The 72,089-nt window shown below is 34.6% G+C and overlaps 5 protein-coding genes and 1 long non-coding RNA gene across 6 annotated transcripts; 4 read left to right on the forward strand and 2 right to left on the reverse strand.

Moving 5' to 3' along the window:
• Positions 1-10,021: 10,021 nt before the first annotated feature.
• Positions 10,022-14,197, forward strand: LOC110716156 (protein transport protein Sec61 subunit alpha-like). Its single transcript, XM_021894786.1, has 7 exons — positions 10,022-10,167; positions 10,997-11,375; positions 11,832-12,059; positions 12,149-12,503; positions 12,589-12,713; positions 12,807-12,942; positions 13,695-14,197. Exons 2-7 carry the CDS (start codon positions 11,032-11,034, stop codon positions 13,932-13,934), a joined length of 1,428 nt encoding a protein of 475 aa, XP_021750478.1. The 5' UTR covers positions 10,022-10,167; positions 10,997-11,031; the 3' UTR covers positions 13,935-14,197.
• An 11,091-nt stretch (positions 14,198-25,288) lies between these two features.
• On the reverse strand, positions 25,289-25,807 carry LOC110716116 (uncharacterized mitochondrial protein AtMg00810-like). The gene has a single exon (XM_021894749.1). The coding sequence runs from the start codon at positions 25,805-25,807 to the stop codon at positions 25,289-25,291; it is 519 nt and encodes a 172-aa protein (XP_021750441.1).
• A 580-nt stretch (positions 25,808-26,387) lies between these two features.
• LOC110716117 (uncharacterized protein At4g04775-like) lies at positions 26,388-28,375 on the forward strand. The gene is made up of 2 exons (XM_021894750.1): positions 26,388-26,398; positions 27,904-28,375. The coding sequence occupies exons 1-2, from the start codon at positions 26,388-26,390 to the stop codon at positions 28,373-28,375; spliced, it is 483 nt and encodes a 160-aa protein (XP_021750442.1).
• An 856-nt stretch (positions 28,376-29,231) lies between these two features.
• LOC110716118 lies at positions 29,232-30,589 on the reverse strand. The gene is made up of 3 exons (XM_021894751.1): positions 30,320-30,589; positions 30,093-30,236; positions 29,232-29,969 (listed from the first exon to the last, which is right to left on the reverse strand). Exons 1-3 carry the CDS (start codon positions 30,587-30,589, stop codon positions 29,232-29,234), a joined length of 1,152 nt encoding a protein of 383 aa, XP_021750443.1.
• Positions 30,590-34,639: 4,050 nt separating this feature from the next.
• On the forward strand, positions 34,640-35,756 carry LOC110716145. The gene is made up of 2 exons (XR_002510397.1): positions 34,640-34,819; positions 35,215-35,756. It is a non-coding gene; the product is annotated as an uncharacterized LOC110716145 (long non-coding RNA).
• A 2,400-nt stretch (positions 35,757-38,156) lies between these two features.
• On the forward strand, positions 38,157-39,545 carry LOC110716119 (protein GRAVITROPIC IN THE LIGHT 1-like). Its single transcript, XM_021894752.1, has one exon. The coding sequence runs from the start codon at positions 38,157-38,159 to the stop codon at positions 39,543-39,545; it is 1,389 nt and encodes a 462-aa protein (XP_021750444.1).
• Positions 39,546-72,089: the final 32,544 nt, after the last annotated feature.

Here is a 72,089-nt window from a genome sequence, read left to right on the forward strand (position 1 = left end):
AAGTAGGAAACCACTTTCCTACTTGGTTAATTTTATATGACGGAACCGCCTGCCTAAAGGGGATCCAGTCTTTAAAATGGTTCGAATACTGATTGGATAAATGGCCGACTGATCGTCTAGCCTGGAAACAGACAACCAGTCGTCCAGGGGCATAGGCGGCGTGACTAACTATCCGTACCTGTCTGCAACTATCGGCCATGTAAAACAGTCGGTATAGTGTACAATTGGATATCAGAATATTCAATACTTAAACAAATTTGAAGCAATATAAAAAATTCATTAAAAAGAAGCCGGTCTTTAAAGACCGGCAAAATATTCAGAGCCCCGGCCCCCTGGCCGGGTAAATACAAACAAACGGCACGCAGGCCGTGGAAAGAAGACATAAAGCTTAAGAAGGGGGCAGATCTTCAATATTAGCAGCTGCCGCCTGGTCAGCACTCTTCTTGCTGGACTCGGCTTCAGATGCATCCTTCTTTGATGCATTACCCCCAAGCGGCACAAGCGCCACTACCGGCTCCTCCTCCTCCTCCAACGCCTCTTCCTCAGTAGCCGCCAGGATCTCTTGATTATATCTATCAGAACACTGGCGGTAAGTTTTTTCCCATGAGGCAAAGTCGGCATTGGGGAAAAGGCGGCCCCAAGTCATGCACTGGATTTGAGCAGAGTCTTCCATCATCTCCCGGACCAGCTCTTTCTTTTCTTGCTCGGCCTTTTCCGAGAGCTCTTGAGTAAGACTCTTCTCCTGGGTCACCAGGCGTACCTTTACGCTCGCCAAGGATTTCTCCAAGGTTTCGTATGAGGACATCTTTTGGCGAAGAGGTCTCAGCTCGGCCTTGAGGTTGTTGATGGTCGCCTCCAGCTCGCTATTCCTCTTCTGGGCCGCCTCTAACTGAGCCCGGATAGCGGCGGTAGCCTGCGCCTGATAATAAAGAATATCAATGGTCAGAACTTCATTTTGGGCAATTTGAAACATTGCCTTATCACAGTCAGAGGCGGCCATAGCTTTTGCAGCCTTTACCTCTTTGTTCTTCCGGTCAAGCGGCTTGCGAAGGCCGTTAACTCGGAGCAGGGCCTAAGTAAAAAGGGGAACAGGCGTCAGTTTCCAAACAAAAAGAAAACAGGCGTCCTGGAATTCAAATACTCAAAAATATGCTAAGTATACCTCAGCAAGGACCCCTGCAATCCCGTCTAGGTCAAGGGTGCCGACACCCCTGACCGCCTCCCTTTCAGCTGGAGGAACGGCCTTGATCATAGACTTGGCCACCTCGACCAAGTCAGGCTCCTGAGGGCCGGCTGCATCAAGCATAAACAAACGGATTAGACCTAGTAAAGAAGGGAATAAGTCTAAAATTTACAAGGACAATTTCATACTTCTAGGTGGCCCAGCTGGAGTTTTTGAAGAAGTGGCCGGCTGTTTCTCAGCCGCCGCATGTTTCCTGGCAGAACCAGGAGAGCTCGCAACAGTTGTCCTCCGGGCCTTGGGGTCCGGCTGTTGGGAAGAAGAAGCTCTTGGAGCGCCCGTCTAAAAAAGAAGAAAAGAGTCAGTATATGCATAAACACAACTCCAAAAAGAGGGTGAAAGGTTCGAAGCCCACCAAGGGTGCCCCCTTGTTGGGGGAGTCGGTTGAAGACTGTTGCATGATGGAGGCCCGCAACATGGCCGCCGCAGTCTTGGAGGCGGTAATTTTGCTCATGGTGTCCGCTGCAAAAACAAATAGCAAAGTTAATAAAAGTCATAACAAGAAATGCATGGAACAGAGTATTCGACAGGCCGGCTACCTCTTGAGCACCGACTGCTGAGGCCACAGGCGGCTAAAAAGTACTCGTCGTAGAGCCATTTGAAGCTCGGGACGCAGTGCAGGGGTACTTGCTCTCGTACCCCTGAAGTAGAGTTCACCTTCGACTCTACTTTGAAGAGTCCTTTATCTAGGATCTCTTTCTTAGCCTTGGGGGGAACAGGCGGCATGCTGCGGCCGCCTGCAAGAAGGGGCGGATTCCTGTTCCACCTGTTGAAGCGCTTGTTCAGCTCTGTGTCTGAACTCTCAATGATGAGGAAGGTGCTCCGCCAGTCCTTCCATTTGTTTGCTTTACCTCTCGTCATGAGGTAGCCCCTGTGGCTCGTCAATTGATACCAGCCGGTACCGCCTGCCTTAGGGGTCCGGCTGAGGTAGTTCATGTGGGCGAAAGCCTCGAAGCTCGGCTCCACCCCGTGCAGTTCGCACCCGGCCACATAGCCGAGTACGTTGACCTAGGAGTTCGGGGCTAACTGACATAACCCCAACTCATACCCATCCAAGATCCGCTGAACAGCCGGATGTAGTGGGAAGCGCAGCCCAGCCTTGATGGCCGCCTCGTAGCAGCCAAAGCAGGCGCCATCATAACTGGTACCAGCCGGCCAGACGACTGTGTCTTCTGGATCCGGCACGAACACTAAAAAACCGGGGCCCATTGTGTGGTTTGCGATGAAGCTCTCCACTTTCTCTTGCATGGCCGTGATCCGGCCCCGAGGTACCGTGCAGTAGTAGGGGGTATTTTGCTCTCGGTGAGAGGCGGATGGCTCCGCCCAATCGTCCCCCTTCTCAACTGCGTGAGAAAGCCTCGCCTCTTGTAGGCGACTGTTTTTCTCTTCTGTGTCCAGGGAAGCATGGCCAGAAGAGCTAGACTCGGAATCGTCCTCTGACGAGTCCGAAGAGGACGACTCCTCCCCTCTCCCGGAGGGGCCCGCCTCCTCTCCTTTAAAAGGAGCAGGAGAGAATGTAGAATTGTCAACTGTAAAATGGGAAGGGGTCACTTTGACTCCTCCCTCAGAACTGCCGGCTTTCAAGCCGCTTTGTTTCACTTCCACATCTGGCGCCTGGTCAGATGTTTCACTAATCGGCACCCTGTGGGAGGAGCCGTCTGAGTTTGAGATCCTGGGAGTCTTTTTTGTTCTGGCCATCATGCTCTGCATAGACACAGATACAGTCGGACTTTGTATAAAGGGCAAAGATGGGTCCAGAAAAGGGCAGGCGGCACTCCTAGTCCTAGATTCAGCCGTCCCCGGTGACCGGCTGATCACTAACCTAGGTCGTGTCGTGTGCTTCCGTGGTGCCATTTCAAAAAAGAATAAAGTAAAGAGAAAATTAAGAGTAAGAGAACCGACGGTTACCTGAACGAGTGACGATTGATGAAGTTCTAAAAATCCTTTGCAGTCGGCTTGTCAGAGCAGGCGGTAGGCAGAAAGGGTCCAAAATGTCAGAGCAAGTTCAGGGGTTTGAATGTTCTCTCACAAAGTTTTCAAGTGTGAAAATGACCGAAGTCAACACTCCTTTATATAGGCGAAGTGAGAAGGCGAAGGGTCACTTCCAGAATTCAAAATTTTGGCGGGAGAATCTCTCGACCTCTCGCCGAGTGACACCTGTAGCAGGTCGTCGCCTGTTACAGGGCGAGACCTGTCACAGGTAACACGTGACCAGTCACGTGCCACCTGTGAGGGGCAAATGATTAGGGGATTTTTCCCCACCAATCACTATCTGACAAGTGGACCAATCAGGTTCCGCCATGTGTCCGTCACATGGGCCAATAGGAGCCTGCCACGTGTCAAGCAATGATCCGTCCACTATGGACCAATTACGACACGACACGTGTCCTTCCCATGACACCTGGGATAACCGGTCACCTAGGCCCAACTTCCGAGGGAAGCCCAATCAGCCCAAGGTTAACCTAAACCTATATTGACACGTTTCCCGAGGTTATAAATACCTCCCTTAATCCTCATTAAGGGAGATAAAACGCTAAAAAGCAGATTACACACATTAAACACTCTCACCTAGAGAGACCCAATCACTTTAATTTCCGCATTAATTACTCCTTAATCAAGTACTTACTTGACCGTCGGAGGCGGATCTCCAATCATCCGGAGCATCCGTTTGTTTTGCAGGTACAGGCGTCCGGTTCCAGTCTCGGAATTGTAACTCTCCCGCAGGACATCAGAAAACCCCGAAACAAGGACCATGATTCGTCTGAGCGTAATATTAATTAGTGTAAGAGAAATATTTCTAACGGATATTATACTGCTGCGGTTAGTGATGTGTCTATTTTATATAGTATTTTATCCCGTCCCTTGGTCATAATTAGTAGTGTTTTTGGCTCTTTAGAGCCACTTTTATTACTAATCGGTGTTTTCTAGTGTTTTCGTAGATTTGGTTGACTTTTGCAGGGATTTGCACTTATGGAGCATTTTCCCGATTTATTATGGAGCAATTACGAGCATTGGAGATGCACAACCAGTTTTTATAGCCCAGGGCCGGTTAGAGCCATCGAACCGGTGATTAAGAGCTCGGTATATGTGATACCGGGGCATTTGGACCGAGTATTCAAGACTCGAAGAGGAAACCCAGATTGGCCCGAAGAATTGGATCCCAATCATAGTCCAAATAGTGGCCCAAGAGAGCCGCCCGGCGAAAGAGGCTGGCGCACGAAGGCGCGCCCGGCCGGGCGAGGGAAGCAAAGGTCGGCGCCCGAAGACGTGCCCGGCCGGGCGCGAGAAACGTACCTGAGGGAAAAAGGCGCGCCCGATCGGGCGGTGCTCGCCCGATCGGGCGCGTGTATTATTAGGAGTTAATTTTGACGTTTAAGTTTGTTTTAGTTTAGGATTCTTACGGAGTATAAATACCTTTTCCGTAAAACGAGTTTAGCACCTTTTCTTAACCTTTCTTTACCTTCTTTTACTCTTTCTTAATTATTTCTTAGATTTTCTTTCTCTACTTAGCTTTTAGATTAGTTTTCTCTTTCTCATACTTTGTTCTTAATCTATTCTTAATTCCAGATTTATTTGGTTACAATTTCTCTTCTCTTGATCTTAGTTGTTTATTTTGTTCCTTTGATCATGTCTTGTTTTCTTGCTTTGATTAGTTTAGTTCTTATTATGTGTGAGTAGTTCTATTTCTAGGGTTTATGGGGATCCATAAATAATATGAAGGGGTAATTTATTGTTGTTGATTGTCAATGCTAGATTAATTTCCTATTGATTGATTTAATGCTCCGTGACTAGATTTGCACAGATCTTTTATGCACGAGTTTAACAATATTGATTCGAGATTCGACATATGAGAATTAATGTTTAGGTCTAGTTTCAGTAGGCAGGTTAATTTATAAATGGTTAAGTCGAGATTCGAAAGATGAGATTTAATATCGGTAAATTAATTGTGTGATTGTAATACGTAGCGAAAGCCCTTTATGATCTGATTAATGTATGCATTAATGATTGATTATTATGTTCTACCCTGGAATATTATTTATTGGTGAACCTATGCCCTAGATCCTTTTATTCATTGTTTTCTCCTTATTCTTAATCTTCGTAATTTAGTCCCTTTTGATTATAATATATTGGTTACTTAATAATCTAGATTATATTAGTTAATTAGGAATAGAAAGACTCGTTTCTCTGTGGATTCGACCCTACTTCCCTATCTACATTAGTTAGAGGATCTAGGAATTACTTTTGATTAGGGGATACGACTTTACCCTGTCAGTTAGGGTTCTTTCGTCTTCTGGTCTTGCCCCTTACAATGATGCTAATCTTGCAGATTTACAAGCTAAGCACCCTTCCTTTCCGGCTCCTATATTACCGGATATTCCCGTTGATCAGCACCTTATTGTTACTCCTGCTGTTGTTTTAATCAGATTAGGGGTTTTCCGCGAGGTAAGTCATGCGGTAGAGACGGCTTGTGTGCTCAACACCTTATGGATTGTTTGAGTGGCGCTTCAGTTGCTATTTCGGATGATCGAGTTGGTGGACTCTATTACGCAGGTGGTTAATATTTTTTTCGCTGGGAAAGCTGAGTTGGAAGAATACATTGGTAGTGCTCCTCTTACACCACTTGTTGAGCCTGGTGGTGGTATTCAGCCTATTGTTGTGGATACCGTTTGGAGGCGTCTAGTTTCAAAGGCTGGGGCTACTTTGATCGGTCCGCGTCTGCGAAGCAATCTAGAAGGTATTCAGTTTGGTGTTGGGGTGCCGGCGGGTGGTAAGGCTATCCTTCATGCTGTTAATCGTTTGGTTGAGGCGCGTGGTGGTGATGTTGGCCTCTCCATGTTGCTTGTGGATTTCCAGAATGCCTTTAATTTAGTAGACCGTTCGGCTTTGTTGCGTCAGGTTTGTCTCCGTTGTCCTTCTCTCTCGCGATGGGTTGATTTCTGTTACTCTGCTCCAGCTAGGTTGTTTTACGGGGAGCATATCTTATGGTCATGTTAGGGAGTGCAACAGGGTGATCCTCTAGGCCTTTTACTTTTTGCTTTGGTTCTTCACCCGTTAGTGTGACAAATTAGGGAATCTTTTGGCTTATGTTTGCAAGCTTGGTATTTAGATGACGGTACTATTATTGGTGATACCTTAGTGGTAGGAAAGGATTTGAAGTTGATTTTGGCGGAGGGACCACGACTTGGACACCATGTTAACGTTGAGAAAACGGAAATATTTTGGCCCTCGGAAGACCCTCGTAGCCGTCTCGTCAGTGTCTATCCTCCAGATATTAGTCATCCTATGTGAAGTGTTAAGGTGATGGGTGGTCTGTCAGTGCTGACTCCTCTTTCTGTGGTGAGCTTGTTTCGCAGAGAGTGTCGAAGACCATTGTGCTAATGGATGTTGTTGCTAAGATCGATGATCCCCAATGCGAGTTGTTGCTTCTTCGTGCGTGTACTGGGGTTTAGAAACTCTATTTTGCTATGCGCACTTGTCCTCCTCGTCTTTTTGAAACAACAGAGGTTTCTTTTGATGTGGCCCTTCGGGTTTCTTTGGAGCGCATTGTAACTGCTTCGGGGCCTGGTTTTGGTGATTGGCAATGACAACTTGCCACCTTACCTTTTGCTTATGGTGGTTTGGGTGTCTATTCGGCGGGTGATGTTCGACATTATGCTTTTCTTGCGTCGCGTCTCCAGTCTTCTGGTCTTCAAGCTACGCTTCTTTGCAATTTCTGGTATTGTTGGTCCGAGACCGTCCTTCAATGGTGCTCTTAGTCTTTTTAACAGTACTGTGGAGACTGACCTTATGAGTAACCTTAGTGAGATCGCTGCCCCTAGACTCATGAAAATATTGGCAGATACATATTTCACGAATTTCATTACATCTTCGGATTCCACTTTCTCCTTATCTCCGCGTCAGGTTGCCTTATGGAAGTTCCAACAAGGGGATCACTCTTCGGCCTGGTTGCGGACTGTCCCGATATCGATTTTGGGTCAGATTATGAATGGTAAGACTTACCGTAGTGTTCTTTGCTATCGGTTGGGTGTTCCTTTGTTCTCCGTTTCAACACCGTATTCTGCTTGCTCAAGGGTTTTTGATGGGGATCTTTATGGGGATAATGCAGTGTCTTGTGCTGGGATGGTGGGTATTAAACGTCAACACAACGTTGATTGTGACACCCTTATTGATTTTTGTTTTCGGTCTGGATTTTTGCTCGAAAAGAGGTTAACGTTGGGTTGACTGGAGGGAACGACGGGGTTCTACGACCAGCAGATGTGTTGCTTTAATCCTGGGATAGAGCCCTTGATGTTTGTGTTGACTTGACGGGGTCTTCACATTTGACACAATCGAGGTTGTCTGACTTCGTTCTTGGTCGTGTTGTGTCGGCAACGACTCAGCGGAAGCGGGACAAGTATAGGGCGCGTTGCAGGGCTATTAGCTATGTTTTTCTACTTTTCTCCTTTTCTTCGTTGGGGGAATTAGAGAAGGATGATATTGCGTTGCTGAAGTAGGTTTAGGCGTTCGCTAAGACTCAGGATATTGGTGCTCGTGCAGCTACTCACATTTTCAGCAGGATCGGGTTCGCTATAGCTAGAGGGGTGGGGGTCCAGATTGTATCTCGCCCCAATTTCTTGTAAATTAATGACTTTGTAGGTTTTTTTTATAATAATAATAATAATAATAATAATAATAATAATAATAATAATAATAATAATAATAAAGAAATATGCTCTACTCTGCTCTGGTCGGCTCGGCTCTACTATGCTCTGCTTCAATCTGCTCTGCTTGCTGAAATCTGCTCTGCTCAAAAGCTCAAAAGAACAGGGCCTTAGTTGTTAGTAACTGAAATTATCAATAGGTAACAATCCTTTTTTTTATTCAATCAAATTGAAAACTAGATTACGTATGTTAATACTTAAATTTTCTATCTTATCTTTAATCTTGATAAAATTATTATTTATTATTTTCTTATGAAAAAATGACAAAAAAAAAAAGTTTTTGTTGGAAACTTTTTAATATGGTGCGTGTAATCTAAGAATTATTTTGGGATCACTTTAGTATATTAAGAATAGATAGATTTTTTTTTTGGAAAATTGTAATATAATAATTCCACCTTTAGTCGGTATTCCACAAACAATCCAACCTTTTGAAATTCCAAAAACAATCCCACTTTTTGCCTCTATCTTCCATTAACAATCCCTGAGACCCTGACCGGTTGGATTGTTTTGGTAATCGATTTTCTTAAGTTATAAGACATGTGTCAGATTTTATTGGTATTTATGTTAAAAATTTTTTAAAAAATTGGATTATTATTAAAACCAATAACAATGTACCATTTGTCTTGTTTAACAACCGATCACGTTTTATTTTGAGCAGATGTAGTCGTATTATCGTTTAAAAGGTCGTTTTACTTTTAAAAGATCGACCAAATATCATACTCCCTCCGTGTTTTAATAAGTATTACAGTTTGACTTTTTTCAATATTCACATAATGGTTTTGATAGTTTGAAACGTTATGGTTATATTTTTTTCTCATGAATAAAGACATGAAATAGTTGTTGCGATGCTAGTTAAATGATGACGTGGTACAATGCTAGTGCAAATTTAAGGAATACCCACATATGTGGTGTTCCAAACTTGATAAATGAGGGGAAAAAATCGTGTATAATTAAGCAATTTCAGGGACATACTCACATATGTTGTCACAAATTCACAACAATCCATTTCTTATTTCAAAAAAAAAAAAAAAAAAAAAAAAAAACAAACAAACAAAGAACCCTCTTCTTAAAGCATTTGTCTACAAACTACAAATGCACAAATTCTTATGTGTCAAAATGTAATTGGATGAATCACGTGGCATAGCATCACTTTCACCACTAACCTTTCCACAACTCTCTCCAGACTCTCCCAAATATCATAGACCCCACACCACTCAAATACTTTAATTTTTTTTTTCTTTAATTTATAATACGGATACAATAAATAATTTTATCATAATTTTTTTTCTTTTTTTTTTGTTTGAAAATTAGCATCCAATTTTGACTTCTTCCACCCTCTTACTTTTTATACGTGTGTGACTAAAACTGAAAAAAGACAACTTGATTATTTTTTTTTAAAAAAAAAAACCAAATTCTATTAGATGGGTGAAAAATATATACTACGTATTATATGTATTAATTGAACTGAAATGTACAAAACTGAACTGATTGGAGCTAAATGAAATGAAATTAAGCTGAAGAAAACAAACCCTTAATATAATCTGTATATTTAATATAAAGTTATCCTATCTTTATACAAAAAAAAAAAAAAATACTTGCAAAAACCACTTAAAACAAATTAAGATAATTATATTACAGAGTACTTTTTATAAAATAACATTCCTTATAAATCACCATTTACTATATACATTGTAATAAAATTCTAACGTATTATTATAATATTTATAACTTATTCCAAATTAGATGTAAAACAATAACTCAATAAATAACTAAAATAAGATAAAAATCAGCCTAAAATAAATAAATATACACCAAATGTAGAATATACAAGTACAAGTTTATTAATAAAAATTTTAAAAACATAGAATATACGAGATTACAAGTAACAAAAGTTTTTTAGTTTTTTTTTTTTTTTGTTGGTAAAAGTAACTAAAGTTTTTGTTGAACACAACCCATAAATAAAAAAGAAATACGGAGGCAAAAAAAAAAAAAGTGCTGTATATTTTAGGAAATACTAATAAATAAGATGAAACAAAAATAAATTTGTATTACTCCGTATTTTTTTTCCCTTTATTTTATTAATACTTTTTTAAATTAATACGGAGTAATAGTTTGAAGTAAAGTAGAAATCCAAAATTTCTGTATATTTACTCCTACTCCCCCCTCCTCCTTCTCCCATAGTCTCCGCGTCACTTTCTCTCTCCTCCATCGAGCTTCTGTAGATCTGTGAGTTTCTCTCTCTAACTTCGACCCAATTTTCATCCTACTTTTAATCTGATAATGGTGAAATTAATTTGAAGCTCTTTTAATGGCGATTTGTTTAAGCTTCCTGATTTTCAGATCTGCTGCGAATTCATTATTTGTTTGTTTTGCATGTATCAGATTTGTTGTTTGTAGTACTTTGCATGTGTAATTTATGCGTTGTTTTGGTCTAAAGATCGCAATTTTTTCTAAGATGTTGAGTTTTGTTGCGTAATTAGGGTTGTTTAGAGCTCGATTATTCCGATGTATATATGATTTGTAATTAGGTTGAGATTTTCCCGATTTGGAGCTATTGATTTGAGCGATTTAGGTGTTTTTGGGCTGTAGATCGATTTACGATTGCGATTCTTGAGATTTGTTATGTGATTTGGTTTTTATTTTCTGAATTTTATGATATAAATAGCAATAATAGTGGTTGCGTTTAACTTTTGATTAGATTGAAATTGAAATTGAAATGGGTTTTAACAGGTTGATTGTGATTTGTTGGATCAATTTTTTACTTATATGTGATGACATATGAAAGTATGAAACTTTACTTTTTTTTTGTTTTTTTGAATAATGATAGAATATGAAACTTTAATTAGTAAGAATGATTGCATTTTACGTTTGATTAGTTAAAATGGTGATTTTAGCTTGATTAATAAAATTTTGTGGCAGATTCTAAAGAAATGTGATTTATTGGATCACTTTGTTATTTTCCTAGAATCAATATCGCATTAATTGTTGCTTAATCAACTTAGGTTAGATACAAAAGGTGAATTTGGTGGCTAATTTATTGATTTGGCATTGACAGGTTGTAAGAATTGGTTTAATTAAGTAGTTTTGAGAATGGGAGGAGGATTCAGAGTATTGCATTTGGTGCGGCCATTTCTGTCGTTTCTTCCTGAGGTGCAAACGGCAGACAGGAAGGTGCCCTTTAGAGAAAAGGTCATCTACACTGTTATCTCGTTGTTTATATTTCTTGTGTGCAGTCAGCTTCCGCTCTATGGAATTCACTCCACAACCGGAGCTGATCCGTTTTATTGGATGCGTGTCATCCTTGCTTCCAACCGTGGAACCGTCATGGAGCTTGGTATCACTCCCATTGTCACATCTGGGTTGGTGATGCAACTCTTGGCTGGGTCTAAGATTATTGAAGTTGACAACAATGTCCGAGAGGACCGTGCACTTTTGTAAGTATCATTATTTGCTTTTGTTACTTTGTTAAATGCTCTGGTTATTTTGGAAATCTCTAGTTTCATAATTAAGGAATCTACTTGTAGGTATTAATCACTGATTTGTTTATAAAATGGGAACCTGTGTACTGTGTTATACTGAACTTGGAGGGTGGGAATTTTTGTGTGTGTGATCAAGACTACTCAGCAAGAATATGTTGTTTATTTTGCAAATGTAATTGCATGAGCTTCCTTTATCTTGATCGCAGAAATTATTAGTTATGTGGCCTCTTTTGGTATAGTGTACTTACAGCAGGAATGTAGTGTTTTTGTTATAATACTATAAACTTTTGCTGCATGAGCTTTTAGATTGGATGAATTGTGTATTTTAGTTGTAGGTTATGCTTCATTTTTTCAATGGAGTTGTACTGATATTTATTTCTAATTTTTATAATGTTTTCTATGTAATCTTAGGAATGGTGCACAAAAGTTGTTGGGTATTCTGATTGCTGTTGGTGAGGCTGTAGCATATGTTCTTTCTGGGATGTATGGAAGTGTTGGACAGCTTGGTGTTGGCAACGCAATCCTTATCATTCTTCAACTGTGCTTTGCTGGAATTATTGTGATCTGTCTTGATGAACTTCTTCAGAAGGGATATGGTCTAGGCTCTGGAATTTCACTTTTCATTGCTACCAACATCTGGTGAGCTTCAATCTTTATTGGTTGGTGGTATGCTATCCCATGATGGTGTAGTGTATTTTGGCTAAAACATTTTGTTTCTTGGTTTGTAGTGAGAACATCATCTGGAAAGCATTCAGCCCAACCACCATCAATGCTGGCCGTGGAGCTGAGTTTGAGGGTGCTGTCATTGCTTTGTTCCACCTCTTAATTACCAGAACTGACAAAGTTAGGGCCCTTCGAGAGGCATTTTATAGGCAGAACCTGCCCAATGTGACCAACTTGCTTGCAACTGTCCTGGTCTTCCTTATTGTCATATACTTCCAAGGATTCCGAGTTGTTTTGCCTGTGCGGTCAAAGAACGCACGTGGCCAACAGGGCTCATATCCCATCAAGTTGTTTTACACCTCCAACATGCCCATCATTCTTCAATCTGCTCTCGTGTCCAACCTTTACTTCATCTCACAGGTACTGGAGTTGGCAATTGATTATGTTCTCACTGGTTACGTTATGATTTATTTCTAGGATTTTAAATGTTTGGGGATTTGTGCAGTTGTTGTACAGGAAGTACAGCGGAAACTTCTTTGTGAATTTGTTGGGCAAGTGGAAGGAGTCTGAATATGGTAGTCAGTCAATCCCAGTTGGTGGACTTGCTTACTATGTTACTGCCCCAGCCAGGTCTGTATCGCTCCCAGTTTAGTTTCATTATTTTCTTGTCCACCAGTAGTTTGATTAAAAGTTTCTCATTATTCACATGTGTTGAAATTGCAGCTTGGCAGACATGGCAGCACATCCTTTCCATGCTCTGTTCTATATTATTTTCATGCTTTCTGCCTGTGCTCTATTCTCAAAGACATGGATTGAGGTTTCTGGATCGTCTGCTAGAGATGTGGCTAAGCAGCTCAAGGTAACATATAGAATAACTTGTGTAATTTGTTTCTTGATTCGCTATTCATTTTTTGTGTCCATTATCCACAGCAGTATTCCTGTTTTATGAGGGGGGGGGGGGGTTGGTGGTGGTAATTTTGATGCAAGAGTGTTATCATTTAAAAAGAAAATTCACCTTTCCAACTTTTGAAAATTACTCATTCTAGTGTGGACATGGACATACTGTAGAGATAAGTATCATACCGGAGCAGGGACAAAGCTACACGGCTTTGTACCAAACATGTGCTTCCTCCCTGTTTAGATAGTTTTGCCTACGACATAGGTGGATTGGTCCAGATTGACAGAAGTTATCAGGCAGCTAATTATCTATGTTAAACTTGCCTGATATTGTTGAAGTTGTAAGGTAGAGACGTAGAGTAGATATAGAGTGTGTTTCTATATGTTTTGCCAAATCTTGTTTTTCAGTGGATTTGGGAAATATGTTGTGGCTTTGTCAAGAGATTTATGGCATTGTATATTCTATTGTTGTGGCTTTGTTAGAGTTGTGTGCCTGCCATTCTGGAGGAAATGAGGGATTATAGAGTGATTAGAGTCTCAAGTAGTTTAGGATACTTCAATTTTATTATTAGCTTTCTGTCAAGCTCATATGGAGAGTTGATTCTTTATAGCAGTTTGGTTGGTTGCTAGATGATATGATATTTTGTGATGATAAGATTTATTCTAGTATTTTACAACAATGTCATTCTTAATATGAGTTTTGTGACTTTGCAGGAACAAGGTATGGTTATGCCTGGACACCGTGATTCAAACTTGCAGAAGGAACTCAACCGTTACATTCCCACTGCTGCTGCCTTTGGTGGAATCTGCATTGGTGCATTGACAGTTTTGGCAGATTTCATGGGTGCCATTGGATCAGGAACTGGAATTTTGTTGGCAGTGACCATCATTTACCAGTACTTCGAGACTTTCGAGAAGGAAAGAGCAAGCGAACTTGGATTCCTTGGGCTCTAAGCACCTAGTCACAATTTTGGCGAATTTGAGGGAATGGAATTAGGTGATCAATGTTAGAAAAATCCCAACAGTAGTCTTTCTCTTCCCCAGGATTCTCTACGTGTAGTACATTTGTTTTTTCTCTTGTCAACATAACTTACATTTAATAGAATACAGTTTAATGCTAATTCAAATGTTTTCGATCAGGGATGAAATTTTACTTGCTAGGACATTTGTTATTACAACTAGTCAAGTTATAGAATCAGTAGTTGATTTTGCAGTTACTTCCTACTGATGGGCATTCATTGTAACATAGTTAATAAGTCTCTTGGCTCTGTTACACATTAGTGGTTCGAACTAAAAGAATTTTCAATCTTTATAATGTCTAGACTTGGTTAGTAGGTGGGTTAGGTCAGGTCAATGTGTATTGGTAACGGGTAGGGTTATAAGAGGATCTAGTCTCGTTCAACCAAACGGGTTGGGGCTATGTGGATTGTTGGTTGAAGAGTGAATTGTTGGTTGAACAATGGGTGGGCGGATAGAGATGGGTACGTGTGAATTCTAACTTGTACATAGGCCTTCATTTTATAATGTTAGTTCCATTTACGTATATCGATGCAAATCTAATACTGGATCTCATATGACTATGTTTGTGCTTATATCATATAACTAATAATAAAGCTAAACTTTTAGCCAGTTCACGAGGCTGCGACACTTGGCGTTCGATCTTTTCGCCAAGTGTCACGCCACGTTGGATAGATTTAAATAGACTTCATAAGATAAAAAAAAAGTTAGTTTTGGAATTCTATTTGAATAGAATTTTAGGATAAAATTGTTAGTTTAGAGTTTTATTTTCGATAAAATACATGTATAATTTTATTAAAAAAATTTGTTAGATTATAATTCAACGAACAATCCGATAAAGCTAAACTTTTAGCCAAGCGACAAAGCAGCGACACTCGGCGTTTCAACTTTTCGCCAAGTGTCGCGCCACGTTGGATGGATTTAAATAGACAATTTAAAAGTTAATTTAAAATTCTATTTGGATATGATTTTAGGATAAAATTGTTAGTTTAGAGTTTTATTTTCAATAAAATACCAATTTTTTAGAGGTACAAATTGAATTATAATTTTGTTAAATTTTTTTGATAAATAGCAAATCGTCATAAAAGCACATCAATTTTGTATCAATGACATATTTAAAAATTTGACATATAGATTAAAAATTTATCTTCGATAAACAACCCGGGTATTGCACGGGGCACAAAACTAGTATGTAGTATAAAGACAAATTTAGAAAAAAGAAGTACAGTATAATGACCTCAAAAAAAAAAAAAATATAATTTTTGTGTGTTTGTTGTTTTCTCTTTTTTTTTTTTATTCCGCAGTACCTTTTTAATTTGCATAATGGATCCACTTTTTGTTAGAGTTTTCGGGGAAAATGGTGTAAAAAAGTAGAGGAGTAAGGGACTATTAAGGCCCTTTCTTTTAAGCTTTTGGGCAGAGCATAGCAGATTTCGGCAGAGTAGATTGAAGCAAGCCGAACAGATCAGATTTCATTGTTATTGTAACTAGATAAAACCCCGTGCAATGCACGTTTTCAAATAATTATAATTACAATAAATTTTATAAAAAAAAAGTATAACTCGGTATTAATTAAAAAGTATGAAATCTATATTTCTTAAGAAAAAAAGTTGAAATATATTGTTTCAAAAAAAAAAAATGATATATATGTGAAAGAAAATAATTAGATATGTACTGTAATAACAATAATGGGCAATGTGATATTTAAGAAGTTTATTTTAGATTTTGTACAAATCAAAAGTAAAATTTAGATACAAACATAAAAATAAGGTTTTTTAGTAAATTATTTTGGAGGGAAAACTCTTTATATTATATTGCCAAGTGTCCCGCTAAATTCGCTATTAGTATAATGTAATTGATTGTTTCAAAAAAAAAATGATATATATGTGAAAGAAAATAATTAGATATGTACTGTAATAACAATAATGGGCAATGTGATATTTAAGAAGTTTATTTTAGATTTTGTACAAATCAAAAGTAAAATTTAGATACAAACATAAAAATAAGGTTTTTTAGTAAATTATTTTGGAGGGAAAGCTCTTTATATTATATTGCCAAGTGTCCCGCTAAATTCGCTATTAGTATAATGTAATTGATTGTTGCACATAACCTGTAACGAAGGTAGTAGTTCATGCTTGATTGGGTTCACATTTGGTTCAACATCTTTCAATTTGGGTTTTATCAAGGCCATGCCTAATTAAATTTGGGTCAATTATTAACGATTAAATATTTTGGGAATTGCCAAACCTTTTTAAGGTCCATCACCTTAGCTAGTATGGAGAATTCTGGTGTAAGAGACTTATCTGAACTTAGTTGATCTAATCTAAACTTATCTGAATTTATTAGCCCCTATTAGAGCTTATTTTAGTTATAAATTAAAATTTTATAGTCCTGGTTAACCCTTATCACAACTTATCTGAACTTATCTTATTTAAACTTATTAACCCTTATCTGAAGTTATTTATCCTGAAATAAGTGGAAATAAAGTGAACAGAACTAGGCCTAAGAGCCTTCGCTTCGCCTAAATCACCCTTCATTTCTAATCACAAAATCAAATAATATACAGTAAGCAATTCTTGATTTTTGAACTGTCCAAATTATATTAGCAGATATTCTTAGAGGAAGAAGAACAAGCAAAGTGGTGATTTTGTAGTTAATTGCTAAAAATTCTTATGAACAGAGGTTTTAACAAAATCTTGAATTAAATTTGCCCTAGGGGTGTAGCATGAGTTGCATGACCCATCAAGATAAATGCAAGACATGGGCCATGGATAAGCTAGGCTTGGGTCATGTTTTTTTTCCCTTTATTGGAGAAATATAACACGGCCCAACAAAACAAAATAAGCTTATTTTAAAATACGAAGTGGTTGATTTAATTTCCCTCAAAAAAAAAAAAAAAGTTAATTTAATTGATGAAATTCTCAATTTTGTATGAACCTTAGCTATGTAACTACTCAATCAAAATTAATTCTTGTGTCTAATATATTTTCCTATCACCTATAAATTAATAAATGGGAATTTATTTGGCCTGTTAAATATTTTCTTTCTTCACAATTAGGTCATGATTTGAGGATACTATGTTTTTGTTCTTTTTTATCAATTTATATCCACCCAAAACGGCAAAACCCCACACCCATACTTTTACGCTTAAATTAGTGTGCTCAATCAGAACAATGATTTGAATTGAATATAAATTTTTGGTAAGTTTCCACTTTGATGCCCTAAGGTTTCAATTATTACACTTTGTTATCGTTATTACATATTTTCATAAACTGTATCACTTCGATATCATATGGCGGTTTAGTAATTTCATTTCAAAGCATTAAACTTTACATTTTACTTAAATACCAGCAATATACCATGAGACATCTAATACGAATTTTCATGATCATAACATATAGTAATTTTCATAAAAAATATCATCATCAGGGTTGTTCGTCACATACAAATAAAATGAACGTTATTGGTTAGGCATTGATCTTAAATTTTTTCTAGAAGTTACTAAAGAAATTTGTGCCCTAAATAAAAAGTAAGTATGCATATCAATTCTTGATTGTAGGTCAGATTGGCCATAACGTTCAAAACACTATCTAGTGATTCAACTCATCATAAAAAGTTAATTCTTCATTCATGATCAATCACTACTTTGCATGCAACAACAAAAAGGATAATAATCTTAATTTAAGCTAATTTTATACGTAATAAACCCTTTGATTGGGAGTGTAATCATTGTTACGCGTACTAATTATACGAACAAGTGAACAACTTATTGAAGAAGAAATGATGCGTGCATGCAATGCTATGTATTACAGGTCAATGCCCTATTGGCGTGCAATTTAAGTGTATAATAATTAATAACAAAAATAATAAAAATAATCTATAAATATATAAATTATATGACCCTGAAAACTATAGCTTTTTGTAGCATTAGCATGCATTTTATTGCGTCTAATTTGAGAAACAAAATCATTGGTTTTAAAGCAGATAAGAATAATACGAGATTATATACACTGTTTTTATTATATGCATTATTTTTGAATTTCTTCTTGACCTACCTAATTAGAAATTCCTTTTGTCTGATGATGAAATTGACTTGACCTTGGTTGGCTTTGGTTGTTGATCCTTCCCAACAAATATAGTAATTATTCAATCTCTAATGGACTAATGGTTGATGAACTTTTATTTATTCAATTATATTATAAGTAGGTAGCCCTCCTCAATATTTTGTTATTTTGTACATTAATTTTTGAGGGTTGGTTTGAAATTTTAAAAATTAACTTCAATCTTTCATAGATGTTTATAATTTAAGAGAAATTATTTTCCTTTTGAAAATCATGAGAAATGATAATTATCGTAATTCATCATCTCGGGTCAATTATTGTCAGCTCTACGTACAGAGACTCTTTATGGACGATTAGGTATATATGAAGGCTACCCCAATGCTTCCGCACCACTAAGAAACAAAATAGTGTTGCACGTAATAAACACATTGTAATCATAGCAAGGAGAGGGATTTTTGGAAAGAAGAGCCAAAGGAGGTTCATCGTTCTAATGAAGTCTGTGGCATACAATTATTGAGAAAGATAGCTATAAGTAGAGTGCATGGTGATCTTAGTATCTCATGATGACCAGACAAGTTGGCCAATTGAGACCAAACAATTATACATGGTAATTAAGTATATTTGGTTGAGTGTTAGACAAGAGTTGAGTAATTAATTACACTTCTACAATAATAGAATTGCACTAATTATTAATGGGTAAGTTTTGATAGCAGGGTAAGTTTATTAGCTAACAACATTTTTTACATTCTGGCTATGCGTTGACAATTATATATATATATATATATATATATATATATATATATATATATATATATATATATATATATAAGTTTTTATATTTGTGTTTTAAAGGTTGACCATAATGCTAATTATTTTCTTTTTACAATAAATTATACGTTGAAATAATAAGTTTCAACTTCTACAAGTTTTTATAATTTTTGGACAATCTCTACAAATTTTTAGAAGTATAATTTTTAGGGTATGTTCTATTTATTGAAATGAGTTGAACTGATTTGAACTAAATTGAACTGAACTGAACTGAATATTTTATGAGAGAAGTAAATTAGGAGATAAACTGAACTGATTGAAGCTGAACTGAACTGAAAATAAGCTGAAAAGAACGTACCCTTACACAAGTTCAAAATTTGTGATCAGTAAATAAAATACTTCTTTTAATACGTTTAAAGAATTTTGAATAATAGATTAATCTAATTAATTCAAATAACCATATATACTTTTATAGACTTTATATTCTAACAAAAATGTTTTCTCTATTATTTGTGAATAATAATCACATAGGCTTAACTTTTGTCATTATTATTCTTTGTTAATTGTTATTGATTTCTCTCCACACTCTTTCTAATCTCCGCTACATCATTATATTGATGAGGGGTTAATCGGGTTATACATTGAAATCAAAAAATTAATCTGCTTTGCTCTTGGGGCAATGACGCAACTAATACTTTATTCTATATGATCTCTACATATTAGAAAATTTGACAACTTTTTCTTGTGTTTTTCAAAATAGCTTACGTGACCGTGGGGAATATAGAGTTTGAAGTTAAATGAATGTGTATAAGGTTTGATGCATATCACTAATTGGGAGCAAAAGCAATTATACAACTAGTTGTATAATTGAGTGTTAGACAAGAATATTCATTGCATATCAGCAAAAGATAGCACTCGATGGATAAGTATTGTTAGAAGATTTTTTTTTTTATTTTTTTTTTTATTTTTTTATTTTTTTTTTTTTGAAACAATCAGTTAAATGCAAATTTTTTCTATGTGGCTGGCCACATGGTGCGGCAAGGGTTACTTGTAGGATGTTACTGGTTTTGTCAGGGGTTACTTGTAGGTGTTATTTGTATTATGGGGTTACTTGTATGGGTGTTACTGGTTTTGGTCAGGGTTACTTGTAGGGTGTTACTAATTTTGTTAAGTGTTACTTGTAGGTGTTACTTGTATTCTGGGTTTACTGGTTTTAGTCGAGGTTACTTGTAGGGTGTTGTTGGTTTTGTAAGGGGTTACTTGTATTCTGGGGTTACTTGTATGGATGTTACTGGTTTTGGTCGGGGTTGTTACTTGTAGGGTGTTACTGGTTTTGTCAGGGGTTGCTTGTAGGTGTTACTTGTATTATAGGGTTACTTGTATGGGTGTTACTGGTTGGTATGGGATTTTGGTCTGGAGTTACTTGTAGGAGTTACTCAGAAAACAAGTAACACATACAATTAACCCCACGATACAAGTAACCCTCTCATAATACAAGTAACACCCTACAAGTAACCCATACGAATAACCCCAGAATACAAGTAACCCTAAAATACAAGTAACCCGTGCCGCACTGAAAAACCTCTGTCAATTAAATTAGTTAGTAATAAACAAATCCTAGTAAGATTAAATTTAATTAATTAAATATATATTGGAGAAGCTATATATATATATATATATATATATATATATATACATATATATACATATATATATACATATATATATATATATATATATATATATATATATATATATATATATATATATATATATATATATATATATATATATATATTAAGTCCTAAAGGGATTTAGTGAAATAAATAGTGAAGGTCGGTTACACTTTAGTATTACTTGCTCCTCAAATCCTCTTTAATTAGTTTTACTAAAGCATTTTATCTTGCATTAGTAGCCTTCATGTTTTTTTTGTTCATGACAAACATATGTATTACTTTTTTATACTGTTCTTTTGTCTAGACAAGTTGATTATATCGTTTGATTAAGAAATCTTTATAGCTAGCCCTTTGATTAAGGATAAATGTATAGTCCTTACTCCTTAGAGCTAATATAAGTTGCCTAATTATATAGTCACTGTCACCATAGCTAGCAATATTTGGGAAGCTCTTTCGGTTTGGCCTTACATCACAACTTTAGTTGTTAATAACATTAATGAGGGTATATAAACAAATATTTTTAGGGTATATAAATGTCCGTACACTATTCTTAAGAGCTTTGAAAAAAAGAACTAATTTAGATTAATGGGGCAATTATTCTTAGTAAATAAACATTGAGAGGGTATAATTGTCCAAACAATATTCATAAGAGTTATAATTATCTCATACTTAAAAAAAAAAAAAAAAAAACTAAGATAGGGATGTTCTATAATAATTCATTTATTTTAGATAAAATAAGTGTTAGATGTGGCCCAAATTTTATAAACCTGTTATTTGGTGGAGTATGTATGCATAGTCCAGAGGTTTTCAGAAAAATCAAGAAAAGTTAGTCCTTGCCCATATTTTCTATCTCTAGAATTAGCTATTTTGTCATCCTAGAAAATTCTTGACATTGGAAGCAACTAGAATACATGGTTCATGCATCTTTATAGAATACTATGGATACAAGAGTAATGAAATAAATTTTGGAATCTTCCGAGCATTTCTTCCAAGCTCCATCTTTAAATATAAATATGAGTCTTGGGCATTTAATAAAGGTAAATACACACACAAAAAGCCATATATATGCATAAGCCTTTCTACCTTCCTCATTCTTATACTCTCCTATTTTCATATATTATACAGTGGATTGGATTATTTTCGGTGCTATTCACTCATATATTTTTTGATAATTTTTTCCACATTAAATATTATGCGTCCAATTCTCTTTAACTATTTAATTTGCCTTTATTTATCTTTCTCCTAATTATTATCTCAATTTCTACCTTTTCGTTGTACACTCCATCAAAATAAAAAAAAAAATTCTAAACTTGTTTTCATGCAAAACGTTATGATTTTGTCATGATTTCATTCCTTAGTAACTTGCATATATATCATCAAATATATGTTTGTATAAGACAATTATTTTATGATCCTAAATATTATTGTGAATGATTGTGAAATTCAGCATTCAAATTATCAACATAAACATTATCAAATTCTGTTTCTATCATAATCTAATTCCAATAGAAAAATCAAATGGAGTATGAAGGCGTATGATAGTTTTTTCAAGTTCCTAATTAACCCTACATAATAACCTTGGATTATATATGTACACTGACTCCTATCAACCTAACATAACAAAAGTAAAAAAAAAACCAGTTGTAATAGTGTCAAAAATAAAGGATTAATTAAACTACTCAACCATACATCTACCTATTAAAACAAAAACATACATACTCAGTGGCGAACCCACGAAGGCACAAGGGGCAGCACAGGCTACCCCTGGAAAAAAAAAAAAAGTTAGGTCAAAGAGACCAGTTATCTCAAATAACTGGTCTCTTAGAGGCTGTTACAAACAAATGCAAATCTAGCGCCTTTTTTATGTTAATATAAAAGAGACCTATTATATAAAAACAGGTCTCTTAAGTTCTGATTGTTTTTCATGTTCAAATAAAAGAGACCTGTTTTATATAAAACAAGTCTCTTAAGTTCTGTTTTTTTAAAAAAAAAAAAAATTAAAACAAAATACTTTTACTTATTATTTTTTTTGAAAAAATTCTTTTACTTATTTTTGTACATATAATTTATATTTTTTAAAAAGACCTTCATTTAAGTTATTTTTTATTTTTATTTATAATATACTAATATAAATTATCAGTAGTTTTTTTTTTTTTTTAAATGTTTATGGTATTCTTTTTTAATTTTGATCATATTGATAACTAGAATATGACTTATTCCATATTTGTGAAATGAAAATTTATCTACCAAAATAATTGTTTTAAGATTTAATGACTAATTATTAAAGGATAATACTACTATACTAGTATACTTTTTTTAATTTTTTTTTCCTTTATTTTTTCATGTGTAGACACCTAGAAATGTCTCCGCAAAACCAAACTCAATGATGAACAACCTTTCAGCGCCATTATTGGTCGGGTTGGGTATTTAATTGTTGGAGTGCTTAAATCCATATTTCCATTTCATAAACCAACCCAATTCCTAGCCCATTTCCCCAAACCATAACTTATTTTACTCTTTTCGTGCCTTTAAACCCAAAATAATTCATTTCGTGTCCTTTAAAATCATTCATTTCGTGTTCTTTTTATAAAAACGTTTAATCCAGTTTATTGTGGTCCATAATATGGGTCTAATGATTGAATATTTGGATGGGGTTTGAAAAGAGCTTTCCAACGATATATTATAAGCCCAAATCCGAGTTATAACGAATAAGTTATTGCCAAAATATTAAACTAGCCGAAACCGAACCTAAGCCCACCTTACTTACGACCCAATGATCATGTGGAGGGTCCAAATGATTTAATCCAATTCCTAAACCAATTAGGATTAATTGGAAGCTTCTATAAGTTTCTAAAAGATCTTAATTATCCTTTTTGAAAAGATAAGATTAAAGAGTTTGAAATTGAATAAAACTCCTTTTTTTGAAAGTCCTAATTTTATCCGAATTGAAAGACATTCAAAGATATACAGATATTATTTTCGTTCCTAATAGTTTTTATCTGAAATTTTATATGGTTGGATAGCCCTTGAAATTATCTTTCCAATGATATATTATAATATCAATTCCGAGCTATAACGAAAAAGATATGAATAAAATGTCAAACTCTATCCAAAACTGATATCGTCTCACTATTTCAGCTATATCTTTTGTTCTACGAAATATTTTGATCTGATTCTAATTGAGTTAGAAAGTAGACTTCAAGAGCTTTCCAACGATATCTTATTCATCTTATTCCAATTTCTGGATCAAAAGATATGATAAAAACATAAACCGCAAAAACTGATGTCTATCGCAAGAGTTTTAATCCGATTCGAACTCGATCTTTTCTTGATTCTTCGACCTTTTTTTTCCCTATAAATAGAGGTCATATCACTCCTTTTTCAATCATCAACAAGCTTGATCATAAAATAATTCTCTTCTCCCTCTTTAGCCTAAATACTATCCACCCTATTCTCTCAAAATACTTCTTCTAAGCACTCCAAGGAGTCTAACTGAGGGTTTGGACCAAATCAAATCTATATTAATTTAATTTAATTTTCATTTGATTTATATTTTTATTGAAGTTATTAACAATTTATTCATGATGTAGCAATTCAAGGAAACGCGGAAAGTGAGTAATTAATTCACTTAATTACTCTTATTATTTTATATTGCTAGTATCATGATTAGGTTAATTTATATTTGATTTGACTAACGCTATTATTGTTGAATTACTTCCAATATTAATGTTTATTCTATTGTTATTATTGATCACAATATTGCATGTTTAAAGAGAATATGTAATTGAAGATCACGCCTAATAAGATATTTTGGACAACCGGTTTAGGTTCCTTTTTAATCTTGTTATTAATTAAAGTGATCACTAATATTTTAGAATTATATGTTGCATTAATATTCAACCAATTTAGCATAATAATAGTTTGGAGCGAATTGAATATTTTGTTTGTATGCCTTTAAGATCGCAGGAATCATTTTTCACTATAAGAATCGAGTAGAGGCCAATACGGGCGAATGTGACTCCATGACTCACTTCGTACCATCATCCCCGATCCTCCTTTCGTGGTTCCGAACCATATGGAGTTAGTAATCTCATGGATTATGAATGGGGTGTAACCTTCACGGGTCAATCGTTGTTGCCTTCGTTGTCCCTTATTCGTGGTTGCCTTAAATGATCCGTGAACGGTTTACAAGTTCCTTAAAAAAAACTTGTTGGCGGCTCCCTACTTTCCTTGTCCCTAATCGTATTATGTCAATTCCCACTTCCTATGAGTGTCAAGCATATTCACACATGCTCTAATGTAGGCGCACTTCAAGTGACGCCTACACTATGCTACCCCTAGTTAGAATTCCTGGATCCGCCACTGTATATACTTATCACTAATTCTACACCTTTTTCAAGTTGGACTTGGGATAAAGTCACAAGTTCTAACTTGACACTAATAAAATCATGTTGTTGAGAAGGTAATGATTTTGTAAGAATGTCAGCAAGCTGAAGGGTGAATTTCACATAATAAATGGAGATGAAATCCGCATCTATATTCTATCTAATATAGTAGCAATCAAGTTTGAGATGCTTTGTTCTTTCATGATAAGCTTGATTTTCTGCAATGTATTGTGCAGATTTGTAATCACAAAACAAAGTGATATGCGGAGAAACATCAATATTTAAATCTTCAAAAATCCCTACAACTCATGCCAATTCACTAGTAGTTTGGGACATGGTTCGAAGATCAGCCTTGCATGATGACTTAGATACAACTTTTTGTTTCTAGGTCTTTCAAGAGATTAAGAAAGTTCCCAAAAAAACATGAACCCTGTAAGAAGAGACCTGCCATTATGCGCGCAACTCCCCCAATCTGTATCACTGTAACCAAATAAAATGTGTTCGTTTTGTCTAGAAAAAAACAACCCCAAATCTGTTGTCCCTTTTAGATATCGGACCACATGTAAATCAGCATTGAAATGAGGTTTTCTAGGACAACTAACATACTGACTTAACTGCTGAACTGAGAAGGTTAAGTCGGGTCTTGTTAAGTTCAAGTATAATAGACTTCCAACTAGTCTTATGTAAGACTCAGGATCCTCAAATATCTCTCCTTCATCATTGTCGAGCTTAGTTCCTGTAGGATAAAGAAATTTAGTTGTAACGCAATCTTGCATTCCTACATCTTTCACTATATCAAGTGCATATTTTCTTTGATTGATCATTGTCCCTCTGTCACTCCTTGCTACTTTAATGCCAAAAAAATATCTTAATTCTCCCAGATCCTTTACAGAGAAATCTAAATCCAATATCTTCCTCATTTCTTCTATTGACTCTTCCTCATTGCCTGTGAATATCAAATCGTCTACATATACCAGGATTATACAACTTCTTTTTATGTTTCTCTATGATAAAATTGAGTTATCTCTTTGACATTGTTTGAATTTGTGCTCAAACAATAACCTTTTTAATTCCAGTGCATGCATCTACATCTAGATCTTTATTTTCAGCATTCAGCTTCTCTAACCTCTCCGAATCTCCAACTATCATCAATTTATATAATCCTCCTTTCTCCTTCCCATATACTTATCTCTAATTCTACAATGATAAATTCCATAGTAAATTCATTTTAATTAATTAAATTTATTTATTTTATGATAGTTAAAAAGAAAAGTTTAAGCAACTATTACTTTTTTTTTTTGATGTTGTAATAAAAACAAGCTTATGACTAATGTCAAATTTTAACATATTTTAATTTGGGATCAAGATTTTGTTGTTATATACTTATATAAGGTTAATATATCAGTCGGAGTTAACATGTAGATCAGATCGTGATGTAGAGTATGTTACAATGTAACATTTTTACCATCTAATATATAATGAACTAATATTTAAACCGCTATGCTCCAATGGTAAGCTACAAAGGCTTGTAGCTTGCTTTGCCATGTCAACTTTTAGAGCTATAACCTTTTTAAGCTACAAAGTACTCCAATGGTAGTTGTAGCTTGATTTGCCACATCAATATAATTGTAAAACTTAAAAAAAAAAACACTATGAAACGTGAAAGATACATATTACAATCATTACATTACGAGTGAATTTGTTACGTGAGACCTATTATCTTGTAAACTCCTATTAGAAAAAAAAAATCTTCTCACCAAAAAAAGTCAATATCACTTATCTATATGTCAGTTGATAATGATGAAAATAATATTTTAATATTTATTTTTTTTAGAAAAAGATAAAAAATGATATTTTTAATTTAAATTATAAATGTTTAATATTTTCAAGCAGTGTAGCTTAACTCAGCAACACTGCTCAAGATAACAGGTACTTCAATAGTGCTCCAATGGTTAAGCAACACTTTTATTATTTTTCATATCTGCAAGCAAGTCCTTAAAAAACACCATTGGAGATGCTCTAATATGTAATGTTCAGTATAAATGTATAGTATGATGATAATAACCTCATTACCTCAATATTAATTTCTCATTTACTCCGTACTTTACTATTACAAGTATTTCATATATTAATACATGCTATGTATTGTACAATATAAACTACAATACTCTCAGCTAGACTTGGTTATTAATGGTCTTCAAAAAAAAAAAAAAAAAAAGACTTGGTTATTAATGCAGGTCACGAGTTAGTAATGGGCAGACCAACAAACTATTGAATAAAATAAATATTGAACAAAGCTATAATTAAGTATATGTGAATACGAAAATATGTATAAAAATGCTTTACATATTTTTTTTTGACTAGTTACATTATCTATTTTCTTTATGTATTAAATTGGACAAATATTTTCGTCCTATATTGACCATACCCAATAAGGGTCTTGTCCAATGAAGACTCTTTCAATTAAATAACCTATAATCTTGGTCCTGACCCGACCTATTATTATTGGGTTACTTTGTTCATTAACCGGGTCTACTCTCAGACTCCCAACACATATTTAATTAGTCATTTACGTAACCCTTAACTTCAATATAATATGTCAAATGTAACCCTTCACTAATACATAGGGATCTTTCTTCTATCATTGTAGAATTAGAGATAGGAAAATTTGTCTAAAACTACCCGGAAGATAGGCTGTTTTGTTAACAACTACCCATTTTTTTTATTTGTTTACAACTACCCGCAAGATTGAAAACGTTAGGGTAGCACTACCCAATAACGTTTTCCGTCCAATTTGAACGTTATCTGGGCCCACATGTTACTTTTCCCACCCAAATTACTTCCCCCCAACTACCTTTTCTCTCTCCTCTTCAAATGCTTCTTAATTTTCCCTCTTCTTGATTTCTAGGGTTAAGGGATTCAATTGAATCCTAGGGTTGATTCAATTAGGGGGTTTGGAGGCATTTTTTTTTTTAGTTTTTATAACAAATTGACTGTGTTAATTGTTAATTGCTAGGACGTCGAGTTCATCATACCACTCCTCTATGCAATATCACCCCAACAAGTGCAATTGTGGCATTTCACCAAAGCTGGAGACGTCATGGACTACCAAAAACCCTGGGAGAAGATTTTTGGCTTGTAAATTCTATGATGCTGCATCTGGTAGAAGAGGATGCAAATTTTTCAAATGGTTTGATGAAGATATACTTGAGTGGCAGAGGGTTGTTACTAATCAACTAGTGTTGGACAAAAAGCTGATGCAAAATGAGATAGGTTTGCTGAAACAACAAGTTTGCATGCTTCAAGATCAAAAGGCAAGGGTGGAGAGTGAAAAAGAGAGATTGACCAAGAAATGCAAGGCACTCTCTGCTGTAGTGAAGAAAGCAAAGGCAGGTGACTGTGGTGGGATTTCAGCACTAATGCAGCTAGTTATAGTTGTTGCAATTGGAATAATGTTAGCTTATTTAGGGAAGGCAATGATGTATTAGGCAATTTAGTAATGATTGGTATTACATTTGCACTGTATGAGTGACAAATGTCACAACTTTTGGAATGTAAGCATAGTGCAAATGTTAACCTTTATCTAAGTAGGTTGTATTATTGCATTTAAAATGAAATGAAATTATGCTTTGCTGACTTCCTTTTGCAAATGTAAAATATGTCATATTTGTTGCACAATTATAAAAACAAAGCCTTGCAATTCAAATTCCAAAATAATTACAAAGGCAAAGTAGATTTGTTCATCATCACTTTTTAAAATGTAGGCTACACATCAATTTAATTCAAGGTAAAAGTACATGTAGCCAACTAATTATAGAAAGATTGTTCTCAAAAGACACACAACAACACAAAAGCACAAAGTCCTATTCTAGGGCTTCCACACTGGCTGATTCTTCAATTTTGACCTAATTGGTAGCTTGGCTGATGCAGATGCTGCCTTGGACTTCATTGTGCCACCTGATTTAGGCTGGGATTGGGTTGGCTGGGTTGCTTGACTAGGCTGGGTAGCTTGACTTGGTTGGGTTGATTGAGTTGGCTGTGGTGGAGCTACACCCTGTGAGCTTGCCTGAGTAGGAGCAGCTTGGGATGTGGATGCCCTAGTTTCAGGGTTAATCTTACCCTGACAGACAAAACAACAACACAAACCTAATTAGAACATGTCATAATAAGTAACTAGACAATGCACAAGCAAACTTTAATCTTCACATACCTTTTCACAGCTCTGTCCCAATTTTTCTTTCTTTGAAGTACATTCCAAGGCTCCATTGATGGAGGTCTGCCACCTTTATCAACCTCTTTGGGTGGTGCTTGGTTTTTGCACTTGTTCTTGTAATGGCCTGGGACTCAACAGTTATAGCACTTTGGTGCTTTCTTAGGCTTTTGGGATGACTCAGCTCCTTCCCTTTCACCCTTTTCTTGTTTCCTTTTCTTAAGGGAAGGTCTTCCTGGCATTTTTCTCATGACAGGTGGTATAGGTTGTAGCAAGTCAGTCCTCTTTTCCCATTGTTTCATACCAGGCATTGGTCTGATACTTGGAGTGTATGCCTGCAGGTATGACTCTTTGCTGTAGAAATCATCCACAAAGTTCTCTGGCCTGAGTCTTTTCTTTATTATCACAACCCAAGCATGTGCACAAGGGATCCCAATGAGCTCCCATCTATAACATGTGCAACTTTTCTCAACCAGATTCACCACAAACCTATCACTGTAGTAATCCACTTCCCAAATGTCCAGCATGGAAGGGATTACATGACAGTTGGCAGCCAAACTTGACACAAATTGGAACTTCTTGGACACATAAGGCATAAATCTGCCTTCATGACTTTGAACACCCTCCCATTTCAGAGTGTTCCTCTTCATGACATACCTCCTAATCCATTCAAGACAAGTGATTATAGGTTTGTCTCTAGCTTCCTTCAAAACAGCATTGAAACTTTCACATATGTTGTTTAACAACATATCAGATTTGCTGAAAGTAGAAAATGCATATTTAACCCAATGTCTAGGAGGAATTGAAGCTAAATAGTAGAATGCATCTTCAGAAAGCTCTTTGATCTTTAGCATATTCACTTCATAATTAGCCTAAAAATGATTAAAATGAGAAATTGATATGTAAACATTGTGCAATTTAATCAGCCTAAAATTTGATTAAAATGAGAAATTGATATGAGAAATTAATATGTAAACAAAGTTACAAAGCAGAACCCTTGTTGTTGACCTTGCTGACTTCCAAAAATACTCTTTGAAAGCTTCACCACCAAGCTTGAGCTTAAAATTGGCCCAAATGTGCCTTACACAAAACCTGATTTTAGCATCAGGAACCACAACAGCAAAAGCTTCCAGTAGTCCCTGTTAACAGAAAAAGTAATCAATTTCACAACTATTGGCCACATGTTCAAAGTGTAAGGCAATAAAAACAACAAGCAAAGTACCATTTTCCTGTCTGACATCAAAGTAAGGCCCTTCCCCCTTGGTTTGTCAATGTCTTTGATTAGGAGCTCCAAGAACCATATCCATGAATCCTTGTTTTCCACTTCAACCACTGCCCAAGCAACTGGGTAGATATTATTGTTACCATCCAAACTGACAGCAACTAGTATCATACCAGGGAAAGCACCCTTCAAATGACACCCATCCACTCCAATCACAGGCCTGCAGCCCCTCTTGAACCCAAATTTGCATGCTCCAAAACACACATACATCTTCTGAAAAATGGGGGGAGGGTTTTCAATCCCTTATAACACCACAATGGCTGAAGAACCAGGGTTGTGTTTAAGCAAAGCCAGCCCATAATCACACACCCTTGTATACTCCTCAGCAGAATCTCCATACAAAGTTAACTTAGCCCTTGCCCTAGCAAACCAGGCCTTATAGTATCCAATATGAACCCCTAAATCCCTGTAAACCCTCTCTATGAACACTTTCAGCTTCCAAGTAGGGTCAGATCTCCATTCATCTAGGTATCTATCAGCCAAATACTCAGATGTAACTTTGGAACTCTCATGGTGAAATCCACAAGTGTGGTTCAAGTTCAAATTTCTGATTTGGAGAGTATTCTCCATTCTTGGCTGCCTCAACAGAATCCTAAATTTACACTTGTTCTCTGACTTACAAGAACAAATTATCTTCCCATGCTTCTTGTCCCATGGGCAACCACATTTTTTTTCTACAATACACACTCACCTTACTCTTCCCATTATGCAAAAAATAATAATCATAATTGTTTTCAATGCTATGACACCTAATTGCTTTTCTAATAACTTCAACAGTAGGGAAATTTAACCCTTTCACAAAGCTTATCTTTCTTTTGAAATCAACCTCAGGATTAAATGTGGGATTGGGATCTACCTCATCATCTGATCCTTGAAGAGACCTAAGCTCTTTTGAGTCATATTCCACCTCCACAGCATCACCTCCATTGAATTCTTCCTGCCTAAACTCTGGTTAAGTTGTTTTCTGGTCAGCTTCATCTTCTAGGATGTCTTCTCCTTCAACAGCAAAGTCTGGATCTAAATCTGACCACTCAGATTCATCAGACCACTCTCCCTCCCCACTCCAATCCTCCCTATCAACACCTAGCTCAGTCACTCTTTTTTATTTTATCTTTCTGTCAACCTTTCCTTTACCCTTACCCTTACCCTTACCCTGAGCCTTAACTTGCTTACCCTTTTTTGCTACACTTTTCTTTGACTTTCCCTGTGAACAAAGTGTTTTCTTCGTAGGGGTAGGTGTTTTTAGAGGGGATGAGCTGCTAGGGTTCACTGAAGGAAAAGAAGAAGAACTGGGCATGTGTGTTTCTTTTTGTGGACTAATAGACAAAGTAGGGGGAGGGATTTTTGTGGATACCAATGGGCATTGGTGTAGCTGGCTGACATGGGTTTCAAACTCAGCTTGGGAAATGACAACAGCATCACCATCATCACCATCATCAATATCTAGTTTGCCTTTTTTGGGGGATAACCTCAAACTCCACCTAACTGGCTTCACTTCTTGTTTGATGGGCTTCAATTTTTTGTTAGGTGGCAACAAAGAACTGTTTGAGGGTGGACTGGGCACAATTTTCTGTTCTGGTTTAGGTGTTATAGAAGGTACAAAGCTTGGGTTCTTTGTCCTTGGACCTAGGTCATGTTGTAAAGGCTAGATAGGGTTTGGTTTCTCAATTAAGGCCCAAACTATAACTCTATCATTCAGATCCCTACTGTTGACCAAATTGATAATGTCATCAAGTGTCTCCATCTTCCTCTTTCCATTTGTTAAGTTCCTGCCATGTAATCTGTACCACACACTAAAATGTTGGGGTACCCTACAACACACTATATCATATGCATATATCACCCACTTCCTCAAATTCACAACATTCAGTTCCTTCAACCAACAACTCATCCTCATAAACATCCCTCCACCAACATACTCAGTCTTACCCTTGCTGTATTGAAATTCACCCCTAACCCATATATTCATATCAACATAGGGTGGAAGCTCCCTAAAACAGTGAAAAAAGCAATTGTTCAATATCAACAGCAACATGCACAACTATCTAAGTCAGTAAAACCAAAAAAACCAACTTGCAAAAAAAAAAAAAACAGGGCAAAGCAACCAACCAAAAAATGCACATTTCTCAGAGCTCAACAACATCCTAAATTACAACAATTAGTTTGTTTTTAATTAATTATATGTGATAAAGCGTTTGATTTGTTTAATTGTACAGCCAATTTTGTCAATTAAAAAATTAGGGTTCCAATTTCGAGTATTAAAAAATTTAGGGTTTCACATTTTTTTCCATTTTTAATTGAAAAGGACAGAAATTTATGGTCAAACCACCAATGTACCTTGAAGGTCTTCCCTTTGCTGCAGTCAATTGAGTATTTACCGAGCTTTCCCCTTTGTCCATTTCTGTAGTTTCACCGAGTTACTTCAGCATACCCAAAAAAGCAAGAAGATGACTTGGAAGAGAGAGAGAAGGCAAAGACAGAGATGGTAGGGCTGAGAATTTCAGAAAAAGGGGTAAAGATGATGGAGATTATTCGCTGCTTAGGTCAGATTTGTTGAACTTCAATTGAAGAGAGTAAAAGAAGAGAGTGAGTGATAATGGAGGGAGATTTAAGAGGAGAGAGAAAAGGTAGTTGGGGGGAAGTAATTTGGGTGGGAAAAGGTAACATGTGGGCCCAGATAACATTCAAATTGGACGGAAAACGTTATTGGGTAGTGCTACCCTAACGTTTTCAAACTTGCGGGTAGTTGTAAACAAATAAAAAAAATGGGTAGTTGTTAACAAAACAGCCTATCTTCCGGGTAGTTTTAGACAAATTTTCCTATCTCTAATTCTACAATGATAAATTCTTTAGTAAATTCATTTTAATTAATTAAATTTATTTATTTTATAATAGTTAAAAAGAAAAGTTTAAGCAACTATTACTTTTTTTTTTATGTTGTAATAAAAACAAGCTTATGACTAATGTCAAATTTTAATATATATTTTAATTTGGGATCAAGATTTTGTTGTTATATACTTATATAAGGTTAATATATCAGTCGGAGTTAACATGTAGATCAGATCGTGATGTAGAGTATGTTACAATGTAATATTTTTACCGTCTAATATATAATGAACTAATATTTAAACCGCTATGCTCCAATGGTAAGCTACAAAGGCTTGTAGCTTGCTTTGCCATGTCAACTTTTAGAGCTATAACCTATTTAAGCTACAAAGTACTCCAATGATAGTTGTAGCTTGATTTGCCACATCAATATAATTGTAAAACTTTTAAAAAAAAAAATAAAAAAAAAAATAAAAACACTATGAAACGTGAAAGATACATATTACAACCATTACATTACGAGTGAATTTGTTACGTGAGACCTATTATCTTGTAAACTCCTATTAGAAAAAAAAAAATCTTCTCACAAAAAAAAAAGTCAATATCACTTATCTATATGTCAGTTGATAATGATGAAAATAATATTTTAATATTTATTTTTTTTGAACAAGATAAAAAATGATATTTTTAATTTAAATTATAAATGTTTAATATTTTCCAGCAGTGTAGCTTAACTCAGCAGTACTGCTCAAGATAACAGGTATTTCAATAGTGCTCCAATGGTTAAGCAACACTTTTATTATTTTTCATATTTGCAAGCAAGTCCTTAAAAAACACCATTAGAGATGCTCTAATATGTAATGTTCAGTATAAATGTATAGTATGATGATAATAACCTCATTACCTCAATATTAATTTCTAATTTACTCCGTACTTTACTATTACAAGTATTTCATATATTAATACATGCTATGTATTGTACAATATAAACTACAATACTCTCAGCTAGACTTGGTTATTAATGGTCTTCAAAAAAAAAAAAAAAAAAAAGACTTGGTTATTAATGCAGGTCACGAGTTAATAATGGGCAGACCAACAAACTATTGATTAAAATAAATATTGAACAAAGCTATAATTAAGTATATATGAATACGAAAATATGTATATAAATGCTTTATATATATATATATATATATATATATATATATATATATATATATATATATATATATATATATATATATATATATATATATATATATATATATATATATATATATATATATATATAGGAAGAGGATCATGTAAAAACAAGATTAAATCTGAAAACTGAAAACGGTTAATCTAGATCGTTGATTTCTATCTAACGGATGAGATCATATATGCCTTCTACGAAGTACTTCGTACTTCATAATAATTTAATTGGTTCAAATAACATTTCATTCTCTCTCCTCTATTATGCCGTATGTTTCTTTTCTCTCTCCTCCATAATCTCTTGATTTTTTCTCTCTCATCTCACTCATTCTCTCCTTCCAACTCAAAATAAATGTTAAACTCATCAAATTTCAGTGGATTTTGCTTCAAGCTTTAATAATTTTGACGTTAGCTTTAAAGGTGAATCTCACAAGTGACTTTTTCATTGATATTTTTTGTTTAATTTTTTTATTTTCTACATTTATGTTTAAAATCAAACTGATTTTTTCAATCTAATTTTCAAAATCGTAGGAGTAATTACAATTTATTTGAGCTTTTTCACGTCTATTTGAGTTTCATATCAGTGCAATTTTGATAAAATTGAACTTAATTTCTTGGTATTATTTGTTTTGGGTCGATGATATGATTTTCTAATTTACACCTATATATAATGTTTTTGGATAAACTAGGTTGATATTCGTTTGATTATTATGTTTAATATGATTTATAATTTTTCTATTTATGTATCGAATTTGATTTCTAGGTTTTGCAATTAGAATTTTGATATTCTTTTACGGTTGATGGTCTTTGCTTAGGTGGCTACTCGTGGTGTGGTTCGGGAGTTTCTACTACTCGGATCGGTGTTTGGTAAGCGGTGCAGTAGTCGAGATTTGGTGCGGTGGCGAGCTGATGGTTGCAGGGTGGTCCGATGGTAACTGGTTGTGCGGTTGGAGGTACAGTTACTTGAGTGATAGGCTTACATGTAGTAACTTTGTCCTTGATTGGGCTCTGTTCTTAGGGACAGTGTGGGGTATGTTCTTTGCTGCGGGGTAGCTCAGGGTCCTGAGAAGTGGGATACGAAGGTAGCAGAGGCCAATGAAATTTTATGGGGTCTGAAGTTAGCGCTGGACGAAGGCATTGATAAGTTAGTGGTTGAAACTGGAAAGTGATTGCTTGGGTTTAATTCAAGATATGCGTGCTCAACCCAGTGGCTTAAGTTCATTTCATTTAATTGTTGATGATATTTTAGAGTTCTAGTTTTAGTAGTATGGTCAAAATTGAAACAGTTACCCAATTTTTGTATATAGCGACCTCTATGTAAATGCCGTCAAATTGATATAGTTACCCTATTTTTGTATATAGTGACTTCTATGAATAGGATCAAAATTGGTATAGTTACCCTATTTTTGTATATAGTGACAAATGTTGTAAAAATTGATATAGTTACCCTATTTTTGTATACAGTTACGTTATTTTTATATATAGTGACTCTACGTTATTTTTTTTTTTTTTAAACCGTTAGATCTTGTTAGTAACAATGGATGGTTGAGATTTTCTGTTTTTAGTTTTCACTATAAGCCCTGTTTTCAGCGGAACCTCCCCGTATATATATATATATATATATATATATATATATATATATTGACTAGTTACATTATCTATTTTCTTTATGTATTAAATTGGACAAATATTTTCGCTCTATATTGACCATACCCAATAAAGTCTTGTCCAATGAAGACTCTTTCAATTAAATAACCTATAATCTTGGTCCTAACCCGACCTATTATTATTGGGTTACTTTGTCCATTAACCGGGTCTACTCTTAGACTTCCAACACATATTTAATTAGTCATTTACGTAACCCTTAGCTTCAATATAATATGTCAAATGTAACCCTTCACTAATACATAGGGATCTTTCTTCTATCTTAACAACAATAATTTGTAACATTAAATTTGTCTATATCTTGAAGTAAATTAATTTATTAGCAAAGAAGGCATGAAATGAATAGTCTAAGAGCAAGATGAATTATGGTATGAGAATCATCGAAGAAGCTAAATAATAAGTGGCAGCTTCAGATTGATGTTATGTACTTATCTTTGGACTCACTCTCACTTTTTCACATGTTTACTCTGCTATTTCTTATTCTCATTGCACCCCAGCAACTCAACAAACGGCTGCTGCAGTCGCTAATTATTGAATAATTTGAATTTTTATTTTAAAATTGGATGCTACTCTTAGATATCATTATTTATGATATTATTTGTTTTAGATTTCCTCATATACTGATATTCAATGGCTTACAAAATTTTCTTATTCATGAATGTATTTATGTAACAACTATGTATGGATATTATTGTTGTGTTATACTTTGCTCGTCACATCAATGCTTTCTCTTTAATTATCTTGATTTGTGCACCAACATAATTACTTTCTCCGTTCTTTTATACTTAACCTGCTTTGACTTTTACACTATTCATCACCTCTCATTTGACCGTGTTTTGTGAATAATATGTAAGGAAAAACATATTTATATTGTATCATTGAATTCGTCTCAACAACTACTATCATAATATATAACTTTTATATTTTTTAATTATGGAGAATTGAAGTTATTAACCGTTAAAGTTTTGCATTGGCAAGCGTAATAAAAGAAACATGTCAAGTAAAAAAGAACAGATAAAGTAATATATTAGGAAATAATTTAAAAGTATAAGAGTTGCAATGTGGTATATATGGAGATCACTAACTTAGAAACAAAATACGCCATCACATATGTGATTTCTAACTTCCAAGTGATGAACACCTTGTAGTCAAGTCTAGCAACAAAAGAAAACAAGAAAAGCACACTAACGAACCAACTAGAAAAAAGCGTTAGATCTGTTTAAAATGAGATAATAATCTGGATTCAAAATAAGACACATGTATGTAATACAGTAAAAGTAGACAAGTTATCTGTTTAAAATGAGATAATAATCTGGATTCAAAATAAGACACATGTATGTAATATAGTAAAAGTAGACAAGTTATTGTAAAGAGTTCAACATATCAATCAACTAAACATATCTCAATACAATAAATCCATCTTTATCTATTAACTACCAAACATAATTGTTACTAAACTATACCATAGAGTAGTTTTACAATCAAACTTGTAGTATAGTTAAAGCTATAAAAAGACAATAGCCCATGAAACATTAGCATGGTAATTAGGTAAAGAAAAGCTTAGAAGGAAAGTCATTAGATAATCAACAACTTGGTTTGTGTTTCCCTTTTTCTTTTGGATTAACTTGCATGAACCATGATCCATCATCCAACCTAAGCTAGTGTACCAGACCAACTGGGTCCTCCTCCCATAATCAAATCCTTCTTCTACTACTACTTGTATTCTACTAACATATTTTTAAAATAAATAAATAACAAAAATTTAAAAATTAAATTCCTAAAGTCATAAAAGACGACTCATAATTTCACATATATTCTCTTATACATAACCATTCCCCACCTTTCTTTTTGTTTCCCGCCCTTTAAACACAACTTTTTTTTGGCACCTTCATTTCCGGCTATAATCTCAAAAACACACCCAAAATAAAGGTCAAAAATCACTCACTTTGATTGTTTTTGCTTCTCTTTACTCTTCACTAAATCTTTGTATTTTTTTTTTTTTTGCCATTTTCGTAACGAAAACTTTGTAAAATTCCTCATGTTTAACACATTTTTCTTTATCCAAAGATAAAAATAGCAACCCAAATTATATATGGATTGCATCAAACAACCTTCATCTAATGAATCAACAAGAAGCAAAATTTCGAAAACGTTTTCGAAATGTATACACCCTCAAACCCCATCAAGATTTCCTCCAAACCCAAAACTTAGAACCCTTTCTGAGGAGCTTAACATTAGTTTAAAAGACTTTAAATCCGAACCGAAATTAACCCGAACCAAATCCCAGAGATCCAACTCTGGTGATCTTGCACAACAAGAGCAAGCAGCTAGAAATAAAGCCGCTAAAGAAGCTCTTGTTGCAAAACTCTTTGCTAGTTTGTCGTCGCTTAAAGCTGCTTATGCTGAGCTACAAAGTGCACAGTTTCCTTACAACAATGATGCTATACAGTCAGCTGATGAGGCTTTAGTAAGCGAGTTAACTGTATTGTCTGAGCTAAAACAGAGGTATTTGAACAAGAAATTGGATCTTCCACCACCCCATGTTACCAACTTATTGGCAGAGATTCAAGAACAACAAAGCAACATCAAAACATACGAGATCACAATGAAGCAATTGGAGTGGAAAATGGAACAAAAAGACTCCGAAATCGCCTCGTTAAGGAAGAAACTAGAGGATACAACAAAGACGAACAAATCTTTGGAAAAGCGCTTGAATTCAAGTGGGGTATTATTCCCTCTTCCGAATAACACCCCACTTAATGAATTAAATCAGTGTCACTTCATTCGAGTTCTTCATTTTGTTCTAAGGTCATTGAGGCATTTCGTCAAACAGTTGGTGCGCGAAATGGAAGTAAAAAACTGGGACATTGATTTGGCTGCGAAAGCAATCGAACCAAACGCCAAGTTCGTCAAATCAAAGCATTCAATATTTGCATTCGAATCGTACGTTTCCCAGGTAATGTTTGACGGGTTTAATCATCATACTTTTTACCTCCCAGATGAGGGGACCAAACAACCCTTAAAACCCCAGATTTTCTTCGAAAATTTCAGAAAACTTCAATCTTTAACACCATCTCAGATTTTTACACAAAACCCAAGATACCCTTTTGCGAAATTTTGCAGAGGGAAGTATCTAAAATTGATGCATCCAAAAATGGAGTGTTCATTTTTCGGAAATTTAGATCAAAGAAAAGTGGTAAGTTCAGGGGCATTTCCGGCAACAGAATTCTTCTCTCTCTTCGCAGAGATGGCACGAAGAGTGTGGCTGCTTCATTGCTTGGCCTTCAGCTTCGATCCGCCGGCGGTAGCTTTTCAGGTGAGAAAAAATTGCCGTTTTTCAGAGGTTTATATGGAAAGTGTCGCCGGAGAAGATGACGTCATCTCCGGCGATGTGACGGCGGCGTTCACGGTGGTTCCTGGGTTTAAAATTGGTAAAACGGTGGTTCAGAGTGTCGTTTATCTTTCTCCGGCAAAGCGATAAGGTACACGCGCGGCGTAATTTTTAATTATTTTAGGGTCTTTTATTATCATGGGTAGGTAATGTATAAAAAAAATTTAAAAATGAAAGGAAAAAAAAATTGCTAAATTTGGCATAATTAGTTGTCTACCATTTTTTGCAAATAAATATGATTAATGATTAATGTGGTAGTAGTAACTAGTAAGGCAAGTAGCAACGGTCCAATTTAAATTAGTTTGAATTGGTTGGCATATTTGTATAATGTTTAAAGTGTACAGTATGGTTAAACATTTTGTTCTAGTATTACTCAATAGGAAGAATGAATGTGGTTATATTACTGCATCAGTTGTATAATCTTAGTAATAAATTTTAGTTAAATTTCTCCTATATTTAGCCTTGATTTCAAATTTCCGTCTTTGAAATTTAGCGTGAATTAAACGAGTACAACATTAGCGTTATGTAAAATGTAATCTACAAAGTAAAACTTACACTTTATTTGCACCTTATAATATAAACAGTGGCTCGGATAATTTGTCCGCTTATTGCTGAGAGCGTGAGACAACATATCATATCATTGTCCGAACTTTATTTTCGAAAGGAAGGTAAAGTCTTATGCAAAGTGTAATTAAGAAGAGATCCTCTTGATCTCTAAGATCAACCATAGCTTTTCTAGAAGTATCTCTATAAAAAAAAGAGGGAAATGTCCTAGGTAGAATTACTTTTAAGGTAGTACAAATGTGAAAGTACAAAGAGTTAAGTAATAGTGGTAATAAATTAATAATTAATGAATATAATAGGGAAAAAATAAGGAGTAGTAATTTAATTAGGATGATTTAACCTTGGGAATGGACCTTTGATGATAGTGTCGCATTTGAAAGGTGCAAGTTTGGTCGTGGCGCGTGGGAGTAATGTAGGGCCATAATATATGAAATCTGTCCAATTAAAAACCATGTTAGTGATGATTATGCAAAAGAAGAAGGGTGGACCCACACGAGGGGAAACTTGAAAGCGATGTGATCTGGATTATGTATGATTTCATGATGAGAGAAAGTGGAATACTCTCTGTTAATGTACTGTAAATTGTAAGATAATCTTGTGACATTAGTGTTTGGATACATGTACAACGAACGTACTCATGAATAGTGATGTACAGCTTTTTGAGTTTGTAGTATGTCACAAAAAAAAAAAAAAAAGCCCATAGGTACATGTGTTAGGTTGTGTCAACGTATTTCGTGTTTAAAATGATGATGTCTGAAACGAGATAAGAAAAAGTCATGTGAGCAGCGTTTAGAATGAAGATCATGCACAACTTGACCCACGTTCCGTAATGTGTTGGGCCAGTGACCCCCCTTAGTATGCATGGCCACGACCTTTCGGACTAACACTTGAGGTGGCCATTTTATTCATGTCAAGCCTAATTGTCCTTCATGCTATCCTAACCCTCTTGTGATAAGATTTACACCTTTTAAATTTGAAAATAGGATAACTTGCAAGTGACCGCTTGGAAATCCTTTTAGCCTTCCTCAATTGAAGTATGTTACTCACTAACTTGTGCGAGGCTGCATATGATTACAACAATTCTTATACCCATGACCTATAATGATTACTTAAGGTTTCAATTACATACCAGCTGTAAGATAGATTGTGAATTTGTGACCCTAACATATACACATAATTGTCTGATGTCATATGGAATCGTTGTTTTAATGAAGATAATATCTAAATATTTTAGCAATCAAATTAATAATTGAACTTCTCCTTTGATATTTAGTTGCTCAGATCTTTGATTCTTCTCATGCTTTATTATACTCCATACATTGTTCCATACTATGTGTCCCTAGATGGCTCGAATCATGAGATGTTGAGATCCCAAGTTTAGCGCTTCATAAATTTGAAATTTTATGCATTTGTTATTTGCATGTTTTTGCATGATGTGGGGTTTGTGTTCAATTAATAGTACACTTAGTCAAAACTTGACATCAAAAGTCCTCCTTTTCTTTCAAAATTGAAAGTGAAATAATAATATTGAACAAAATTGGATTCATCTACTTACGAGATCATTCCTCCTATTCCGGAGAAGACGTGAGAAAACATGCAGATAATTTATTCTAACCAAGATTAGAAATTAAACCTAAGTTACAACCATCCAAATAATACATAAAGTATAACAAATCTTTTAAATTATAGTGTTAAATAATGAATAGTTGAGTTCTCGAGAAAAAGGAATTAAGATACTGCTTATTTATACTATAGTGACAATAGTGGGTTTTATTCTCTAGTTATAGCAAGATATAAACTTTTTGGTCGCTAACTTACTTTAGGTTTAGTATTAATTAATGGTCTAATGGATACAAGTCGATTCCATATACTTGTAGAATGTAAGATCTTGTGACAATATGAAGTGGAGCTAGTGAAACATTTTTGTTTTGTACGTAGCATGAAAAAAAATGAGAGTTGAAATCAATAATGTAAATTGAATTGATGAAACATTTTAATATTCTGTAATATGGTGCGTTCTTTTTATTTAAACATAGTTTATTTAGATGGATCTTGCTAATTAATTAACAAACTCTCCCTGAGCGTTAGATAATAAACATTTAAAATATTTCATACAGTGATATTAATTGGGAATGCATGGCAAAATCACACGTCGAATTAGTCTAATTAATGCTCATTCTAATTTAATATTTTTACTTTTGATTATCTTATCCAACGCCCTTAGAGCATTCGTTAGCTTTTGCCTATTTAAATTTAATCAAACTTAAGTTAATTTTCATCTAATTAAACTTGCTTGATTAGTACGTCATAATTATACTTAATTATTCTTGATTAAGTCTTATCTTTTTAATGTGAATAGAATACTCGATTCATTAGTATTTTCTTGTAGAGAAAAGCAATTGATTAAATACGACTAAATTGAAAAAAAAAAGTTCAAATAAACATGAGTACGCTTTACAATCATTAGTACTTGTATAACAAATGCTATACGGGGTATATATCAACATTCCATGGAACCCCACTATTTTGTTTGTTTTCTGCAAAATTATAATTTGCATAAAATTGTACACAATCAAAATGCAAAATTGGCAAGTGTGTGGCTAAAACACAAAGAAATGAATGAATGAATGAATGAATGATGATGGTAAATGGCTTAGGTTAGATTGATGTCTTTCATAGTTGCTACAAACCCAAACATGTGTATATGATGATATCAACTGAAAGATGCAGGAACGTGCATGAGTCCTTCTGACAATTGACAAACAAACAAAGAAAAGACAAATTCAAGTGGAAGATAGTCTCATTCATCTCACTAACAGTATAATAAATCTTTCACATGCTTTTTATTAATGAATCCGTTGTGCTCATCAATGCATGCACCATACTATTTACCTTATCTAGTCTGAAATGAAATGTTTATGAGAGAAGGAAATTAGAAACTAAACTGAATTGAACTGAAACTGAATTTCAACGTATGAAAACATGTCCTAAGTTTATACAATATTAGATTGGATGAATCTTTCTAAATGCAATAAGGTAAAATTAATAATAAATGATGAAGTAGTACAACACATTTTGAATTTAAGGTCTACAATTATTTAAAATTTCATGCATGATGATATTTTCGTTTTTACATCCAAAAAGGTTTGTATTGGATGTATTATGTAAATACACTTTTTTCATTGGACATCCAAATGTACTTCAAATCAACTCATCATTTTACATTTAAATATAACGTCAATTTCCAATATATTAACAAAAATAAGGGAAAATACAAGTTAATTTGGTAGATAAACGGATTTTTGTTAATCTGATGACATTTTTGTAAATATATTGAAAAAGCAGGGTCATTTATTCAGTACTTTTGGTGAGCTGTCCAATTACTGTTTGCCTTTTGCTTTTACTGTTTGGTGAGGAAATTACACATGTACCCCTCAACTAGTACATAAAAAGACGCATATACCCCTCCATTGGTACTTGAAAAGACAATTGTACCCCCAGATAAACAAATATCCCTCCAAAAATAAAATGATGAATTATAATATAAAAGAGCTAGCATAATATAAAAAAATAAGGGCTACTTATTTTAGAGTAAGGAATATATATTTATTTTGTCACAGAATAATTAGGTTAAAAATACAGGTTTGGGCTGCACTTGCAATCCTAAGAGCCCACTTCACAAAATCGAAGGAGATTTTATTCCAAAATCATACGGTAATAAGTTAATAACTAATAAGAGGAGTAGTCCTTTAATCTTATAAGGTGTTTAATTCTCTCTTCTTTTTCAATATAGGACACTTACGTATATTGTTTGAAAGGTTTTATACTCCATACTTCAACAATAAGCAAGTTTCATAGTACATTTCAAATTACATGCAATGATGTGTTTATAAATTACAATATGTCGTATTTAAATAGGAAGCATATAAATAGGGTAGTCATGTATTACCTCCGTTACATATTAGATGTAAATTTAGAGTATTATTTATAAGATATAAGAAATTCCAAATTTATAACTAATATGTAATGGTGATAGTACATCTGATAAATGTGGCCATTACTATTACATGGGACAAAGGAGCGGAGCAGACGATGGATTGGATATGAATGTACGTAGAATAGGAGAGCCATTTAAGGTCAAGGAGTTAATAATATTGTAGGTCTCGAGGATCCGATAAGATATTTAAATAGTGTTTTGATTCAATTCATTTTCGGCGCCTCAAGCTTGTCAGCTTTCACATTTTCTTCAACTGTTTCAAGTGGACTAAACAATTAATTGGATATTCTTCTTCAATTAACTACAATTCTTCGTAGGAATAATTTTGAAATAAGGCTACACAATAGGGTAACGGCTACTCGTAGACTCTGCATCAATGTTGTATATGTTTTGGGTGCTACAAGTACGTCTCAAACTGGTGTGAAATTAGGGCCGTTTCTAAATTTTGTGAGGCCTATGGGCAAACTATCAATTAGGGGCCCTTTAAATTTAATCATACATGCGATATGCACTAAAGATTTATTGAAAGTGAAAGTACTTTTTATGAGGCTATTTATCTTATATTTCCTTCGTTCTTTATTTTAATTCTAACGTTTCGAATTTAATGTTGTGTCTATATATATGTACACTCTTTTGATCATTTTTTGTGATTTATATGTTGGAAAAAATATATAACATCTGGTTAGATTTTTCTTGAAATATACTTTCATTAAATATATACGAAGTACTCCCTCCGTCCCAAAAAGAACGACCCATTTGGCCAAAACTTTGTCCCAAAAAGAATGACCCATTTGCATTAAAACACTCACCAATTTGCTACAATATTTGTGAAAAAGTAGCTTCCCCATATAAAAATTTGATTTTCCATGTTATTTTATTACTTTCTCTCTCTATTTTTTTTACAAACCCCATGTAAATTTATCTTTCCAATATACTTTTACTTCTTTTTACTTAACTTCGTTAATACCCGCGTAATCAACCCAAATGGGTCGTTCTTTCTGGGACGGAGGGAGTACAACTTAAGATGTTTAAGTTATAAAATGTGCATTGGCATTAGCAAGAGTGAAACCTCCAACGTTGCATGTGATTAAAAAAGAACAAAGTATAAATCATAACTTTATTACAAAAATAAAGTCATATGAAATTACAAAAGTATCTCATATAAATGCTCAAAAAAAAAAAATTAGTGTAACAAATTTTGTATAAGAATAATTACATGTTATCATATTGAATAATAAGAAAATTAGATGCAATATAAAAAATTATGAATTAGGAAAGAAAAAAGAGTAAGAGAAAATTATAGTACTTAAAAAACGGGTAAACTAAGTGTAACAGATTGTTCTTTGGAGTAGTAACTAAGGAGAAAAAAAAATGAAAGAAAATTATTAGCTAATGGGTTTCGAACCTGAGACAATGTGAGGAAGTACAAAACAAACTTACCAGTAGGGGTGTACAAAAACTGGCCCGGACCTGAAACCGGACCTGAACCGACCTGAACCGGACCGGACCTGACCCGGACCTGTTGATTCAGGTCCGGTCCCGGTTCTTAAAAATCCAGGTTCCCGGTCCCGGTCCGGACCCGGTCCAAACCCGGGGTTTTCAGGTCTGGACCTGAAACCCGGGTAAAAAAAAAAAAAAAAAAAAAAAAAGAAAACCAAACTCTGAAAAATTAAAATTGACGTTAAAACTTCTCTTTCATATTTTAAAGTTCTAACCCTAACTCCCTAAGCCCTAACTGATTCTCTCAGCCTCCCTCAATCTCAACTTCTCAACGCGGCTGTCCCAACTCGCTCCGGCCACCGCCCACTGCCGACACCTCCCTCATTCTCTCAGGCGATGCACACCGATAATATCTGGTAAGTATTTGCTTATAATTTTGGTATTTTTAATTCGAAATAATAAATTTAAGTGTGAGAATTTATATGTTTATTCTTGTTTCAAATTTTCAATTGCTTTTAATGATTGTTTGATGTTTGCATGTTGAATTTCTTATTTTTAGTTCATCTCTTTCGAATTTCTGTTTTTGGTTTTTGGTTTTTTTGAGTTTAGGGTTCATAAGAATTAAGAAGTTTAGGGTTTAGGGTTCAAGTGCGAAATTTAGTTCGAAATTTTGTGTTTATTATGATTATTAAGATTAATTTAGTGCGAAAATTTGTGTTTATTCCTAAAATATAAGTTATTCAAGGTAATATATGTCTCCACTTGAATTTGTCTTGATGATGAGAAATACAAAAAAAAAATCCATCATTATCTCAATCAATATTTCTGTATAATACAGAAAACTGCTAAGTATGTACTCTATTGTATATTTGTATGCATTATTAGTCTCTGTGTTTGAATGTTATATGTGGCAATTCAATTTCACACTGTATTATGAATAGTTGAATATATACCATAATACCAACCTACAAATTGATCCAACATAATGCGGCACAACTTAGTAACTTACTACTTCGTAATAAATTTTGATCGTTGAGAAATTTTTTGGATGAGTAGTGAACTAGTGATTCATTATATTAATCATTGTTTGGTTTTCTAATGAATAATGAATGGACTTGCACTTATTAAACTAACTCATACTCCGTATCATATACGCTATTTACCTGGTATTGATATTTCTAATGTGTATATATGGACACTTTTTAAGCTAACTTGTACTTTAAAATTTGTATTTATTCCTGCTAGGCTGCTAAAAGTATGGACTCAGATTATTAAGATTAAATAAGTTGGCTAACCTGTGTGTAGTTCAGGGGTTCTTATTTTTGTTTTTATTCTTGCAGGGAGTGAAGGAAGTCAAGGAACCACAGATTCTTATTCTTGCAATGTAAGTTGCTCTTAAATTTTTTTATAAAATGGTATGTGTATATAATTGTTACTTTAAAATTACTTATATTGTATATAATTATATTGTAGATGGAGAGCTCTCAATCCAAACGGTCTGCTTCTTTTTCTGAACAAACGTCACATCCACTTTCTGAAAAGGATATGGAAGAATTGCAATCTACTTTGCCTCCTGATAAGAAGCTAAAAGCGAGGCGGGAATATATATGGAACAGAAAAAGTAAGAGGAAAGCTGAGTATTGGAAATATTACTTAGAGTACGTAGAGAATGGAAAACTACAAGCTGAATGTAAGTTCTGTCCTAAAACTTTTGCTGCTGATGGTAATCTTAATGGTTCAAAAAATGTTAAAAACCATGCAGAATCATGTCTCGGTAATCCTATTAATATAGAAAAAGAAAAGGGCAAAGAAAAGCAAACTAAATTGTATTTTGATCAAGAACATGAGAGTAGTGAATTAAAGTGTGGGAGTAGGATTATTAACTTGAATGATGTTAGAGAGGCATTGATTCACATGATTATTGTTGATGAGTTACCATTTAAGCATGTGGAAAAACCCGGTTTTAGGCACTTTGTGCAAGTTGCATGTCCACAATTTCACATTCCATCTCGTGTTACCATTGCTCGTGATTGTTTAAAGTTGTATTATAGTGAAAAAGAGAAATTGAGAGAAATGTTTAAGACATGTCAAAGAATTTTTGTGACCACTGATACTTGGACTTCAATACAAAGAATTAATTATATGTGTCTTACAGCTCATTTCATTGATAATGACTGGAAATTGAATAAAAAGATCATAAATTTTTGTCCAATTTCTAGTCATAAAGGAGAGGCTATTGGAAAAGCAGTTGAGGCATGTTTAGAGTATTGGGGTATTGATGATAAACTTTTTACTGTCACTGTTGATAATGCTTCTTCAAATGATGTTGCTTGTGCACACTTGAGTATAATGGTTAGAAGAACAGGATGTATAAATGATGGAAAAAATCTTCATGTTAGATGCATTGCTCATATCATTAATTTAATTGTGTGGGATGGTATTAGAGAACATGGTGTGTGCATTGATAGGGTTAGAAATGCTGTGAAATATGTTAAGAATTCCCCTGCAAGAATACTTAGATTCAAAGATCTTGTGCAAAAAGCAAACATAGATTCAAAATCTTCTTTATCTTTTGATGTCCCCACTCGTTGGAACTCCACATACATAATGTTGGAAACGGCTTTGAAGTTTCGACGTGTTTTTAGTGGGTTATCTCTTCCTGATGGAGAGGATTTGAATGACAATGAAAGGCCTCCCGAACCCGAAGATTGGGAAAAAGTGGAGAGGTTGGTTTTGTTTCTAGAGGGGTTTTATCTGTTAACTAAATGAATTTCTGGTTCCCATTATGTGACAGCTAATAAAGGTTTAGGAGAAATTGCTTCTATGTATGATATGTTGAATAATTGGGAACAAAGTGAGGACTTGAATTTTCAAGCTATGGCCATTGCAATGAAAAAAAAGTTTGATAAGTATTGGGGGGATGTGGATAAGATGAATAAGTTCATTTATGTTGCTCTTCTTCTCGACCCTCACTCTAAGATGGTCATTGTTGAATTGACACTAACGGATATGCATGGACCGGAAAAGGGTACAAAACTTGCTAATGATGTGAAGGAGTTCGCTTACTCTTTATTTGAGGAATATAGAAAAATGTATGCTACTTCTAATATTCCAGATTGTGGAGATAATATGTCAATGGATATTGATAATAGTAAAGGAGTGGGTTCCGATTATGTGAGGAAACTAAAAGAAAGAGCAAAACGATTGAAGGGGACAAGTGGGTATGCGATAAGTGAGTTGGATAGGTACTTAAATGATCAATTAGGGCCGGAGGAGGAAGAACAAGATGCATTGACATGGTGGGGTAAGAATGGTCAGCGTTATGTGATTCTTAATCGCATGGCACGTGACATACTAGCCATCCCATTGTCGACCGTTGCATCGGAATCTGCTTTTAGTACGGGAGGTCGTACTCTAGATCCATTTCGGAGTTCTTTAACTCCTAAGGTAATGCATCGTTATCTTTTTATTTTATAAAATCAAGTTTGTTTATATCTTAATATGACTTTGTTTATACATATTTGTGTAATATTTTTGTATTGAAGATGGTTCAAGCGTTACTTTGCACACAAGATTGGCTTAGAGCTAAGGAAGTGCCAATTGTTGATGTGGAAGAAAATTTGAAAGAGTTAGAGGAAATAGAGAAAGGTAGTAATAATTTTATGTATTTGAAATTTTGTTACACCAAATTTATTATTTCATTGTTATCAATCATTAATATATTCTATATTGTATTTTATTTAGAGGTGCAACGTGGTGAATCTAACGATGTAGACGATGAAGTTGTTTTCGTGGACTCATTAGTGTGAATCACGCGATCAAAGGGAAAACAACTCGTTGGAGAATTTATGTATTTCTAGTACTTGAGAGTTGAGACTTAAGAGAATTTATGTAATTTTATGAGTTTTCGTGGACTTATTTGTATTTTTGGTGTTTGAGAATCGGGACTTTATAGACTTTATGTAGTTTTGTAATTGATAATTTTGGTTTGTATGTAATTATTAAATTATGCAACAGGTCTAAAAATCACAAAACAGGTCCATATGCAGGTCCAACAGGTTTTGTATTAAAAAAAAAAAACGAAAAAGACACAAAACAGGTCCATTCAGGTCCAAACCCGGACCGGACCTGATTTTTCAGGTCTGGCCCGGAACCGGACCTGTTAATTCAGGTCCGGTCCCCGGTCCTCATAATTACCCAATTCAGGTCCCCGGTCCAAACAGGTCCGGTCCAGGTCCGGTCCGATTTTGGACCGGTGTACACCCCTACTTACCAGTGAGCAACTTTGTCCATTTGTTCATTACATATTGGAATTAATTTTTATACCTTAACTTGTCTATGGCATCTTTTTGGGGGGTTAACGGAAAAATGGGCTTTTGATTTGGGGCCTTGGGCGACCGCCCTGGTTGCCCTGCCCCAGATACAGCCGTGTGTGAAATGTTAAAGATGAGAAATTCTCGGGGCGTGATAAACCACTACCAGGCAATGGACTACTTGTCCACTATCAAATGTCGATAGACGATAGTTCACCCTTGTGCAATAGGAGTAAATGAAAACAAATCTCTCGAATTACTTAAATAATTACTCCATAATATGTATATTGACACTAATTAATGTAGTCATGTGATGAAAATACACTTGTTTTCAAAACAATCTCACCTTTGCGTCTTCCAGAATCAATCCAACTTTAACATCTCATATTCTCTAAATAAGCCTTTTTACCTTCAACTTGTTTTACAGTTTACATTTTAAAAAAAAAAAAAATTTTAACCGCTTTTCCACCTCACCCCCTTCATTCAACCACCATGACCACCCACCACCACTGAGGTGACCACCTTCCCACCATCACCACCAAACTTTTCGCCTGAGATGCAACCCCAGCCCCGCCCCGCCACCTGTGCCAGGCCCACCCAAATCCAACAAGTAAGCTCCAAGGTTTGAATCGGAACCTCGTCCCCACCCATCACCATCAATTTGGTTTTGGTCAAGCTCCGAGGTTTCGTCTTTGTTGTTTTTCCATGGATCGTTGCTCTGTTTTCTGAGTATTTCAACGACGAAATTTGACAATATTCGGTGATTCACCCCTCACCCCACCTCTGAACTAAAATAGCCCACTCAAATCGTTGTTATTTAGGTGATTAAAGAAGACGATGGAGATAGCTGTTGGAGACCCGGGCGAGTAAAGAAACTCACTGGGAGTTAGGGACTGAGTCGACTCAACTCAGGGAACTCGCCAGTGAGTTGATTCCCCTGAATTTCCAATCCTTTTAAAGCGATCAATTCGGAAAAGCTAGATAGGATGGGACCCATGACACCGTGAGAGCATTGATGTCGAGAACGAGCTCTTGGAGGTTGGGTGAGTCGAGAATAGGATCGGAGAAATGATGTGGTGGTGAATTGGGCGGGAGGGAATCAAGGAAGACGGCTGGCCGGTTGGGTCTGGTCGTTCTGGCGGACAGCTGGGGCTGACTGGTCGGCTGTGGCTGGTCCGGCGAGGGATAGGGGGCTTTGGCAGGGGAAGGAAGAAGAAGAGGGTTATTATTTTAAAAAAAAAAAATTCTTTATTTTTTAAAATAATTCTTTAATTTTTCTAAAACCCAATTAAAAGGTGACACGTGTCAAATTACTACGGGCCTATTTGGCATCGTTTTTTATTTACAATTATCTGTTTTTTTAGAAAACAAAAAACCAAAAATAGGAAACAAGAAAAAAGTGTTTTCAAATTTTTGTTGTCAGTTTCAAAATTATTATAAGTTTAATAAATTTGACCAATTTTTTATTCATTATATAACATATATCATATGATTTTGAAAAACAAAAAACTAAAAAGTAGAAAACGACAGTGATACCAAACAAACACGAACGTATTTAGTTGGCTTCCAAAAAAAAAAAAAAAAATAGTATTCAGTTTTATGTGAAGCCAAAAATAGCTTGTAGAGTGTGTCCAAAAAAAAAAAAAAAAAAAGTCTTCCCAGGAATGTGTTACATTGCTTCACTATTACGGAGTACAAGTTAATAATGTATAGCATAAACAAACTTATCAAAGGCCCAAAAGTTAACAAACTTATCAAAGGCCCAAAAGTTAACACCAACTCACCAAGGCTAAGATAGAACACTCCTATTAATTGCACAACAATACAAAGGTCACAAATGCCCAACTTGTAACCAAGGAATTCAAATTGACTTGAATCCCCATCAACTAAACAAAAGATTCAAATAAAAAAAAGGAAGAAGGTTGAACTGTTGAAGTGGTTTGTTACACAATTATACAAGACCAAATAAGAGAGTGAGGGATAGCTCAAGTGGTTCGAGCTTCCCTCCCGATTTCAGGAAATCCTGGGATCGATTCTCACCCCCGCCCTTATGGCTCTCTAAACACAAAAAAAAAAAAAAAAAAAAGACCAAATAACAAAAGAGTAAAAAAAATTAGAAAGAAGAAGAAGAACGTGGGTTGAAGTGGTTTGATTAGGGATAAATAAGGTTTATTTTCAGTAGTTGAAGGCTGGTCTCGAGGTCAAGTAGATATTTATGGTCCCTCGTTCAGAAATGAACATATACTATAATAGAAATGAACATTTTCTATTAACTGAACATATTTTACAATAATTTTTTTTTTCAGTTTCATAGTCTCTTTATATATATATATATATATATATATATATATATATATATATATATATATATATATATATATATACACTAAATGTTCATTTTTTTCTAGTAAATAAACTTGGGAAATTCTCAATGGTAGCCACGTATTACTGCTTATTCTCAATGGTAGCCAATTTTTTTTTCGATTCTCAATGGTAGCCTCCAACTTTTTAAAAGTTTCAATTGTAACCTCATTTATATACTTCCGTTAAATTTATGTTAAATCTAACCTTATTTCAAACCAAGGTTAACTTTTTTTTTTTAAATAAAAATAAATAAAATACAAGTAAAAATAATACAAACATAAAATAAATAAAAAAATAAAACAACCCTCCACACCAGCCACCAACCCTTTCCCCAATCTCCTCCACCGCCAATTTTACCCCAGCACTTAACCAAGACCCCAATCATCTTCTTCCCCCACCCCCTCTGATTTTCAAGCTCGAGCTAAGTCAACAATAGCGATACTCATGACTGAAGTAACCGCCGAAATTGTCTCACACTAACCCGTTAAATCACTTCTACGCTTCCAATGCATTTGCAAATTGTAGAAATCCTTAATCAATTTCCCCAATTTCATCAAACTTCAACTCAATCAAGCCCTAATTTCCAACTCCGAATCGATTGCTAAAGACGAAGACGACCTTATTTGGGTTGATATCGAACGATTACCTTCTTTTAGACGATCAAATTTTGTTGAATATTCGTCGAGATGATGACTGTGGTGGCGTGTGAGTTTCCACCATTAATGTCCCCAAGTTTGAACGGAACCATAGCGAGTGCATTTGGGGGTGTGGGTGAAGGGGGATGTGTTTGAAAGGGGGACATGGGATGTCGGGGGGGGGGGGGAGTGGCAGTGGGTGGGGGTTGGCCGGTGCCGGTGGGCTAGAACGGAGGAAAGAGTTAGGGATGGCAGCCATGAAGGGAGGAAGTAGATGAAGAAAATGGGGATGGGTGGCAGCCATGAAGATGAAGGGAAGGAAAGAAAAAATGTTTAACTGTAGTTAAATTTAACAATTATTTTGTTAAACTCTAGTTAACTTAACAATTACTTAACATTATTTAGTAAATGAGGTTACGGTTGAAACTTTAAAAAAGTTGAAGGCTACCATTGAGAATTGAAAAAAAATTGGCTACCATTGGAAAGAAGCAATAGTACGTGGCTACCATTGAGAATTTCCCAATAAACTTAAACAAGGAATATACTCACAATCAATCATAAAAAAGGAATAAAAAACACACAAAATTATTCAATAAAAAAAACTACATTGAATCAAAAAAGCAATAAATAAACTTTCATTCATCTAATAATGAAAGAAGAATTGCAGATGAACAATCTGCAGCAAGCTCCATTGTTATTCAAAAAAATAAATTCAAAAATCATGAATACCTTAAATATGTAGAACAAGCCAACACTAGAAATTAAAAAAAAAAAAAATCGAATATAAACGATAAGAGAGAAAATATTGTAAAATCCGGAAGAGAGATAAAGTTTGAATTAAATGAAAACAAATAAGTAGTACTTTATATACTCAACAAAGGAAACAAATATAGCTAAAAAATAAAATTGGAGATATAAGCTAAAAAAGAAATCAACGTCATTTAGAGGAAGGATCGGCCAAGTAAAAGTGGGGTCCAATGGTCCATACCACAAAACGATGTCGTTTTGGCGAGGGACCATCAAATTGTAGCTATCTCGAGACCAAACAAAAATTTTCGTTTTTTTCATTTATTAGAAAGGCCCAATACGAACTATTTTGTTGTTTTGGTCCACGGTTCTACAATATGCGTCCGATATTTTGTAAACTCGTACTACTTTGTGATTTATGTGATTTCAAGGTGCATATATACCATGATCTAGAGCCATTAATTTCTAACCCGACACGAATATAACACAAAGTTAAATTAAGAGAACTTAAATCCTGTAATAAAATTTCAAACCTGTAATATACAAATAAGAAAATAGAAAATATACGGGAATAATTATTTCATTGATAATTATGGGAATACAACTCCCGTATATCTCTTGATTCCTCTCTCCATAGGGTTAGGATTTTGATATATTTAGAGTACCTGGCCTTGTCGGCTTATTCCATACTACGGACCTACAATGTCTGGTAGTAGGGAGGAGATGGGGTACGGTATGATGACTTATTAAACTCTAGAAACAACCCTCTTTATATATAGATAGTCGTAGAGTAGTTTACAAGATAATAATCATATATTCTACAGGATCTTGATGATAAATATCATATATTTTTCGACATTATCTCCTTATTTACATATATGAGACATCTGATAATCAACAGAATTTCGGTGTCAACAAATGCCCCTCAAGACCTGTTGTGGAGATTTGACATCGGATTTAAGTCTTGAAATTTTCTTGTAGAATTTGAATGCAAATTTGACATACCCCCATAAATCTAGGAGCTTTGAAATTTGGAGAGCGAGATGAAGAGCGAAAATGGTCCCACCGAGTGTGCCAATTTGTAAACTATAAAATTTCAAACTTGTAATGTACTAATATATAATTAAAGAGGTAGAAAAATTATACGGGAACAATGATTTTATTGAAATTTGGGCTCTCGTAGATCCCTTAATTCCTCTCTCCAAAGGGTTAGGGTTTTGATATGTTTAGAGTACGAGGCCTTGTCGGCTTATTTCATACTATAGACCTACAATGTTTGGTAGTAAGGAGAAGATGGGGTCTTAGTGACTTATTCCATCCGAGCCTCATTAAACCCTAGAAACGACCCTCTTTATATAGAGTGTCGTAGAGTAAAAGATAATAATCTATGAGATTTTGAAGATAAATATCTTATAATTTTATTTTTTTTATATTATCTCATTATTACATAGATATGACACCTAATAATTAACAAATTTTCGGTGTCAACACTACCTTTTAATCCCAATTCGAGACATTATTTAGTTTCTCCAAGTCCTTAGAAGTTAAACTAAATAGTCATTTTCTTGTGGATTTGACCCTACTTACCCCGCTATGTTGTTAGATGATTTTGTTAGGATTTTATTTTTGACAAGTATACGACAATCTATCAATAATTTATAACCACCTTATTCGTAGTTGTTAATTACGGAGCAATTGCATTGTAAATATGTTATCTCATTCTTCACATTAGGATAAAATCTTTAATGTGGATATTTTTTTTTTAAGATAATCTAAATCTTAAAATTCTCATTCGTTAAAATTTTCTTACGCGGTGAATAAATTTTTTGATTTAAAATAAAATACAAATCCCCCTCCCCCTTTTTTATTGGTTAACTTAAAACGAATGAGATTTGAGAATTTAACTTTAAATGTAAAAATTAAGAAATAATGATTTAGGATTTAAATTATTTAAAAAAATTATCGTGACACTAATGTAAAGTCTTCGCATGGGAAAAACTAGTAGTGGCACAAATGTAAAGTTTTATATGAAAAAAAAAATTAAAGCTACTCGTGGCATAAATGTAAAGTTTGCCACGGAAAAAGCGCTATCCTTGGAACAAGTGTGATATTTGCCATGGAAAAATAAATACCATATCATAAATTACTCAACTTATTTAGGTCTTGTATTACAATTCATCTTTCCCGTGGCTAGATGAAATTATGCCATAAATTTTAAATTCTCGGGCATAACTCGTGGCATAAGTGATAATGTGTTGTAGTGGAGTGCTTAAAAGAAATAAGTAAATAAGAGTTGAAACTTATTATAAATTTTAATACAAGTTTTTATTTTTAGACAACAAAAGTAAAAAATTATGTACCAATAATGTGACTAAATATCATAGTAAATAATTTCTCTACTTGGTGTATGGTTGATAGTATACAAATTATTAATATAAATACAATAATATATATATTTATATAAAATATAATTTAAAATTTGCACATCCAAATTTATAAATTTATAGCAAAAATACTCATATTAATTCATTTAAGGAAAATTTGCCAAGATTAACACGACCTATATTTCAGCGATCTTCCAAAAATAAAATGACCTTTGGATTATTTTAAAATAAAACGACAATATTACACATTTGCTAAACTGTAACCTGCTTTACATGTTACATTTGACACGTGTGACATGTGTGATTGGTTAAAACAATTTTTTATTTTAACATTTTTTTAAGAATAATAATGATTTTCTAAAAAAAAACTTAAATTTTAAAACTTTTTAAAAAATCTAAAACGAAACTGAAAAAAAGGATAATCCCTCACCCTCGCTGGCAGCAACCCCACAATCACCTGCCAGGGCTGCCATCACCGCCAGCGACCAGTGCTCCTCACCTGGTGGTACCTCCCTGACCTAGCCCTTCCCCTCCCCCTGAACCACCTCTCTCCACTCTAAAAGCCTTCTCCCTCCCCTCAAAAATCCTCCTCTGATCCTCAACCGGCCGACACTTAAACACCCTCCCCTGTACTAGCGAACCCATTTCGCCCCTTCGCTGATTGTCTCCACCTTCTTCCCCTTTGAACCACCATCAAAAAACCCTAAAACCCCAAAATCGAGTGGTTTTAGGGTTATTAGGTTTTCAACTTTTTGGTGGTGGTTCAAGGGGGGAATGGGGTAGAAACGACCGGTGTAGGGAATATTTCAAGCATCCCACATTTGAGCCCCACTGTGATCATACATTTAAGCATGGTGGCGTCCAAAGGGAAGGAAGCTAGAGTAAAAGAGTCGCGAACAAGTTTTAGGAACTTGTAAACCGTTCACAGGGTGAAGGTTACACCTCTTCCCGATCCATGAGATCGCTAACTCCATAGTGGACTGAACTATGACTGGATATTCAGGGATAAAGGTACAAATCCTACCTAAAAGAGATTGAACCTGCCCTAAAAAATAGGCCTCTACTTTATTCTTCTCATATTCATGTGCGCTTTCTGACTAACATACAATCAATATGTTAACCCTAAACCTGTTTAATCTATGTTGATTGATATCAATGCACAAACAAATCTATTATTGGCGATCACTTGAATTAAAACCACATTAGCCTAAACAAGGTTATTAATTATCTTATTAAGCGTTATTACAAGCACAAATTCCCTTTAATCCTACAAGAGAGGGCGTGATCAAGCAATAACAATAATATATAATATCAAGCAACAATATATATTGATACAACAAATCATCATCATAACAATCTCAATCTCATCAAAGCATAATAATATTAGCAAGATCCTAGGCATGATACTAACAAGATTAATAACAAATCCTAGCATTTCACTAAATAAATATCAAACCTTCACTAGTAGAAAATTACTAAAGGGCACCGACCTTTGGCCACCAGTTTTTTTTTTTAAAACCGGTGGCAGAAAAATGGGCGGGATATGGGATTTTAAAAAAGCCACCGGTTTGAAACGAACCGGTGGCATATATATTAAAGTCCACCGGTTCAAACCGATGGCAATAATAAAAAAAAAATACCCGCCTCTTCACCTACTTCCTTCTCTTTCCCCTTTTCATTTTCGTTTTCATTTTCGAGCCCTCATCTCCAATTCCTTCCAACTCACTGTAATTCCCTCAATTGGCTCTCACCTCTCTTCGCCACAACAAGCACGAGCACCGCCACTGCCGTCACCTGCGACGTCGGCCACCACCACCTCTTCTCCTACAACAAGCACGAGGTTAGCCACCCTCCACAGCCTGTGAGCCACCCTACAGAGCCGAGACTCGGCTCCCTCCACCATAGCCGAGGATCGCCACCCTTGGGCCACCACAGCCGAGTTTCGGCACTACCTTCATCTCTTTTCTCACCTCTCTTGCATTGCCACCCTCCACAGTACAACACCGCCACTACCTTCACCTCTCTTCTCACCTCACTTATCTCGAGCAGCATACCCTAAGAAGTACGACCCTAGATCTCTTGCTTGGTAATCTTTTCTGTCTCCTCTCACCATTTTTCCAGATTATTTTTGTTTCATTTTAATTTTTTTAATTGTTTTTTTTGTTGTGATTTTGTTACAGCCGAGTTTGCGGCAACCCTCATGCAATTATTCGCAAGTATGGATTGATGTATTGCAGACATGCATTGCTTTCGTGTTCTTTCTTTTTTTGAAATCGGTTTCAACAAGGTTCTTTTTTTTTTCTTATTATTCTCTGTTTTATTTTTTACTGTTTTTTGGATTTGAATTTACTTTTTTCTGGGATTTTCTATTGATTTTTTTTTAATGATGGTTTTTTTTGTAACAATTTGATTTCTTGGATTTGAATTCTCTGTTTTCGGGTTTTTTTTTGCTAATGTTTTTGTTTGAATGATGGGTATATTTTGTAATCACAATTTGGTTTCATGGATTTGTTAATTAAGAGGGGAAATGAGTAATTTTTGTAACTAGGCTAGGGTGTTAAATCCATGACTTTGCATTATGATGGAAGCAGCATATATACAATAATTTAAAGTTAGGCAGATAACTCCTAACATAATCCCTTAATATTTAGGATAGCTATGGACTAATGCTAAGGCCTAACTACTTGCTAGCTTATCATTTATATACTAAGATATACACAAAGTTATAATTAATATGAATTTATTTAATAAATATATTCTAACATTAAATGATGAAAATATTGAAATTGATTAGATGTTATGAGTCAAACAAAGTGGATTGAATTTGAAAGTGGACATAATTGAATTTTATTATCAGATTATTTGCGGTTGTTGGTAGTAGTTTGCAGATAATTTGGCTGTGAACAAATATATCTCTTAAAATGTGAATATCGAAATATGGGAGCTCGTTGTTCTTAGGCTGAATTTTGTGCATCTGTGATTATGTGCTGTAGCTATGTTATACTTTGTACCTTTGATAATGGTTGAGTTCTTGGCTCTTTAACCTAATGTCTGTTCTAGGCCTAGTGATACCTACACTACCACAAAAATAGGTTGTACAGAACGCCTTGAATAGACAATATAGGTCGCCTTAGAAGCGTTCTTCAACTAGGGTGCCTTATAAAGTAAATAAGACGCCTGATAGAGGCGTTCTATATTCAATCTAATACAGAACACCTATCTTAGATAAACACTTCCTTTTTTATGTATTAAAACTATTAAAAACAAGGAAAAAGCAAATGAAATCTTAAGATGGACGTTCTATACTCATATGAATAGAGAACGCCTATCTTAGATAACAGTTCTCTTTCGTTATATGTGTTTTTTTTTTAAATAAATTTTTTAAAATACAACCATACAATAAATCTCTAAATGTTAAAGTATGAGCCATATTAATTTATTTTAATCCAATTTAGAATTTATAAACTCATAATTAACAATTCAAACTAACATAATAACAAAGCCATACACAATTCATTCCGTAAAAAAAAAAGTATATACAATTCACAACATAAAAACGTAAAACCAACTGTAGACATCCAAATGTGTCTCCCCAAAACCAAACCCAGTGATGAATACCTTTCATGTCATTTGATTATCGAACAAAGTGAAAGTGTGAAAAGTCTAGTGATGAGGATGTTTTTGTTAAAATATCTCTTCTTTCTATTTTTGAAAATATTTTTTTTCTTACCTTATTTATGAAAAACGTGCATTTCAGTTTAGTTTGGTCCATGATAAGGATCCAATAATATTGTATTTGGATAGGGCTTGAAAAGACCTTTCCAACGATATATTATAAGACCAATTCCAATGAATAATGAGGAAGTTATGGCCAAAATAATAAACTGGGCCCAAACCGGATTTTACCTACGACCCAATGATCATGTGGAGAGTCCAAAGGTTTAATCCTATTCCTAAACTAATTAGGATTAATTAGAAGCTTTTATAAGTTTTTAAAAGATCTTAATTATCATTTTGAAAAGATAAGATTAAAGAATTTGAGTTAAATAAAAACTTTCCTTTTTCTTAAATCCTAATTCTATTCGAATTTAAAGATGTTCAAAGACAGTCAGATTTTATTTTCGTGCCTCATAATGTTTATCCAAATTTTATATGGTTGGATAGATTTTGAAATTATTTTTCCAATGATATATTATAATATTAAATCCGAGTTATAACGAAAAAGATATGAATGAGATATGAAACTCTATCCAAAACTGACACCGTTCCACTATTTCGGCCATATCTTTTTATATACAAAAGATTTTAATCTGATTCTAATTGTGTTGGAAAGTAGACTTTAAGAGATTTTCAAAGACATTTTATATGCCTTATTTGGATTTCTAGATCAAAAGATATGATAAAAACAAAATCCGCAAAAACTTCTGTCCATCGAGTTTTATTTCGATTCGAATTCGGATTCTTTTCTTATTCTTCGACCTCTTTTTTCTCTATAAATAAAGGTCATATATCCCCTTTTTCAATCATCAATTCTCAACAATAATCAATTTCCATCAACTCTCATCAAGAATTTCTTGATTCTCTCTCTCTTTCTAAGCCTAGCCTTTTACAAACACAATTTCTCATAGATTAGCACTAGACACACCTAGCCAAGTTCAAAGTTGCCTTCGCCCTAGACGTAAAAGGTTTTAATTTCTAAGGGTTTGGTCCCAAATCTAGTCTAAACTTTCTTTAATCTCTATTTCAATTATTTAATTTATTTGATTATTATTATTTTCCTTGAAGTTACTAACGCGCGTATTTTGTTATTAGAAAGAGATACGAGACATCCAAGTAAGTGCTTTAGTTGGTTTATTGATATAATGATATAGAAATCATGTCTAGGTTGTTATTATAATTCCTAGTATCATGTTAGGATGCTTGATGTTTTGAATGACAACAATGATTCCTAGTATTATGTTTAGGGTAACAACTATAATTTCTAATATCAAATATGCTTATTATGATTCCTGCGATGCTTCCTATTCTTTTTCTAATATTCATGTTAGTATCATGTTATGGCTATATATTTAATCTTTATTGTTTAGTGACATGCTAGGATTTGTTATTAATCTTGTTAGTATCATGCCTAGGATCTTGCTATTAATATTATGCTTTAACATGATTATTTTAATCATTATTATTATGATGATTGTTATTATAATTATTATTATGATATTATGTTGCTTGATTTTTATTATTACTACTTGATCACACCTTTTATTCATATTAAAAGGGAATTTGTACTTGTAATCACGCTTAATAAGATAATTAATAATCTTGTTTAGGTTAATTTGATTATAATTCAAGTGATCGTCAATAATAGATTTATTTGTGCATTAATATTCAACCAACATAGATAAACAGGTTTAGGGTAAACCTAATGGTTGTATGTTAGTCAGAAAGCACACATGAATACAATCAAAATAAAGTAGAGGCCTATTAGGGCAGGTTCAATCTCTTTTAGGTTGAATTTGTACCTTTATCCCCGAACTACCAGTCATGGTTTCAGATCTATTGGAGTTAACGATCTCCTGGATCGTTAAGGGGTGTAACCTTCACCCTGTGAACGTGAACGGTTTACAAGTTCCTAAAACTTATTGCAAGCTTGGGGTAATGCTTGAAATATTCCCTACACCAACTCTAATTAATCCACTAAATACATTAATTCTACTCCCTAATATTAAAAAAAATAAATTACTCCTACATAACATCTATTTGGATTAAGAAAATCCAATGATAACATCCAATCTAAAACACCTTCCAACACCTTCCAAGTCTGTCAAATTGAAGAAATCAAGAAATCCTTCGACTACTATCAACACTACATCAATTATGAAAAATCTGTAATAACAAGAACGCAATTTAATTAACATATTCAACTACACATTAGAATTAAATAAGTTAGAAATAAGTAAAAATCAATTTAGATAAATTTGAAACAAATAAAATTGATTAGATCCCAAATTTTCAAAAATTGATTAGATCCTAAAATTTCAAAAATCGATTGAAATAGCAAAGGAAAAAAAAAAATCAAATAGAAAAATACCCAATTGCTGCTAGTGGTGTCAAGCAGGGGAGATATGATGGGGTGGCAATGATGGCGTCAATTTATTGTTATTTCCTATAAATTGTAGACAAAACACACCCAATTAGATCAAAAAGGATAAAACAAACCCTGATCTTCGAAAAACTTGAATACAATTAAATGAAATTTGGGAGAATTACTTGTATAATATTGTCACAATGTGCAGCAATGTCGGCAAGAGATTTCAATGTAACGGGGGGATTTTCTGTAGCCGAGAACGACGACGATTTTCCCCATATTGTTTTCGCCATTAGCAATAGTGAATCAAAGATGGAGAAAGTGGGTTGCCGACCAAGAGGTGGTACAGTGGTCAAATTAGTAGCAGCAGCAACAATAAATCTAAGATAGAGATTGTTATAGGGGTGGGAAAGGGTAGTGCTTGCGGTGGATTATCTAGAAGGTAGCCAAAAAAATTAAAATAAAAGAGAAAAATAGGAGGGATTTCGAAGAAGGGACGAATATGGTGTAATGGAGTAGATTGGTTTTGATTTTAAAAGTGAGGATGATGATGAGGCGGTTATAGAGGAAAAGAAGGAGGTGGGTAGGGTTTTGATATGAATGGCTAAATTCTTTATTTATTTTTTTTAGGTTAATTGATATCACATAAAACTGTCATATAAAACTATTATCATACAAAGGTGTTCTGTATATTAAAGCTAGATTATGTTATTTTTAATAAATTTTATAGTAAAATAAAATATATCGACTCCCTAAGAGAGACGTTTCTTTTGATTCAACATATAAGACTGTCATTAACCAAAAGGCGTTCTATTTTATTTATAGAACGCTTATCTAACTTGACAGTTATGTATAATGCGTTATTTTTTCTCCTTTTTGTGGTAGTGCTAGCTTCTTTATTCGACAATTGTGATGAGGGTTATTGGTATGTTTTAATGTGTAATTTTAGGTTGTTTTAATGGGTATTAAATAATTACTAACTTTTACTTTTTATTTTTTATTTTTATAGATTCATATGTACTAAAGCACAAGTTTATTAGCTACTCAAGTGGGAAGTTTGAGACATTACCTTCATTGTACTTGCTATATTGGTATGAACTATAAACTTCACTAAGTTATATTTCTGTCTATTTATCCATTTAATAAAAGTTTTTTCATGATATTACAACTTGTGTATTGTTTAATTACAAATAAATACAACAATATGTAGAATGTTTGCATCATCATATGCCTAGATACCCGTTCAAGGATTTCTCATTAGGAGAAACTCTTGAATAGTCCCCGGTTGGGACTGTTCTTGAATGTTTACTCTCACTTAGGTGGTGAATGTATGTCTTCTTTTCGATTTTAAGGAACATCTTGGCTTTCCATTTCCTCACCATGTTTTCTGGGTACATATGTGGGTAAGTAATTATCTACATCGTGTACTTGGAGAACTAGGGGGAAGTGCTGCCGGATTTTCATTAAAATTGAAAAGTTGACATACATTCACTAGTGAGAGTAGACATTCAAGGATGGGTTAGGTTGGAGTGATAAGGACACTTTGGAAAGATGCATTTTTTCACTATATGAATGGTATATTCACGGTGAGTACTTGAAGTTGATTTACATAAAATATGTAGCAATTATACATTATTCATAATATGTTGCTATATATGTTTAGAGACAATTTAATAAATGGAGAATGATCATGGTTGGATGTATGGTAGACGTGATACATTGGAATTTTGGAATGGGGTTCAAGAGTTTTGCGAGACGGCTTTATCTTATCAGCGAAAAATGGGTGACGAAGACTTATACTGTCCTTGTGTTGATTGTAATAATGTGAAGGTGGTCAATAGTGTTTCAATCATTAGAAATCATGTACTTTGTTGTGGATTTAGGCTTAAATACCATGTATGGATCTGACACGGTAAAAGTGGAGAGTACAGTGGGGATGTTGATGGGAATGATGTGCATGATAGAAGCAATGAGATTCATGTGGACGAGGAATACGAGAATGATGAATATATTATTGATAATGGTGAGGATGGAGCTGAGGATGATCAGGTGGATGAGGTCGAGGATGAAGACGTGGATGAGATGTTGCATAGTGTTAAAGGTGGCGTGTTTGAGTTATTATCAGAGGCTTCCAAAAAACCTTTGTATCCTTGGTGTATAAAATACTCCAAACTATTCGTCGTGCTAATATTTTTTAACATTAAGTCAAAGCATGGGTGGACGGACATTAGTTTTACTGCTTTGTTGACCGCATTAAGTGAGATGTTGCCTGATGGGAATGAAATTCCTAAGTCTTACTATTATGCAAAGAAGCTCATGTGTCCCTTTGGTTTGGAGTATAAAAAGCTACATGCATGTCCTAATGATTGTATCCTTTATCAAAATGAGTATGAACAATTGGAGGAGTTTCCACGATGCAAGCAGTCACGCTACAAGCGCATGAGTTGCAATCCAGGTACAAATGGACCTCCTGCTAAGGTGTTGTGGTATCTTCCAATTATTCCAAGGTTTAAGCGTCTATTCTCAACACCAAAAGACGCTAAATACTTGAGGTGGCATGCAGAGGGAAGACAGAAAAACAGAATGCTGAAGCATCCAGCTGACTCCCCGCAATGAAAGAACATAGATTTGATGTTTGGGATATTTGGTGAAGAAGTCAGAAATTTAAGGCTTGGGTTGTGCACGGACGGGATGAATCCATTTAGTACTCTGAGTACCCAACACAACACATGGCCGGTACTTTTAGTGATCTACAATTTACCTCCTTGGTTGTGCATGAAACGTAAGTATGTAATGCTTTCACTGCTAATAACGGCGCCTAGACAACCTGGAAACGACATAGATGTTTACCTTGCGCCACATATTAACGATTTGAGAAAGATGTGGGACGAAGGGGTTTCTTGTTTTGATGCTCATAAGAACGAGATGTTCACATTGCGTGCAGCCCTTATGTGGACCATAAATGACTTCCCTGCATATGGAAACTTGTGTGGGTACAAGGTCAAAGAAAAAAAAGCATGCCCCATATGCATTGATGAGACATCAAGCATATACCTTAAGAATTCTCACAAAGATGTGTTCGTGCGGACTCAAAGGTTCCTTAGGCGTGATCACCCGTACCGTAGGCAGAAAAAGGCTTTTGATGGGACAGTGGAAGAGGAGACTGTGCCTAGGACATTGACCGGTGAGGAGGTTTATGCTCGGGTTAAGGGTATACGAACGGTGTTTGAAAAATCTGAAAAAGTTCCGATCTCAACTTCTCTCTTTAAAAAAGAATCAATCTTTTAGAAGTTTCCGTACTGGAAAGAACATGAGGTTAGGCACTGTCTTGATGTGATGCATATAGAGAAGAATGTGTGTGATGCTCTTGTGGGAACGCTGATGAATATTCAAGGCAAAACAAAGGATGGAAAGGGTGCACGGTTAGATTTGCAAGAGTTGGGGATTCGCCCGAAATTGTGGCCTCGGAACAGGGTTAGAAAGGGAAAGGAATCGAAAAAGGAAAATGTAAATGTTTCGAAAAAAGGAAAGGGGAAGAGCAAGGGAAAGGGAAAGGGAAAGGCCACAGATGCGTTACAGAAGAGAGATGAGGGTAAAGGCAAGGTTGAGAAGACTTATTTACCACCGGCTTGCTATACATTGTCAAGGGTAGAAAAGCAGATGTTTTATGCATGTCTGTACGACATTAAGGTTCCATCGGGGTATGCGCCTAACATGAAAAGATTTGTATCCTTAAATGGAGAATCGAAACTTACAAATATGAAATCCCATGATTGTCACATTCTGATGCAAGTATTTCTACCGATTGCAATACGTGGTATTTTACCAAAGCACGTGAGGGAAGCTATTACAAGCCTTTATTCGTTTTTCAATACAATATGCAGCAAAGTGCTTGATCCTTGTTCACTTGATGCTTTGCAAACGGATGTGGTTGTGACTTTGTGCAAATTTGAGATGTATTTCATGCCCTCTTTTTTGACATAATGGTGCATCTCATTCTTCATTTGGTGCGTGAGATTAAGATGTGCGGTCCAGTGTTCCTGAGGTGGTGCTATCATTTTGAAAGACACATGGGTACCTTACAAGATAAATTAAGGAATCCGACTCACTCGGAAGGAAGTATGATTCAAGGGACCGTGAGTGAGGAGATTGGTAATTTTATGGCCGACTATATAGACGTTGCTGAACCTATTGGTCAATCTACTTCTCGACATGAAGGGAGACTTGAAGGTCATGGCACAATTAGGTCGAAACGAATGTCACCTGACTGAGATCAGTTCTTACAAGCACACATTTATGTGTTGCACCATGTTACAGATGTTCACCCATATTTAGATGAGTACATGGCTAGTTTGTGTGATGAATTTCCATCAAAAGGTGAAAGGGCACTGATGCAGTTGCATAATAAGAAGTTTTTCAATTGGTTTTGTGATCAAGTGATGATTCGATTGGATGATAGTGTCACCGATACAGTAAGGTGGCTTGCTTATGGTCTTAGGGATGATGTCTGCTCATTTGAGGGATATGACATCAATGGGTACACTTTTTGGACAGAGGGTTGGGATTTGAAATCTTCCTCGACCCAAAACAGTGGTGTAATTCTTGTGGCATTGTCAAGGGAGTTTGCAAGTGCTAAGGATAAATCACATGTCGATGCAAAGTTGTCATACTACGGTCGAATACAAGAAATATGGGATCTTGATCATTGTAACTTCACGGTTGCTCTTTTCAAGTGTAAGTGGGTTGATAACATCAAGCATAACGTCAAATATGATGACTTTACTATTGTATACCTTGGCCACTTGAATGATGGTGTGGAACTATTCATACTAACTAGGGCTGAGCAAAAAAACCCGGAAAACCGAAAACCCAAAAATCGAACCGTAACCGAATCGAAAAATTGGGTACCCGAACCATTTAACAAATTCGGGTCGGGTAACGAGTTTAACCTCGCCGCAAACAAAGAGTACATCGCCATCCCTGACACCAGCACGGGCAGGTGTCTCATCTTCAGCAATAATTCCGTCAACATTCCTAATGGTGAAATCATCAGTAAGATGATCCACCATCTCTGCATAGTTATAGTAAACCCTCTTGAAGGTTTGGTTGATCCTTAGCCTGTACTCCACCCTAGGGTCATTTACGGTTAGGCTTTTCACCCTAAACGTAACGGCTGGGACTAGACCAACAGCCGGAAGACCCAGAACAGCCACCACATCAGGTTCGTGGTTGCCAATTTCTTCACCCAAATCCAAATTGGCAGGGTTAGGGATAATTGGAGCAGCAGCTGCTTGTCCTCCTTGGCCTTCTTCAACAGCATGTCTAACAACGACAGCATCCAAGACTTCATCATCCACCGTCTGAGCCACCTCTGCCGCAGGTCCACCACCAGAATTAGGATGGACCTTCTCAGCAGTAGGAGTAGGGTCCACCACATCAGCAGAACCCTTCCCAGAAGTAGGAGTAGGGTCCACCACATCAGCAGAACCCTTCCCAGCAGTAGGAGTAGGGTCCTCATCATCAGTAGGGGCCTGCGGTTGCCCTCCACTGCCACCATCAGTCACGCAACCGTGAGTGATACGGGAAAAGGTATTGCCAGCTAGGGCCATGGAAAATAGCTTACCATGACCCTTTAGTTTCTTTGTTCGGTGTTTAGGAAAGGGTCCGTCACGGCGTTTGCGTGGGGGCGCCAGTGGGAAATTTGGCTCGTCGTCATAGTGTGGTTGAACTGGGTTTGAGGCAGAAGAAGTCATGTTTTTTATTACAAAAGTATAAAGATATAGGGTGCTCTGGGACAAAGAAAGAGTGCGAGATCCTTCCATTTATATATAGATGCATAAGGGTATATTTGGCATTGTGGGTTGTAACATATGGCTTGTGTGTGCTATTTGTGTATGTTAAAATTGTATTATTTTTTGACTTACATGGTGAGAAAAAAGCAAGTGCTAGATAATATTGTTCTCTTGATTTTTTAAAGTAGTTTCTATTTTAATTTTTATTTTTTTTAAAATAAGGGATACTTAATATATATGACAATTATAATTATTGTTAAATCAGATTGTTAACTGGTTTTTTTAAGTTTAAATACATTCCTCCCTATTTTTACATGTTCAAAATAGGAACGCTAATACAAAATTAAAATCAAAATCCAAACAAATAATTACAAGTCCTAAAAGTCTTACATATGACTTTTGAAGTTGGATTTATACTAAAACGGTGTAGGCTTAGGAACACAGTTAACACATTTATCATCGATGTAGGCTTAGGAACACATATATCAGTGGAGCAAGGGGTTGTTCTCATTATGACACATGCTAATAATGTGATATTAAAATAATAATAATTCATTAATACACTAACCTTTTACAATCTACGTTACTTCGTATTAATCTAGTAACAAACCGCAACCCGACCGAATTAATAACGTTTACAAATAAACCGTTTCCAACATTTAACGTTTTTTAAAAAAGGAATTAATAACGCTTGGTGTCCTATATTAAGACGCTTTAGTAAAAGTAGGAAAAGTTATTGATTTGAAAGGATATTATTGATTTACTTTATTTGCCCTCGTTCAGTTCACTTTCTTTTTATTTATTTACTAGTTTAAGTCCCATGCAATGCACGGTTTTACTTAGCATATTTATAAATTATAATTTTAATTTAACAATAATTAATTAAAAATAAAAATCAATATATGAAACAAATACTTGATTTTCTTTTCCATAAAATACCTATTATAAAGTATTATATGTCAAAATATTTTCATTGAATGCATGTACAATATACTTTATATATAGTTGTCAAATTGAAAGTTTAATATTATAGGATATTATAAAATAATGTTCATAAATATTTGTTAAAAAAAGGAAAGTAAAAGTGGCAGGAATTTTTTTAATCAAAACCTGACAAATGTCATACCAGGTTCGCCTTTAGTATATTGTAATTGATAATTATTTTTTTTGTCTTTTGTTTTATTTAATTTTTTTTTATAAAAAATTCTATTGCCATACTTTAAAATATCTCATGAATTTTCACACAAAACAATGACAACTGACGTAATTCGGTATTTTTAGAAAACATACAGTCAATCTAAACATGCACTCAAGAAATTGTTCCTATCTTCCAATGAAATAAAATAATTAAAGAATACAACTATTGTTTTATTTCGTTAATTGATCCAACCACTCAAGATCTTACATTTTAAGAATGTTAAGATCTTACAGCTTACCCTTGTACGCAACTTACAAGTAGCAAAAGTTAAAATTGTGGGTGTTGTACAGCCACTCAAGATAATAAGAATGTTAAGCTAATAATACACATAAATATATAGAAGTTTGATTTATTAAACACTTTAAACAACCAAAAATTTCGTTTTATTTCGTTAAGTGGTTGTAATTTGTTTAAATATTTTTTTCCCCGAAATTAATCATCATAAACCGATAATAAGAATGTTTAGATAAATAACATATAAAACAAATGAAAAAAATAGCTAGTTAAAAAATACGTTGTAGATAAATTCCTTATAGCCGTTGGTTTCAATTATAGCCGTTGATGACAGGCTTGTTTTCAATTATAGCCGTTGATGACCAACAATAATGGGTCGGGCTCAAGCTCCACCTATTAGCCACAATAACTTTGCAATGGCTAACACCTAAAGTATCATATGTACCTACATCATAACCCTAAAGTAGCCTTTGAAAATCTATAAAGGCTGATTGTGACTTGTCAGTGACACATCTCCCCTTTTATTTTGTTCACTGACACACGCCAATATACTGCTACACTTACTACTACACTTATACACACGCCACCCTACACAAATCGATTTAACTCAAAAATTTGACTAAAGGTGGACATTGAAAAATGGAATTACAGTGGTAACTCAGCTTACCCTTGTACGCAACTTACAACCACATTTAATGATCTATACTCCTTTTCAAGCTTTGGTATCACATGAAATTCTTGGTTTATGCTATACACAACTATTGAAATAGCATTATGTTGACATCTAGTACTATCTACATGCCTATTTATGCAATACACTCCTCATGAAATAGCATTATGTCGACATCTTCTACGTCTACTTAACCATAACAGCCCTGAATTCCTACTCGAGTGTGTACCATTGGATTAGGCGGACTTGAAATAGACCCATATTAAATATTCACTCATACTTTTATATATTGCCAAATCCATTCTATTATATTTATTCATATTTAACCCAAATTCCCAATATACCTCTACTTTTTTATTTTTTTTATTGTAATAATTCTTTTAAATTTTAAAATATTCCAATTACCTTTTCTCATACGTGTCAAAATTTAATTAACTAACTACTGTATTCTATTTTTTTTTTGTTTTAATGTACTTGTTTGAGAAAATTCTACTATCTTCTACCTTAGGGTGTAATTAGTCAACATTTAATTTCATTTAATTTGACATTTGGAATGAGGTAGTCCTAATTATTTAACTAAGATCTTCATTAGATTTAGATATTAGAATTACAAATATTAATTTATTCAGCTAAAGTAATAAGTTCATTATATTTTGATATTAGAATGCAAATTATAAGTAAATACGAGCATTCTGAAAATATATGCTAATTTGGCATTGCAATGTTCGTTATATTCTGATAGTATATAGGAACATTCTGATTGTTCAGATTATATTTCATACATTAATTTGGCATTGCAGTCTGAAATGTTCACTAGTTAATATTACATAATTCTTCAGTACTTAATATTACATAATTCTTCACTAGTTAATAATATTAAATAATTGTTCATTACATCCGATTGAAAACATAACAAAATATTGCATAGCAAGCTTCAAGTTCCGAAAATGCAAAATTACTAAACTTTAGCAACCGATCATTACTCCAATAGTTAAGTTTAGAAATATATCGCTGATCAACTCCCTCCCTCCAACAGCAAATATTACACAAATAACATTCTAATTTCAAAATAGCTTCTTTCTCGACGCTAGATGTTAGTATACGGACTCCCTGAAAATATACAACAATGAAATATTATAAATACAAATTACACAAACTTCAGACATTAAAAATACAAATTATACAACAATGACATATTTAAAATATGTACCTGGATATTGAGCTATATTTAAATTATACAACGATGACATATTTAAATTATACAAAAACACATATATGTATCGAAATATATAAGAATATATTATTATAAAACAAAAACCAAAAGAAGATGGTAATACCTTCATTCGGTAAGTGCCAGTACACCAGAGTTGTAAAACCAATGAGTGAAAGCGTCGTACACGTCATCATCTGTGTCAGAGTCATCATGACAATATCTTGCAGCTGGAATTGCTCGAGGTGACAACACTCCGGGTTGCGAACACTGCCATTTACAAAATAAAAATAAAATAGGGGAATAAAACTGGGGAGGTGTAGACACCCATTTGTGTCTCCCCAAAACCAAACCCGGTGATGAGTACCTTTCACGTCGAATCATAATCGAATGAAACGAAAGTGTGAAAAGGTCTGGTGTTGCGGAAAGTTTTATTTCTTTTCTTTTCTCTTCTCTTTGTTTTTGAAAACTTTATTTTAAGAAAACAGCCAATCCAGTTTGGTTGGTCCATTATATGGGTCCAATAGTGGTGTAGTTGGATGGGGTTTGCAAAGACCTTTCCAACGATATATTATAAGCCCAATTCCGATGAATATTGAGGAAGTTATGACCAATTTACTAAACTGGGCCCGGTTTGAGCTTTATGTACGGCCCAATGATCTAGGGGAGAGCCTAATATGATTTATCATTCCTAATGCAATTAGAAATGGTTTTGGTCTTCTAGAACATTCTAGAAGGTCTTATCATTCTTAATTCAATTAGGATTCTTCAGAGTTTTAATCAAGATCAAATAGCATTTTCGACTGAAATTATATTATTTTATCTTCCAGTACGGGAAATTTATTAGATTTTCGAAAACGCGTTGAAATCCAATTTGGCGTTCAACCCCAGGCTTTGGCGCCTGGAACCAGGATTGGCGCCAGACGCCAGCCATTGGCGCCTGGCGCTAAGCAACTGGTCTTGGCGCCAATGAGCCAGGGCTGGCGCCAATGTGGTTTTGC

Source organism: Chenopodium quinoa, unplaced genomic scaffold, assembly GCF_001683475.1.
Source record: "Chenopodium quinoa cultivar QQ74 unplaced genomic scaffold, ASM168347v1, whole genome shotgun sequence".
NCBI lineage: Eukaryota > Viridiplantae > Streptophyta > Magnoliopsida > Caryophyllales > Amaranthaceae > Chenopodium > Chenopodium quinoa.

What these genes read in the sequence shown, in the direction of transcription:
- LOC110716118 (XM_021894751.1), bottom strand. Translation starts at nt 30,589, where the DNA reads ATGTATGTGTGTTTTGGAGCATGCAAATTTGGGTTCAAGAGGGGCTGC. An exon ending in TGATGTCAGACAGGAAAATG is followed by an intron (nt 30,237 to 30,319) that starts GTACTTTGCTTG and finishes TTCTGTTAACAG; the next exon opens with GGACTACTGGAAGCTTTTGC. An exon ending in CAGCAAGGTCAACAACAAGG is followed by an intron (nt 29,970 to 30,092) that starts GTTCTGCTTTGT and finishes AATCATTTTTAG; the next exon opens with GCTAATTATGAAGTGAATAT.
- LOC110716119 (XM_021894752.1), top strand. Translation starts at nt 38,157, where the DNA reads ATGGATTGCATCAAACAACCTTCATCTAATGAATCAACAAGAAGCAAA.
- LOC110716156 (XM_021894786.1), top strand. Translation starts at nt 11,032, where the DNA reads ATGGGAGGAGGATTCAGAGTATTGCATTTGGTGCGGCCATTTCTGTCG. An exon ending in ACCTTTACTTCATCTCACAG is followed by an intron (nt 12,504 to 12,588) that starts GTACTGGAGTTG and finishes GGATTTGTGCAG; the next exon opens with TTGTTGTACAGGAAGTACAG. An exon ending in TATGTTACTGCCCCAGCCAG is followed by an intron (nt 12,714 to 12,806) that starts GTCTGTATCGCT and finishes TTGAAATTGCAG; the next exon opens with CTTGGCAGACATGGCAGCAC.
- LOC110716116 (XM_021894749.1), bottom strand. Translation starts at nt 25,807, where the DNA reads ATGAGGAAGATATTGGATTTAGATTTCTCTGTAAAGGATCTGGGAGAA.